General features: G+C 43.0%; 1 protein-coding gene across 1 annotated transcript; it reads right to left on the minus strand.

Annotated features, from left to right (window-relative positions):
* Positions 1-19,650: 19,650 nt before the first annotated feature.
* Positions 19,651-31,032, minus strand: LOC110697712 (single myb histone 6-like). The gene is made up of 7 exons (XM_021875095.1): positions 30,798-31,032; positions 29,749-29,932; positions 29,364-29,578; positions 27,359-27,443; positions 24,396-24,479; positions 23,247-23,584; positions 19,651-19,989 (listed from the first exon to the last, which is right to left on the minus strand). Exons 2-7 carry the CDS (start codon positions 29,896-29,898, stop codon positions 19,986-19,988), a joined length of 876 nt encoding a protein of 291 aa, XP_021730787.1. The 5' UTR covers positions 29,899-29,932; positions 30,798-31,032; the 3' UTR covers positions 19,651-19,985.
* Between the last annotated feature and the right edge of the window lie 41,057 nt (positions 31,033-72,089).

Below are 72,089 nucleotides of genomic sequence, written 5' to 3' on the forward strand. Positions count from 1 at the left end.
AAGTAAAATCTCGAAAATAATAAAAACCGGATTCCGCACACACTGCCCGGTCTGACCGGGAGAGCACCGCCCCATCGGGCAGGTGGGAGTAAAACAAGCGCAGCTCTTCTTTGCCTTCTTCCTCATCGCCCGATTCAACCGGGCAAGTGGCATCCGATTGGGCGCGAGGCACATCCTATTTGCTGCCTTGCATCTTGATCTTCGTAGCTTTGAGCATCATCAGCCACCACGCGCCCGGTCCAACCGGGCATGGGCTGCCCGATCGGGCGCCTGGGATAAAACCATAAATCAGCTTCTTTGCTTCAATATTAGCATCAACCATGAAGTCCTACGGTGCCCGATGTGACCGGGCTTGCAATGCCCGACCGGGCACAGTATAAAAATTGTTCCTTGCTTGCAAATTCTTCTAAGACTTGGTTCTTGTTTAGCTCGGTTTTACATCCTTGTCCACTAACATCTCCAAAACGCTCAAAACATGTCTGAATCATCCAAGAAACTCCAGATTCCTGTAAAACTTATAAAGACACATCGAACACACTAGAGAAGAGATTGTTAGCGAGAAACAGCTCTAAGGAGCCTAAAACCATGCAAGAAAGTGATGTAAAATCGGGATAAATCTATGTATAAAACGTGTATATCACCCAACACGAGCTTTGGAAGTCAACAAAGCCAAGTCCGGGAAGTTATAGAGCATGCACACCAATTTAGAAGTCAATGCATAATTGCTTGGGAAAGTTTCTTGGGCAAGAATGCATGCCCAAGAATTGGAGAAGATGATTCGCTTCTGTGCTGGGCATACAAAGGGTGCTCGCTCGAGTGGCTCGTCATGCTCGAGCAGCCCCTCGCACCAAACATCCCCCGCGCGCAATTAGCAACTCCAGCAAACAAACATCTGCTTGGCCAAGCACTATCAGAGCCAAAAAGAGGGTATTCTCGGGCAAAGGCATTTGTGGAAGGAATGGTGTCCTTCAAAAAACTGTAATATTCCGATAGAGGGTTCAAAATTTATTAGAAAGCTAATTATTCAGTGAAGTCAAGTGATTGGAATGCTTAGCTGAAGGCCGCTTTCGATAAGTAATATTAATGAATAAATAATATTACAACTTAATCTTGACTGAACCCCTAGGTTCACACCCAATCGTGTAACTGAACCAAAACAATGAATTAATCCAAAGGGTGAAATGAGTCAATAAAGTATTTACGAACAAAGACGTCGGATTCCGAGCTTAGAGCGTCGAAACCGAGCGTCGTAAGTCTCGTCGAATTTAAGAATCGACGAGACGGAGAAATCGACCAAACGACAAGTCATTGCTAGAGCAATATGGCTAGCAAGGCTGCGGAATGCCAAGCTAGCTAGCATGCTAGCATCGCTAGCTAGCTGGCGCAGCATAGGCAGCATCGCTGGCGCGCATGCTAGCATGTTAACACCTTTCGCGCATCATCGCTAGCAAGGACAGCAGCACGCAAATGCTAGCTGGGCCTTGTGAGTAATAGCAGCAGCTAGCTAAGCAATGCTAGCGATAGCAGCACACCAGCAGCAACCCGCATGCATGCATGGTATGCTTTCTGGGCTGTCAGCACACGCGACCAGCTGGCAGGCCCAGCCAAGCGGCCAAGATAGCCAGTGAGGTAGCCTTAGCACCCAAGGTAAGCCACGCCTAGCTGGTGCGCTGTGAGTGGGGCATTGCATGTGGGTGCCCGGTTTGTGGGATTGCTTGGGGAGCAAGGGGAGGATGGTCCTCCCTTGTGGTCCTCACCTAACCACTTGCTTTCCCCTTGCCACTTGTCGTTTGGTGATTCATTTAGCTATTTAATTTAATTTAGAATTAAATTAAATTCCATTTTACGTTTTTTCCAATTCTCCCACATTAATGGGAGATGAGATTTCAAGGGATCCTTTCCCTATAAATACCAATCATTTGGCATTGGGAAAGGGCACTTGAGTTTATGAACTTGAAGGGATCTCCAAGAAAAGAAAACCTTCGTTCTAATACTCTAAGTTATTTTTGGCCTAGCCCTGACTAAGCTTTGGGGTAAGGGCTGGCTCGGTTTAGGGAGCGAGGGTGTTAGTTGTCGGAGGTTCGCGCATTTGCGGGACTTTCTGCTTTCAAGTCCGAGCTCTAAGTGAGAGCGAAGCATGCTTTAAGGGTAATGATTATTTCACTCTCTTCTTGTTAATCAAGTGATTATGGTTTTAATACATGCTTAGTTACTTTAATTTGTGTGCGGATTTTGGGCGGGTTTCCTTCCGCGTGATGTTGGACATCACGAAACTCAACAACGGTATCGGAGCCGCGTGCATTTCAATATTGTAACTAATAATTAATTAAGGTGATTTAAATGGATTTAAATTTCTTGTTTTTCTTTCTAATTGAATTAGAAGCTCGTTTTAATTAGTTTTAAGCTCGTATTTATACTAATTTTGGCTAAAGAACCCAGATTTCGACACAAAACTAGTGAATTTTGCGTGGAATCGATGTTCTAAATCGGTTTTGAAACACTTTGTGAGTACTCCAGAGGCTAAAATCCACCCAGAAACATGTTTTTCGTTTTTCAAACGAAAAATTTTAAATCTTTAAACCTTGATTAATCATGACATGTTAATGTTAGATTATGTGTATGGTTACATCGTTAATCTACTGCAATAATGACCCTTATTTAGCACATTTATGAAGTCATAAATGGTGCTTAATTTGGTGAGTTCATTTTTCACATAAACTTGCAATTTCACAATTTGCAAATTAATTGCTTCAAGTGTGAATGTTTATGGTGAATTTGTATTTTTAAAGCCCCTAAAATGTTAAACGTAAAAGGAGTTGGAAAAATAAACACAATCATCCAATGAAAATTTTTCCAACACTAACTGGTGTAAACTTGAAAAATTACATCTTTCCGATATAAAGAGTAATCAAATTTCAATCACAAGTTTGAACTTTTAAAACTTTAATCAACTCAAAAATGATTAAAATAAAAAACTAGTTCTACATGGAATTCATAAAGTTAAGTTCCAACCAAATAGACAAGTAAAGATTGGATCTTTAACATTTTAGGGGATTCAAAAATACAAATTCACCATAAACATTCACACTTGAAGCAATTAATTTGCAAAAATGTCAAATTGCAAATTAATGTGCAAAATGAACTCACCAAATTAAGCACCAAATATGACTTCATTAATATGCTTAATAAGGGTTATTATTGCAGTAAATTAATAGTGTAACAATACACATAATCTAACATTAACATGTTGTAATTAATCAAGGTTTAAAGATTTAAAATTTATCTTCAAGAACAAAAAACCCCTCAAAAAAACATGTTTCTAGGTGGATTTTGGCTTCTGGGTGAATTTGGCTAAAGTGAATCAAAAACAATTTAGAGCGTCGATTCCACCCAAAATTCATTAGTTTAGGGTCAAAATCTGGGTTCTTTAGCCAAAATTAACATAAATACAAGATTAAACTAATTAAAAACGAGCTTAGAATCTAATTAAAAAGAAAAACCAAAAATTTAAATCCAATTAAATCACCTTAATTAATTATAAGTTAGAATAATTAAATGCACGCTGCTCCGATACCGCTTTTGGGTTTCGTGATGTCCAACACCACACGGAAGGAAACCCGCCCAAAATCTGCACAAAAATTAAAGTGCCTAAGCATGTATTAAAACCTTAATCAAATGGTTAAAAAGAAGAGAGAGAAAGAATCATTACCCGATAGCGTGCTTCGTTCTAACTTAGAGCTCGGACTTGAAAGCGTAAAATCCCGCAAACGCGCGAACCTTCAATGGCTAACACCCTCGCTACCGAACCGATTCGGCCCCTACCCCGAAGCGTAGTTGGGGCTAGACAAAAAATTACTTAGAGTATTAAAATAAAAGTTTTCACTCTTTGGAGATCCCTTCAAGTTCACCAACTCAAGTGCCCTTTCCCAATGCCAAATGCTTGGTATTTATAGCGAAAGGAGCCCTTGAAATCCCATCTCCCATCAATGTAGGAGAGTTGGTAAAAAGGACAAATACAATTTAATTTAATTATAAAATCAAGTTAAAAGCCAAATGAATCACCAAACAACAAGTGGCTAGAGGAGAGCAAGGGGTTAGGTGAGGACCACAAGGGGGGACCACCCTCCCCTTTCTCCCCAAGAATTCCCACAAACTGGGCTCCCCTTAAGGCACCGATCGCGGCACGCCAACTGGCGTCCTGGGCACCAAGGCGTGCCTTGCTGGCAGCCTGGTGCTCGGTTGGGCTTGCCAGCCAGCCCACACGCACGCACGCACAGCCAGCAAGCCTCACACGCAATGCGGGCTGCTGCTGCTGCTGCGACCATGCGCGAGGCCCAGCGAGGATTTGCTTGATGCTGGCCTTGCGATGGTGCGGGGCTGGTTGCCAACTTGCCTAGCGAGCGCGGCCAGCTATGCTGGCCTTGCGATGCGCGCAAGACATGCTCGACTAGCATGCTCGGCCATGCTAGGCATGCTTAGCTTGCGACAGAGCCTTAACTTGGGGCAATGGCCTTGGCTAGCCATGCTACCCATCCTAGCTCTCGATCGGCTAGGCCATTTCAAGGCTAGGATTTTACCGTGCAATGCTTGTAGTTTGGTCAATTTTTTCGTCTCGTCGATTCCTAAATTCGACTCGACTTATGACCTTCGGCTTCGACACTCTAAGCTCAGAATCCGACGCCTTTGTTCATAAATACTCTATTGACTCATTTAATCCTTTGGATTAATTTGTCGTTTCGGTTTGGTTACACGATTGGGTGTGACCCGAAGGGTTAATTCATGATTAAGCTTGTTTGGGGTAAAAATGCCCCTACATATGGACCAATGCCAATGCGACATGTGTCCATACGCTCAGTGCTCAATAAGCCACTCAGAGCATGACACGTGTCATCTAAAGGGGAAACCAGGCTTGAAGCCCATGAAACCCTAGAAATCCATCCAAACTCTCTATAAATACTAATCATTCACATCAGTTGAGGGGGATCACAACATGGAATACACATTCAATCCACACCTAAAAACCCAAGCAATCTTCATTGCATAACCCTCCTGACTCAGGAGAGGTAATTACTATTTTCCGCACTATACTCCTCATACATATTCTAACTTGATCGTCGAAGGCGGAACTCCCTCGGGAGTCTCCGTTGTTTTGCAGGTACAGGCAGCCGGAGGTTAGTCTCGGTGTAGTAACTCTCCCGCAGGACACATCAAAAAACCCCGAAACATTTGGCGCCGTCTGTGGGCAGAGTACCACTGAGATGGCTTCATAGCAGTCTGTACCACCTCTTGACAGGAGGCGGTCTACGATTGAGTTCAAAAACCAAGCGCCTTCTCCCTATCCTAAATGTCTGAACCGGCTTAAACGCCGCCCTACTTAGACAGCTTCTAGAATAACTCAAATGAGGCATTCAAAATCAAACCAAGGGGGTTAGTTAGGTGGCTTGGTCGTCCCTTCTGGCCCTCAGAATACATTCGACATAGTAGGTGCTTCAGCAAGCCATACATGCCTTGTGGACAGTCATGCATACAGCCGGCCCCTTTTCAGGGGTCAGGCGGCAAAACAACCTTGTGTGTTCTCAAATGCAAAAGCACTATCAATACCAAGTACAACAGGCGTCGTGAGGCCAATCGTCAAGTACAGGAGGCATCATGAGGCCGAATGCCAAGTACAACAGGCGTCGTGCGGCCAATTGTCAAGCACAGCAAGCACTATGAGGCCTAAGGTCCAGTGCCACAAGCTTCATGAGGTTGTACTTGCCCTATGCTTATACAAGCGACGTTATGCCACCAAGCAGCCGGCATTCTCGCCTCCAAACGCGTAGCTGACAGGCGGCTGTTAACCCAGCCGTTATTAACTGGAGGCAGACTTTAAACTATCTCCTGTTGTGTATAAGCCCGGTTGTGGGTGTAAGTATCAACACTAATCGCCTAACAAGCCAAGCATGCGGCCAACTCAAGCATAATAGACTTGGCCACCTCGATCAGGTCCGGTTCCTGGGGCCGGCTGCATCAAGCATAAACAAGCATGTTAGACCTAGTAAAAGGGAAGCAAGTCTGAATTCGCAAGGACAGGTCCATACTCCTAGGCGGCCTTATTGGAGTTTGAGATGGGGTTGGCCGACTGTTTCTCAGTCGCCGCATTTTTCCTGGCCGTGCCAGGAGAGCTCCCAACAGTCGTCCTCCGGGTCTTGGAGTCCGGCTGTTGGGAAGAAGAAGTTCTAGGAGTGCCCGTCTAAAAAAAAACAACAAAACACACGGTCATCTCTGCATAAACCCAACTTCAAAAAGGAGAGTGTGTGAAAGGCTTGGAACTTACCAAAGGCGCCTCCTTGTTGGGAGAGTCGGTTGAAGATTGTTGCAAGATAGAGGCTCGCAACATAGCCGCCGCAGTCTTGGAAGCGGTGATCTTGCTCATAGCGTCCACTGCAAGGAAAAATACCAAAGTTAAATAAAAAGTTATAACAAGTAATGCATGGTAAAAGAGAGTATTCGACAGGCCGGCTACCTCTTGAACACCGACTGCTGAGGCCACAGGCGGCCAAAAAGTACTCGTCATAGAGCCATTTAAAGCTCGGGACGCAGTGCAGGGGTACTTGCTCTCGCACCCCTGTAGTAGAGTCGACCCTCGACTCTACTTTGAAGAGTCCTTTGTCCAAGATCTCTTTCTTAGCCTTTGGAGGAACAGGAGGCATGCTACGGTCGCCTGCAAGAAGAGGCGGATCCCTGTTCCACCTGTGGAAGCGCTTGTTCAGCTCTGTGTCTGAACTTTCAATGATAAGGAAGGTGCTTCGCCAATCCTTCCATTTATTTTCTTTACCTCTTTTCATGAGGTAGCCTCTGTGGCTCGTCAATTGATACCAGCCGGTACCGCCTGCCTTAGGGGTTCGGCTGAGGTAATTCATGTGGGTGAAAGCCTCGAAGTTTGGCTCCACCCCGTGCAGTTCGCACCCGGCCACATAGCCAAGAACGTTTAACCAGGAGTTTGGGGCTAACTGCCATAACCCCAACTCATACCCATCCAAGATCCGTTGAACAGCCGGATGTAGTGGGAAGCGCAGCCCAGCTCTGATGGCCGCCTCGTAGCAGCCGAAGCAGGCGCTATCGTAGCTGGTACCAGCCTGCCAGACGACTGTGTCCTCTGGATCCGGCACAAAAACTAAAAAGTCGGGGCCCATTGTGTGGTTCGCAATAAAGCTCCCCACTTTCTCTTGCATGGCCTTGATCCGGCCTTTTGGGACAGTGCAGTAGTAAGGGTTATTTTGCTCTCTATAAGAGGCGGACGGCTCCGCCCAATTGTCCCACTTCTCAACTGTGTGAGAAAGCCTCGCCTCTTGTAGGCGGTTGTTTTTCTCTTCTGTGTCTAGAGAAGTATGACCAGAAAAACTAGACTCGGACTCGTCCTCTGACGAATCCGAAGAGGACGACTCCTTTCCTCTCCCAGAGGGGCCCGCCTCCTCTCCTTCGATAGGAGCAGGAGAAAAGTTAGACATGTCAATTGTAAAATGGGAAGGGACCACCTTGACCCCTCCCTCAGAGCTGTCGGCGGTCAAGCCGCCTTGGTTTACTTCAGCATCTGGCGCCTGGTCAGATGTCTCACTAATCGGCACCTTGTAGGAGGAGCCGTCTGAGTTTGTGATCCTAGCAGTTCTTTTTGTTCTGGCCATTATGTTCTGCATAGACACAGAGACAATCGGACTTTGTATAAAGGGCAAAGATTGGTTCGGAAAAGGGCAGGCGGCACTCCTAGTCCTAGATTCAGCCGTCCCCGGTGACCGGCTGATCACTAACCTAGGCCGTGTCGTGTGCTTCCGTGGTGCCATTTCAAAAAGGAAAAAATAAAGAAAAATTAAAAGAGTGAGAGAACCGACGGTTACCTGAACGAGTGAGAAGTTGACGAAGTTCTTAAAATTCTGAGAAAACGGCCGACTTGTCAGAGCAGGCGGTAGGTAGAAAGTATCCGGAATGTTAGAGCAGGTTCAAGGGTCCGAATGTTCTCTTAAAAAGTTCTCAAGTGTGAAAATGACTGAAGTCAACACACTCTTATATAGGCAAAATGAGAAGGCGAAGGGTTACTCCCAAATTCAAAATTTGAGCGGGAAACCTCTCGGCCTTTCATCAAGTGACACCTGTAGCAGGCCGTCGCCTGTTATGGTGCGACATCTATCACAGGTAACACGTGACCAGTCACGTGCCACCTGTGAGGGGCAAATGATTAGGGGATTTTTATCCACCAATCACCATCTGATACGTGGACCAACCAGGTTTCGCCACATGTCCTTCATGTAGGCCAATCGGAGCCTGCCACGTGTCAATCAAAGATACGTCCTCCATGGACCAATTGCGACGCGACACGTGTCCACCCATGCCAAATGCGAAAATCAGCTAACAAGGCCCAATCTTTGGGAAGCCCAGTCAGCCTTAGGTTTAACCTAAACCTAGTATTGGCACGCATCCCAAGGCATATAAATATGCTCATTAATCCTCGTTAAGGGGGGATTACGCACATTTAACACTCTCACCTAGAGAGACTAAATTACATTTTCCGCATTAATTACTCCTTAATCAAGTACTAACTTGACCGTTGGAGGCGGATCTCCAACCATCCGGAGCATCCGTTTGTTTTGCAGGTACAGGCGTCCGGTTCCAGTCTCGAAATTGTAACTCTCCCGCAGGACATCAGAAAACCCCAAAACAGTAATCATCAAAAAAAAAAGGGGGGGAGCCGGCTGTAGGTGCATCCTTGCTAAAACCGGTTGTATGTATGAAGCCTGAGCAATGAGCTTATCGGTTAGGTCACACTTCTGTCACACCATGGAAACCGGCTGTGGGTACAATGATCAATGAGCAGCCAACCCTTCATGGCATTATCCAAGCCACCGAGCAGCCGGCCAACTCTCCAACCCCGCATACACAAGCGGCCTTGATTTGAAGACCATACAACCGGCATTCTCACCGGTTGTGTGTATGCAAGTCCAGCCATGATTAATGTTAGCTGGCTAACCCTAGGCAAAGTAGCTGCCAGCACCTATTTTAGTCCACGCCAATAAGCAGCCAACCGGCCCATGACCTATGTATAACTATGATAGAACGAAGCCGGTCAAGCTCTACCTTTACTTATCTTTGTATAGAGCATGCTTCAATGCTGCAGCCAACTCCACCTATGCACCCGGCACCGCCACGAATGGGTTAGGCGGCACACGACCGGCTGTGCCACCGGCAAAGAAGACTAGTTGGCATGACTACGAGAGTAGCCGGCCAATCTTAGCCACCTCCAACTGTGTTCAAACATGTTAAACCGTGGCCACAGCTATGCATCCGGCATAGACCGGATGTGTGTGCGGTAGCTACAATTGAAATCCAGCGAAAGGCAGCCAGGCGGCAACTAGCCCAGTAATCAGTTGGGCTTGTCTCAAACCAATATTTCGCCTGAGTGATCCTCAAGTTGGCTGAACAAATTAAAAGCAGGCGGCATTCAGCCAAAATAATCCAAGCTTATCAAAGGCGTCGGCCGCATAGGCATTGAATGCCAGCTCGTGAAATTGGCAGGGTGGTGCATGAGTCATACCATTAAAAAGCCAGATGAGCTCGCACACTTTGCAAACAACATAATTAAGGCAGGCAACAATTACAAACGTCTAGCAATTGCAAGCGGCAAGCCAAGATTGGCTATCATCATGATTAATGACCAATGACCACTTGAAGCAGTCGTCCTTGTGCCTGTGACATCAACATTCAAGGTGCATCAAAACCGCTTGGGCATACTTCAGCAGACCTCCTTGATCTCAAACTGCTCTCAGCTGGTCAACTGTCTAGGGTATCAGCTAGCAAAGCTTCAAGGAGTCGCCTGGGTACTTTAACAAGTTTTATTATCAAATGTATGAAGACTCGCCGCATGTATATGGGTCGATACATCCTCTTGAAACAGCATGGCAGAAGACTAAGAGTGGGGTTGTATGCCTTACCACACCAAAACAAGAAGCATGATCATGAAATCAAGCGGCTTGAGTAGTCAAGCAGGAGGTGCCTCAGCAAAGAGCCGCTTGTATACTCAAAGAATCAAATTCATCTCTTGGATCCTGCTACCACGCATCTCATGACCACTTGTCCCCATGCGAAGAGCGTAGTATCATAAATCAACAGGAGGCATTTCAATGCCGTCCAGCATATTGATATCCTCCATCAGAAGGTACCATCCCAATAAACTCAGTATGAGTATTGTTTGCATCCTTATTGCATCCTACTTGATTTTGTGAAACATTGGTTCAAGTCTCCCTCAAGGGCAGCATACCGGCCGAAAAAGGTCTTAAATTATGTTGAACAAGCTTGAGAAGAACCACCGCCTGTGCAATGTGCAGGCGGCAAATTTAAATACACCGCCTGTGCAATGTGCATGCGGCAAAATTTAAACCAACCATCTGCACAATACGAGCAAATTTAAGCTAAGTCTGAAAGACTAAGCGGCTGAGTGTTCCTTTCTGAACAAAAATGAGGCTTATGGCCAGAATGATCAAGCAAAGGCCAACGGCTGGATGATCAAAATTAAAATAAAACAATCCGTCTGCTCCAGCAGGCGTCCGGCGACACCCATTCGGGTGAATTCGTCGCAGAGAGCATCTCCCATTCGGATGGTACACTGCTCTATGATCAAGAGAAGGCCAATGGCCGGATGATCAAATTGAGGCCCATGGCCGGATGATCAGCCCAGGCTCCAAGCCGACTGATCCCATTTAATAATAAACTAATACGACATGTCCCAGCATCATAGCAGGCGTCCGGCGACATCCCTCCGGATGAAATTCGTCGTAGAGAGCGGCTCCCTTTTGGGTGGAATATTGCTCTATAAACTAAGCACACGGCCCCTATACGACTGTCCCCAAGGACAACCTTGTAGCCATTTACAACTGAGATAAGGATAACTCTACCACTAACCAAACCAGTGGTACCCAGTTGACATCTGAGTCGGATGACCGCCTGTATTACTTGGGATAAATACAGGGGGTACCTCTTGAGTTAATAGCCAACAAACATTGGCAAATCGAGGGGACCAACCGGCCTCCGCTGTCTGGTACCTCTACTACTCAAGCCAAAGTAATGGAGACTGGTTAACCCCAAGGTTAACTCATACTCACTCGAATCTAGTACGGAACCTAAAAGGTATGAGAAGTCCGCCTGTTTTTTAACAAATAGAGGTGCTCTACCACTATTCCTACTAGATTGGCCAAACTTCTAAAAAGTTGTCGCCTATGAACGGGCATAGCTATTTTGGTTGGACATTCCGTTTGACGCCTGCTCCTCCGCAGTCACCAAAGCAAACGGCCAGCCATCATCTAGCAAAATAAACTAAGTACCAAACTTAGTATATTGCAGCTCATATTAAAGAGGCCAATGGCCGAATAGTATTAAGCACTTACCCCCTACTTGATGGTCGACAGTACGCCTGGTACGGGGCTATCAGCATAGTGGGGCTAAAAGCAATTAGAGTCAACATCTGTCTAGTTCAGCGGCAATCATTATTATGATTCGATTAAATTTGAAAATATCATACCGCTCAAGGTATCAAAATTTTCCAAGATAATCGAATCCCTCTTTAAATTGAACTAGACACATGCCAACCAAAAAAGACTTAAAGAGTCTCACTTTCGAAAGGAAAAATCTCCCTTGAGCGAGAGATTACTCCTTCCGAGGAGCTAATGTTTGGGGTAAAAATACCCCTACATATGGACCAATGCCAATGCGACACGTGTCCATACGCTCAGTGCTCAATAAGCCACTCAGAGCATGACACGTGTCATCTAAAGGGGAAACCAGGCTTGAAGCCCATGAAACCCTAGAAATCCATCCAAACTCTCTATAAATACAGATCATTCACATCAGTTGAGGGGGATCACAACATGGAATACACATTCAATCCACACCCAAAAACCCGAGCAATCTTCATTGCATAACCCTCCTGACTCAGGAGGGGTAATTACTATTTCCCGCACTATACTCCTCATACATATTATAACTTGATCGTCGGAGGTGGAACTCCCTCGGCAGTCTCCGTTGTTTTGTAGGTACAGGCAGCCGGAGGTTAGTCTCGGTGTTGTAACTCTCCCGCAGGACACATCAAAAAAAACCCCAAAACAAAGCTGTAATATTAATTATGCATTAATATTACTGATCGGAAGAGACCTCTAACTAGGCATTCCGATCACTTGACCTCACTGAATAATTAGCTTTCTAATAATTCCTAACCCTCTATCGGAATAATACACTTGTTCGAAGGACACCATTCCTTTTAGGTATTACTTCTACAATTGCGTAGATAACAAAGTATTTTTGTTTGCGATGGTGTCTTTTTTGAAAGGAAACTCTTTCTACAAAGCCAAGTGGGAGTAAAGTGGTTCACGAAGAAGGTTGCATGATTGTAACCCTTGCTGATATTGCTTTCCTTATTAGCCTATCCCTTAATGGTGATGAGGGCCAAAAAGTTAGAGTGTTCAGCCTGATTAAAGGTGCTTGACCTTTATATAACAGAAGTCACAACCTATTAAAGCAGATATTAGCGACATCCACTAGTAGCTAGGTCGGCTTCAACACCTATGTCTCATACTTTGCATCATCATCATACTCTACCAAAGTACCGCAGGAGAAAAAGGTACTCTTTATTTCTTTCTCTCTTACTCGCTTAATGATGTGCAAGTTTAGTGGCAATTCTGCACTGCTATTGCCACTTGCAGTGAAAATTACTCATAGCAAATCCTTTGTAGCTCTAGGTCCAATTTTATTAGGAAAATTGTACAGATGTATGTTTAGATGTAGAGAAACACTGTTTGCATGTCAGAGTTTAGAAAATGTTGGTGGCCCATTATGGTTAGTCACTTGGTGGGGTCATCTCTACACCACTTTGTGTATGGAGAAAATTGAGGAGGAAGTCAAGAAAGAGATGGCAGAAGAGACTGCACTGTACTCATCTAAAGGTGGATTGTCGCTCATATGCTGATATTTGTTTCAAATATTTTGATCACCAAAAAGTCCTTGAACCCAATCTTGTTATGCATTGTCTATTGGAGTTAGACCCTTTGCATGTTAGTTAGTATATTATGATCCAGAAAGACAACTCGAATCTTAACAGTATTTGGGTCTTTGATGTAACTCTACAAAACCTTTGAAAGGGATTCTCTATATTGGTGTTCTCTATTAGCCTCTAGAGATTTGCCTGCAGGAGAACTAGAACACTAGTTTTGAAGCCTATAATCCTCAAATGGTAGCCATACAATTTGGTCTATGCCAATCTCTTTTTGTTCCTTTTTTCACCACATGTAATATGCCTTGGGACTCTAAGCCAAAATTTCCTAAAGAAGATGTTTGGAAGAGTGACTCTCTTACATATCCTACAACCATTTTGCAGCCCAAAAAGTCCATCGATGTGGTTTCCATGTGTTATCTCGAGTGGTGGTATCATGGACCGCTTTAAGCTCATAATATTGAAGATGCTAAGGAACACTTTGTTGTGAGTGTGGGAAACTATAAGGGTATGGTTCCTTCTCAATATTTTATTTAATTACTTCTTTCATTTTCACTCACAATCTATTTTTTAGGTAAAAAGAAGACTGATGTGTCTTCAATCAAATTGAAAGGTGAGACTACTTACCATCAAATTGATCGGTCATTAGAGATAGCCGCAGAGTTTAGTTATATGCCTTTACCCATAGATGATTCACACAGGAGTATCATCCATCCCCACACTAATAAGGTTGGATTGAGAAAGATTATCTCTCTTTTGACCCCCAAGTTCCTTACAGAAATCAAGGAAAAAATAGGTATAGGTTCATCCCCATGTCAAGTCCTAGCACCAGATCACAATCTGCATTCAAGACAAAACCAGAGCTAGAAACTACTGATAACCCTCTTACCAGTAAGTACATTAGCTCTAACTTGTCTAAACTTCTTACATCTTATTACTAACTTTGACTTCCTTCCTATCATGTATGGCTCCGAATATTAAAAAGAAACGGAATTCTCTAGAGAAAATCATGCCTTAGATAAAATACAACAAGCCTTCTAGATTGATAGTGATGAAGAAGAGTTAGAAGATACAACAAGCCATCTAGATTCCTAGAGAAAACTGTTTCTTCCAGCCTGTTGTCATTAGAAAAATCATCCCCTTGTGATCCTATACCCTCTCCTCCAACATATCAAGGGCTTGATAAGAAGAAGATAAAAGAAAACGTATGACTTTAGTGTTAGCCAGAGTGCTAATTTGGCTTTGCACAATCAGCCAGTGAGGGTGTATTTCATTATCAGGTAGCGATCCAAAAGTTTCAAGCACTAAAAATGGTGTGGGCGATCAATTGGGCCCCTGTCGATCCAACCTTGAAGTTCTTGTTCCAAAAGAGACTACTATTTCTTCTCTTAAATCAAATCAGCCCGAAGACCCTACAACCAACCAAGCAGCCCGGCTTGCTCAGTTTGTCGATGCTGGCGTTAGTATTGATTCCCCCTAGCTCCTAACCTATTGGTTGTGGCTTCAGTGTCAACACTTGAGCCAAAACAGTTTCTATCGCTGCTCCGGATAAAGTGGTGAACGTCCAAGATGGTGCTAAACAAGGAGGTAGAGATCCTGTGCCCGACCCAACTTTAGAACCATCGCTTAAACCTAAACAACCTTATGTGTTTGTTTCTGAGCAAGAGGCAGAGATTCATGATAAAGTTGAAAGAAAGACCACAGAATTCACTCATGCGAAGGTGCAAAGAAACACCTCAGATGTTCAAGCTAGGGATGTTGAACTTCAGACTGCTCATCAAGAATTTGATGACGTAGAGTCAAGTCTTTGTGAGGAAGCCCCTGGAAAAAAGTGCATCTCCAGACTTAAGTAAGTGATAGTACTCAAACCCTCCTTCTAGGTTCCCTTACTTTATATCTCACGTACCTCATTATTTTTTGGTGTTAACACTTTATGATCAAGGGATTGGAAACACCAAGATTTTTTCTAATCAAACATCAAATGAAAGTAAACATTCTAGCTTCATAAAGTTATAATGCTTATTGAGTCTTTCATTTTGTCTGACTCTTGTTGTTGATTGTATACCACCATCCACATCTCCAGAGATCAAACTCCTTAGTTCTAGATCTCAATGAGAGAGTAAAATTGCAGGAAACGCTACAGATATAAATTAAGTTATCCTTGAACTTATGGCTCAAGTTCATTTGCTGGGGACTAAATGATCTTGTTTAATGGGAGAACTTGTCTATCGCTTGTTGAGCATGTACCATTAAATTGGCTAAGATAAGCTCATATCTTCCTCCTTTGATGATCTCTGACATTTCTCAGAAAGTATCCCAAGTTTTTTCAATAACGAGACCTTTTAAAGAAGAAAGATTTAGAGTTATACTTGGCGATGGATCATTTGAGAGCTGAGATTGATGATCTTGTGGAAGAAGAAAAGAAACTCTAAACTAGGAGAGCTTTGGTAGAGCGAAAAATCTCTGATCAAAGAAAAGAGAAGAAACAACTGAAGCAATATATATCTGAGGGTGCTTCACTGGTACAAGAATCTTTATATCAGTTTGATCACAATGGTAGTCAGATGGCACTGATGAACAAATGCAAGGTTTTATTAGGCGAGGTTAAACGTAAGGTTGCAGTTAAAAGGTCCCTTCGTTTGAAAACAATACATTATTAAGTTTCATATGTCAAAAGCCTCCAATAATGGATGCTTTTGTCGTAAATTCTTATATTGTTCTCAAATACTTGGGTTGTACTGTTTTAATAACTTTCCATTAAGTGCCCTAGGAAACATTTCCCCATCTAACTTTTGCAATAGATAGGCATTTCCTAACATGACTTTGTGAACTCTGAATGGACCTTCACATTTAGAGGACTATTTACTAAATATTCGGTCTTTATAGTCATGTTCCGGAAGTTTCATTTTCCACACCAAATCTCCTTCCAAAAAGATCTTATGTTTCACCTTTTTTGTTGTAAGACTTTGCCACTTGTTTTTTCTGGGCTTCAATCTTGGCTAGCGCTTAAAGCCTTTCACCTTCAATATCCCTTAATTCGATGGACATAGATTGTTGATAGTCTTCTTGACTTACGTCCATCTGTCTGGCTATCCTAGTAGACTTAGCGCTTAACTCTACTAGTACAACAGGTTCATGCCCATATACCAATTTATAGGGGGTAGTCCCAATTGTGTATCTTTTTGATGTCCTTTATGACCAAGTAGCATAGTGTAGGAGAACGTGCCAATTTTTAGGATTTTCATCACCATTTTAGTAATCCCTTTAGAGTTTACTTTATTAGTGGCTTCGGCCTTTCCATTAGCTTGGGCTAAATAAGGGGTTGATTGGATATTTTGTATATCAAATTCCTTGAGAGAGAAATTGAATTCATGCCCTGTAAACATGGTAGCTTGATCCACTGTTATAGATTCAGGAATCCCAAATCTTGCAAAGATTCTCTCTTCTAAGAATAAGATTACCGCCCTTGCATTTAGGTTCTTAAAAGCTTGGACTTTAATCCACTTTGTGAAATAATCTGTAGCTATCAGGATGTACTCATAGTGAGATGATGAGGGAGGTGTAATATGCCCAATTTCATCCGCCGCCCAACCTCTAAAAGGCCAAGGCTTGATTATAAGGTGCAATTCTATCGATGGTGCCCTACTTATTGGTCTAAAGTGTTGACAATGTTCAAACCCTTTTGCATACTGTAAACAATCTTGTTTAACAAAAGGCCAATAGAACCCCATGTGGTGGATCAACCATCTCATCTTAATCCCGGTTTAGTGTTACCCACATATACCATGATGAACTTGAGCTAAAATGGTTAATACTTTCTTTGTGCTAACACATCTTAGTAATAAGCCTTGAGGATCTTTCCTAAACAGCTTACTTCCCATAAGAAAGTAATTTGTAGCTGTTAGTCTAACTTTAGCTGACACTTTTCCTCTTGAAGGGTCTTTTAAGTACTCCTTAATCTCTTTTCTCCAATATGTGTCTTGAGCAACCATGTCGTACTTGTGCACTTCTTCCTTCACCTTTTGATGTGCGTATATCAATAACTGATTTATCAAAACCCTTGCAATCAAGCAATGATGCTTATTGTGACAAAACTCAACCTATTATTTTCTTCTCTTGGGATATAGGAGACTTGAATATATTCAAAAGCATTGATAAGCTCTTGAATAATAGATGAGAAAGTCGTCGCCAGGGGTGAAATTCCTTATATTCTTTGTTTACTCGGGTTATTACCCATTGCGAATCGCCCAACACCTTAACTCTTGTAAGTCCCATATCTTTGAGCATCTTCAATCCAATTACCAAGGCTTAAAACTCTGCTTTATTATCTGTGCATTGAGTTGAAAAGTAATCGCCATCTTAGTCACTACACCAAAAGGTGAATAAATCACAATTCCAGCCCTAACTAACTCTCTCATACTAGATCCATCAAAGAACATAGTCCCTGGTTTCTCTTCTTGGACCATTATGTTTTCCATAGGTGGATGGTCAGCCACGAAATCCACCGACGCCTGTCCTTTAACAGCCTTTTAAGGTACATATTGTTTAGGGTAAAAATGCCCCATCACGTGGTCCAATCCTATAGTGACACATGGCTCAATGAAAGGGCGACACGTGCCAAAACATAGGAGCACCTGAAAGAGAGAATGCCTTCTTACATCTAGAGGCTCAACTCCCGAGACAAGCACCAAAATTTGCTCCCCTCTAGGACACGTGTCCTACTCTAATTACGTCGCCAATTAGCTCCCACCATTTTATGTCATCAAACACTAGATGGCACACACTCCCACCTCTATAAATACCCCAATCATTAATGATGGGAGGGGTAGATATAGACATATCATTCAAGGCATATAAAATTGTTCTAACTTCTCTCTACTTTCTCTCTCTAAAACGCCTTCGTGTTATGGTTACTAACTTGATCGTCATAGGCGCATATGCCGGTATCGGAATAACCCTTTGAATTTTGAATTAAAATAATTGGGCCCTTAAAAATATGCTTTATAAATATTTAATAACATATAAAATACTTAAAAAATACGGGGTATTATACTCTTGGATTTACTACTCTAATTATTTAATTGCTTTGATTATTACTAGTATCATGTGTAGGTTGGTGGATTATCGCTGGTATCATGCTAAGGTTCTTTCAATAGTAATTGTAACATGATTTGTTTGCGTTACATGATTTTATTGCTTTATTCGCATGATCTAATGCATGAGAATTGAGACCGATATTTGAAAATCACGATTAATAAGGTAATTATTGCTAACCGATTAAGGAACCAAGTAATCTAATTGTTTAATCAAGTAATCACAAATTGACAATTTTACATGTACATTAATATTCAACCGACTTAATATAATCTGGTTTGGAGCAAACTAAATACTTGTTATAATATCATTTTGATTGCAACTTTTACATATCATAATAAGAATCGAGTAGAGGCGATACAGATGAAATTTTGTTCCTGATTCAATTTCATACCATCATCGCCGAACCCCCCTTGATGTTTCATATTCGCATGGAGTTACTAAAATCATGTATTGTGAATGAGGTGTAACCTTCATTGATCAAATCATTGTTACCTTTGGATTTGTCCCTAGTCATGCTTATCTAGTCCTTTTTTCTTTAATAATCCATGAACGATGTACAAGTTCCATAAATGACTTGTTGGCGACTCTCTACTTTGACCTTTTTCCTATTCAATAAAATGTCAATTTCACATCTTCCTAAGATAGCCAAGCGCATGCAGTTGTGATAAATTAGATCAATTCCTACGACGTCTACACTAAACTACTTAAATTTTGCCTCCCCCCTCCCCCACCCCACACACACACACCCCACCTGCACCACCACCCTTCAGCCCTCCTCAACAACCAAATTAAAAAGTGTAGGTGTATTCCTAGTGCACATGTAAAGGAGCAAAACCAACAACCAGAAGTAACTTAAGCACATAGAGGATGTCCATGTGATCAATAATACAATCTTCGCACTTTAAAGGAATGTCCCTTCTCTGTATGTGTGGAAGGAGGCTGGAATAGGTGAACTGATGAAAGCTTTGCATTGGTTCAGATACTGTACAAGAGAACTGATCAAAGCTTTGCATTGGTTCAGATACTGTACAAGAACACGAAGCCGTTTTGGACCATGTCATTGTGTCCTCTAGATTTATGCGGTAATAACAGAAAGCTATCTGCTGATGTGATCGAAGCTACGGAAAGCTAACTAGAGGCATTTAAAGATGCCTCTTCACGCCTGCTAATTGATGGTGAAGATTTTATTGCATGCAGCTTACGTCGTGTTGAGATGCACAAAATTGATGGTGATTCTGGCATCTTGGGCTAATATTGTTAGTGGTCTAGGAGTAATTAACAACACGATAAGAACTTATACGTGCAACAAGCAAGAAAGTCAGTGAGAAAACAGGAAGAAGGCAGCAGAGCTCAATTACTTACTTGCCTCCCTTTGATGATGGTACCTGGAATCCTTCTGTTTAGGTGGATAATTACCCTGAATCCTTAATTTTGTGATGGATTTCGTAGCGCATAAAGTTATTGTTTTATAATCAATGAATTAGCCCACATCTCAGGTTGAAACAATAATTATAAGAAGACACTTGGTAAATAAATAAAAAATAAATTCAAAAAAAGTTTAAATAAATTAATAAATAAACAAACAAGATTTTCAATTTGGAATTTGAAACTCTTTGCACTTTATGTTCCTCATTTCATTCCTTTTTTCCGAACCTATAAACATCCTATCAAACTCTCAATTCTTCCATAAAAGAAGGTTCTGAGCAAATTGTTTCTTCACATGGATATCAGTACCAAAAATTTACAAGAGAAAGCATTTTAAACTATAATTATGAACACAATGGCACGCTACAGTGCGTTGGAACATTGAAGTTGATCTATTTGTTTTGTGCCAGGCATTTAAAGTAGCATTAGTTGGTAAGCCAGATAGCAACACATGTCAGCTGCACAAATAAACATTGGACAGTCAAAATCAGAACCTGGAGAAAAGCCTCTCCCCACCGAGGTGAGAGGTAGGCGTGATGTGCGTGCGTTTGTGTTAGAATGTTTGATTAAGTTTCCCAAGCAATGAGCCAGAAAGAGTTGACATAATTCTCAAGAAGATCAGTAAAAGATGAATCATAAAACTCCTAGTCCTTATTTTTCATGTGTATGCAGTCGTGCATATGAAAGCATAAATGATGATTTACATTGGATGAATTCTAAAAACATATGGTGCAATGATCTCACAAAAGGTACCAAGTGCATATTAACCCCTCGGATTTTGTTTTATTCTTCTAACTTTTTGCAATGCCCTTCCATCCCTTAAATGCTATTTCTCTTTACCCAATTTCTCAAAACCTCACCATAAATGCTAAAATGAATTATTGAACTATTCACCAAGAAGTACCTCACCAAGTCAACGACTAATAGATTTGAGCTAAATTTTGATAAAATATATAAACCAATCTTGGACTTCAACCATTAGCTTAAACTTTTGATTAAGTTGACCCTTTTACATGACATCAATATCTAGAGTGACATAACGGTCACGGATCAAATCACATGAATCCCTCGGTTCAAGTGGAACAATTAACTTAGGATATTAGGTCCTATGGGAAGACTCATGCGGCAACCACCACATTTCAAGCTCAACGGTCTTTCATGAGGCATGATAGAGTATATCAATCAGTTTTAGAATTCAACCATTAACTTAAACTTTTGGTTGGGTTGGTCCTTTAACATTGTTCACTTTATTCCCATAATATATTTTTGGATTAACATACGCATCATAATATCTCTAATTATGTATCATTACAAATTATAAAAATTATAAATTCTTATAGTATTCTTTAAGACGGATTAAATAAACTTTACTTTACTAAATTTTATCTTATAGATTCGGATTATTTAAATGATTCCTTCAAATTGTGAATAATGTCAAGATTTTAAGTAAGATTAATAAAAGAAAACGAAGGGACACTAGTTTTAGTAAATTTTGGACAAATTATAGTGAATTCTGAACTATGTTAATTCTAGACGCCTATAGTCCCTCATAAATTCAAACCATAAACAAGTTATTCACAAATCAAAATTAAGCGCATATCACAAGAGTTAATGCCCTTTTAATCTTCACATAAGATAAAGAATTTCAATTTGCCAATAAATTTTGCATACGATTTCATCTTCAACATCCCCCTTGGTATTTTTGTAACTTTTGAAGTGCCTTTAGGCTTTTACTCATAAGGTATATGAGAAATGAGAAATTGTTAAGTAGTTAGGTGGGGTGCGGCTATTACTTTTGCTTCTGCTCCCTTGTAAATGTGTGTGTTTGGGTGTGTTTGATGCTATTAATTAGTTTGCACATTAAATCCTTCTTGACTTGAGAATCTTCTTATTAGATCCCAACCTATATATAAAATGTGCATATGCATATACTAGTTTTAGTGAAATCTAGAAAATTTTTAGGAATAATCGTCACCAAAGATGATTTATTTACCTAGTTAGGAACTTAATATACAAATTTGGCAATTCAACCAATTTAGATGTCTTCCAAGATAAGAAAGGAGTGAGAGCGACCTTTAAACTAAACTCCATTGTGGGTTCGCCAAGAGCAATATAATTACAAGATGATGAGCAAACTAATTAAATTCAAAATGTTCAATGAAGACTGAGGAAAAAATAACCTATTAGAGAACCAGTGGGAGGGGGGGGGATGCTAAATCCCTTTAATTGGCAAGAAAGTAAAAGTAAAAAATGTGCTTTGGTTAAGAGCATTCTCAACACTTCCTCAGTTAATTGCCTAACTTTTAACTTTCAAGCTTATGAGTCACACTAGGAAGTTGTGGGAAAAAGTGATTGAAAATTGGTTAAGGGAATGCCCATGCAATTCGAATAACCAATTTAGTTTTATGCCAGGGAGATCCACTATGGAAGCAATCCATTTGATAAGACAAATGATGGAGTTTTATAGGGTAAAGAAGAAGGATCTGCATATGGTCTTTATTGATTTAGAGAAGGCATATGACAAGGTGCCAAGAGAGGTACTTTGGTGGGGAATGTTGAAAAAAGATATCCACGAAGGTACATGGACCAGGTTAAGGATATGTGTCGGAATGTGTCAACAAATGTGAGACGTGTGGAGGGTTGACAAAAGATTACCCTATTACAATTGGATTGCATTAAGCCCTTTCCTTTTTGCAACGATTCTAGATGAAGTAACTAGACTAATTCAAGAGGTATGTTGTTTGCAGATGATATCGTTTTGGTGGATGAAACTAAAGATGGGGTTAATGTCAAGTTAGAGCAATGGAGGCAAAGATTGGAATCTACAGAGTGAATATTTGGTATGCCGCTATGGTACTCAGAGGGGGACAAGCAATGAGGTAGTGAGTTTGGATGGAAAGGACTTGACCATGAGCGAATGTTTTAAAAATTTTAGGTCGAACATCCAGAAAAATGGTGACATTGATCAAGATGTGGCCCACGGGATTAAGTCGGGGTGCCTTAAGTGGAGAGCGGCCACGGGAGTGTTATGTGACCGAAGCATTCCCTTACAGTTGAAAGGAAAATTAACTGCCATAAGACCAGTGTTGCTCTATGGTATAGAATGTTGGGCTTCTAAGAAGGAGCACATTAAAAAGATGGAGGTTACGGAAATGCGAATGTTAAGGTGGATGTACGGGAACACTCTAAGAGATAGAATCAGAAATGAGGTTATACGCAAGAAGGTAGGTGTGGTAGGCATTGTAGACAAACTAGGGGAAAATCGTCTGCATTAGTTTGGACATGTAAGACGAAGACCCGAGGGTGCACCGGTACGAAAAGTGGAAGAGTGGGACCATGGAGGGGTAAAACGACAAAAAGGGAGACCAAAAATGACTTGGTTGGAAGAAGTAAGGAAGGATATGAAGTATATAGATTTGCATGAGGACGAGGCATTGGATCGTGAGGGATGGAGGAGGAGGATCTTTGTCGATGATAACACGGAATAATCAAATTTGGTTTATGTAGCTGACCCCACTTATGGGATTAAGGCTTTGATTGATTGATTTATTTATTTTATTCAACAGAATCGATAATATTACGCATTTAACAATCTCTATAAATTTTTGGAACAACGAAAGGTATCTAAGTAGTATGACATGCTTCTTTAGATGTACCATCTAACCAATAATGCTTACCAAAAAAGCATAATAAGCAAAACTAAGATTGAACTTACCACGCACGAAGGTTTTGACACTTTAACACTTTGATTGCTGCCTCAGCAAATACTTTTGCAGCTTCTGCTTCAGCTTCTGCAGCCTCGGCCTCCCTTGTAGCCTTCTCAGCTTCCATAATAGCAACTTCTGCTTCAGCAACTGCTCGAGCAGCCGCAGAAGCAGCTTCATGAGGCGACAAACTCTTCATTTTCCCCAATTCTGCAACAACTTCTGACCTTGTAAAAATTTTAAGTTCCTTGCTTTCTGGCTTAGCATGGTCCTTGTATTTACTATCCAATAAATCTTTTCTTGTCTCAGAATAAGGTAAACTCTCAGATATTCTATACCTGTGCTTAACCTGGCACAATTAAAACCAATACCCACATTAGTATGTCCATTCTGGAAAGCAGCTAATTAACAGTACAGTTGTAAAATAAACCTGAGATCTAAGATACATCACATGAAGAGAAAGTGGATGTGAATGCTCAGCAAAAAACCATTTGAATAGATAACAAGTGATGCAATTCCAGGTCAGCCCTATAAAAGGTCTCAATTAGACATTTAAACTTTTGGTTTGTTTGCATGGCAAAGGGGAAATAAAGGGAAGGGAGAGAAGAAGAAGGAAGGGGGACGAATGGAAGGGGAGGGGAGGGAGAAAGTTAGGTTACATTTTCCCTCCAAATCATTCCAACATTGGAAGGATTTGGTTTATTAAAGTGGGAGGGAAAATGAATCCTTCCATTTCCCTTCCTTTCTATCAATGGTATCCAAAGAAGCGAGGATGAATCCCTTATTTTCTCTTCTCTTCCTTTCGCTCCAATTCTCTCAATCCATAGGGTGTCGTATCCCCCCACCCCCCACACCCCCCCCCCCAAAAAAAAAAAATAAATAAATAAAAATAAAAAAATAAAATAAAATAAAATAAATTAATAATAAAAAAATCCTAAATAGAGGCTATACGAAACATGAAATAAAAATCTTGTCGTCAACTCACTCAATTTACACAATCACACCAAGCAAAGAAAAATATAAATGCATTAAAAGCAACCCAAAGGGTGACAACCAAACAGCTAAAATTTTACGAACTGATGATGCTTGTTGTCAGCAATTTTTACAACAGTCATGTGGACTCATGTCTTCCAACAAAAACCTACTTCAAACATCCTCACCTTAATCAACTGGCCATTTGATGCCATAAACTTCAATTTTGAAGCCAATAATTTACTGAAATTTGGAGGTGCCCAAAACCGCTCCTAGCAGAAGAAAAATGTGAGTCAGAACTTTGGTTATATATTAAGAAAAATAATGTCAGAAGCCTTTCCGACACCAACTAGAATAAAAATAAACAAATAAATAAATAGCTATACTATTTTCCACAAAAAAAAAATGTAAGAAAAATAAACAAGACGCTGCCTGTAAAAAGATACAGTCAATGATAGGGCTATTGCCTGTAAAAAGATGCAATTTGGTAATAAATTGGGAGTTTCCTAGCACTGTTGGATCTTTTTCTTTCTCTCTTTAACAGCCAGATACAAGAATTGCTTTCAGGTCTGTAAGCCAAATTAGCACATGTAATCGACCACCAAATCAAACTAAGAGAGCATCACTTTAAATGGTCAAGTGGCACGAATAAATTACACGCCCGGGGGGGGGGGGGGGGGGGGGGGGGGGAGTATGGACTAGTTGTCCAAGCATGAGCTGACACTTAATCCAAATTTCAACTTTCATCCTAGATGTGAGAATCTAAACATCACTCACACGATGTTTGCTGGTGAATATGAAAATCTGCTCGAGTTCTCTAGAGTTGATATTCATTATACTCCCTGTTTGTAGCTTTTCATAAGTTCTTTATGAGTATAGGTTTTCTTCAAATTTGAGAAAGAGTGAGGTATATTTCGTGGATTTTCAGAGGCTAATCAGGATGGTGCTTTCTTTGGACAGGGAAAGCTAACCCTTCTAAGAAGGCCCTGATTTCCTGGAATCTGGTGTGCGGTAGTTTTGTGGGGGATGGAATGCTATTTCTCTTGGTGACTGGAACAAGGCTGCAATAACCAAGGTGATGTGGGTTCTTGCTCACAAAGCAGATAACATGTAGGGTCAAATGGGTTCATATACATTATTTCATATATACAGAGTTCTAGTCTGCTCCTATACCTAAGAAATGTTCTTGGGTTCTGAAAAGGAATCTGAAATGCAGGGCAATAATTGATGAAATTGGTAGTTGAAGTGCATCAGGGGAAAATGAGAGTTATATGCTTTGATCAGGCCTCAAGGAGCTAAAATTAATTGAAAGATGGTTATTTGTAATAATAAAGCTTCTCCTAAAATCTTTGTACTACTTCGCTTGCTGTTTGTAATAAGCTGGTTACCAAAAACAGGTTGACTGCTTGGCATGTGCCTTGGGATCCTATTTCTCTTTTTTCTTTTTTTTTTCTTTTTTGTCTTGCTGAAAATGAAAGTGTGTCGCACTTGTTCTTTAAGTGTGCTAATTCTAAGAGGAAAAAAAAAAAAAAAAAAAAAGGAAAGGAAAGAAAACAAAATGAAAGAGGGAAAAATATTAATCTTCTTCAGGCCAAAAAGTGGATGGTAGTATGTATTCTAATCAATTTGGTCATTCTTTGAGATTCGTTTTCTTTACCCTCAGCTTACCAATGAAAGTAATAGGGTAATTTTGGGAGATTCATATACATCATGAACATGACTACATAATTAATAAGCTGTTTGTAATAAGCTGGTTACCAAAAACAGGTTGACTGCTTGGCATGTGCCTTGGGATCCTATTTCTCTTTTTTCTTTTTTTTTTTCTTTTTTGTCTTGCTGAAAATGAAAGTGTGTCGCACTTGTTCTTTAAGTGTGCTAATTCTAAGAGGATTTAGAGGTTCTTGGCTTGTGATGACGGGAGAGTAGGGATAACTAGAACTTAGGACAGGGAGGACATTAAAGTAAATAAAATTGTAAAAAAAGGAAAGAAAAAAAAAAAAAAAAAAAAAAAAAAAAGGAAAGGAAAGAAAACAAAATGAAAGAGGGAAAAATATTAATCTTCTTCAGGCCAAAAAGTGGATGGTAGTATGTACTCTAATCAATTTGGTCATTCTTTGCGATTCGTTTTCTTTACCCTCAGCTTACCAATGAAAGTAATAGGGTAATTTTGGGAGATTCATATACATCATGAACATGACTACATAATTAAAATAAGTCAAAGTATATTTAAAAAAAAAACAAAAGTAGGATGAAGAAAAAGCAGCAGCATAAAGTGGATGTGGAACAGATATTACTGTTGTTAAAGGCGGTCCGGAAGGACCTTCATGCTATTTTATTGGAGGACTAAGTGGTGTAGCTTGGGCTAGATTGGTTCCAGAAGCTTTGAAGGATAAAGACTAGTGCCAGCTAGGGAGTTCAGTAGTTAGTAATTTTCCTTTTCCAATTGTTCATTTATGTTGCCTTTTCTTTTCTTAGTTGGCTAGTTTTCTTTGTTTCTTGGGGCTTGCCCTTCTCTTTCACTAAAGAAAATATAATAATTGGAATATGCTTATCTGATGTAATAATAGCTGCTTTGGTGTTCAAAGCAAATTATTGATGTTTGAGAAAGCATAAATATCTCCCTATTACTAGCGCTAATTCTATATTTGGATTTAGATAGCCCTACTTCATGAGAACTCTTGATCCACAACTAACAAGAAGAGTTAGTTACTGATAAAAGTGATAAATTAATTCTTAAATGATATCAGCAGAGAATCCACATACAGATAATGCTCCAAAATTGATAAACAAATCATAACACATCCTTAATAAAGCTGGAACAAAACTCAGGAACCACTTATATAAAGCAACTATGAAGGTGAATAACATAAACATACCGCAATTTCATATTTTAAATCCATCACTTAAGCAAGACAAAACTGATAACTAGTTGACAGTAAATTGTTAAAGCTACTGCCATAGGATGCAAAAAATTAGTCGGCGATGATAAGAAAATCAACATATTGAGCAGTTACAAGCATAAAAAGTCATAGAAGTATGTCAAAAAGCAGTTTTTTTTACAGCAACCAAAGACTGGAAGATGGCAATTAAATAAAAAAGTTATTCTGGCTTCTGAGTACAGCTGATGGTAAGTTGTTATAGCCTCTAATACCTCTATGTACATGGCAATTGCATTCCTGTCACAACCTTTCGGCTCCTGAAGAGTTGTTATAGCCTCCAATATGAGGTTATCCAGCCTAAGCAAAAACAAAATACAGAATGACAATCATTATCGAAATATTAAAAAATCATACCATATCAACAGACTGTAAACTCTTAAAGCTAGCATAGCTTCCTAAACACAGCATCACATAAAGCATAACCCCACTCATCAACCCTTTTACAACTTTTTAAATCTGTTTTAGGGCCCTACAAAAAAGAATGAACCCACAAAAGAATAACCTAGCAACTATACACCTCTCATCCTTTCTCTTATGTCAATCAATGTTTCACGTTAGTTTTAATTGCCACAATTTGTATCACTAACAGCTTGTTTGGATAGAGAGATTTAAAGGGAAAGATAGGGGGTGCCTTGTTTGGATTCCAGATTGTGAGGATGAGTTAAATGGAGGGCAGAAAAGTGGAAAGATTTTTCCTTCATCTTATATAAACAATTTGCTCCATAATTGGAAAGTTTGGAAGGATGATTGAAGCCTAAGTCAATTTCTCAATTATTTTATATATATATCAAAAGCTATGTTACATAATCTCGGGAACGGGTGTCAAACACGAACACATGTCCAAGTGTCCAATCCGGCAAGTTCCAAAATTTTAGGACACGGGGACTATTTGGACACGGGTACGGGGACACGTCAATACGTCACTTAAATTTATATAAATAAATTATATATTACAAAAGCTTTAAATTTTTCATTGTGTCTACCCCTATTTTTTTTTTATTATAATTCTTTCCTCGGTAAATTCTCCTAATAAATGGCAATCTTTTTCTCTCCATCTTCTCTATATTAATGGTGGTTTTCGAACAAGATATGTTTTTCTTTCATGTTTCTTCTCTTTTTTTCCTCTCATCTCTTAATGGAAGTGTCCGAGTGCACAGTAAAGAATCGAACACGTGTCCCGTATCCGTGTCCGTGAAGTGTAGTGTCGACACGGACACTTCGCGATATTAGCCGTCTCTGATTAACATAGATCAAAGTATTCAAGAAGCAGGTAAAATTCACAAGAATTACAAATTTGTAAATATTTGTGATTGGGGAAAAAAGATCATGTTCATGGAACTCTTTCTGTCGCAAAGATATAGGGGAATAGTGTTTTTCAACCCATCCTCACCTCTTCCCTCTTTAAGACCTTGTTCACTTCACCTTAAAAAATAATATTCAATTTAGTAAATATTAGTTGTAAAGAACAAATATAATAGAGAATCGGTGAAAATAATCTCAATTTTATAAAATTAATTTCAATTCAATAAAAGTAATTAAATTTCAGCAAAAATAATTTAAATAATTTCAGTTCAACAAAAATGAGGTTAAGTGAACAGGGCCTAAGTCTTATCCAAACAAGCTGTAAATTTCAACTACCTCTTTGCATCTTGGGTGGGCAGATAATGGCTCAACATAGAGTTTCAAAACAAGAACACCCACCTTTAGTATGTGATTTTATATTTTTATTGGGTTTTCCGGTTGTTTAGGGGTGGAAAAGAAGGAGAGGTAGGGGATGAGGGAGGGAAAGGGAAAGGGAGGGGAGGGAAGTTCCAAATCTCTCCACTATCAATTCTTACAATTTAATTCCTCCATTTCTCTCCCCTCCAATTCCCTTCCTTCCTCATTTGTTATCCAAATGAAAGATACTCCACCCCTCTATGTCCCATCCTTTCCCTCCATCTCCTTTAAAACAAACACACTATTAAAGTGATTGTAGTCAAGTATCCATTATAAAGACCTAACTCAATTATGCAATTATGCATTCTGGGATGAGCAGATAAAGCACAGTATATCAACACTAACCATGAAACTCTATACAGACCAGATGTTACTAGTCCAGTCTTAGATTTTATACGGGCTGCAAGAGTAGCATATTTGGTTATAACAACACCACAGTTCATACACCAAGTTATACAAATAAAGAACAGGTCAACATAATGACAAAAGGAGTATGACCTTGTATATGTTTTCTTCGAATCAGCAACCTGAACTGTCTCACTGGGGGTACCAACAAGTTCATCTTCAACAGCATCCTCATCACTCCTAAAATGGTTCACCACCGAAGGCTTGTCATCAAGTTTGGGGATTTGTGGATTCCTCTTAAGTGCTAGCCTAGCTTTTTCTCTAGATCCTAAGCCACTCAAAGTCACATTAATATTTCTCCACTTATCCTGTCAAGAATGATGATGAAATTCTGTATTAGCACAAGTTCAATACAAACAAATAGGAACAGTCATTCAAGCTGAAATAGAATTTTCCTTGCCTCTATCAATTTCACAATGTTAAAGTATGTTCATATAAATCAAAGCTTCAATTCCCCTAAAAGGACTCAGTACCATACCTTGAGATCCACATTTGAACGGGAGCATAGGACATTGCTGAACTCTGGATCTCTAAGTATTGTTTGCCACTTACCAGACCCATGCTTGCGTACTCCAGCTTTTAGAGCTGCTTCTTCTTCTGCTGTCCACTTTTGTTTAGGAGCACCCATCAGCAAGAATCCAAGACTCTTTACAAGGAAACATCTAAAAACATATAAAATAGTTAAAAACTGCTGAAACTGCATATCACAGGCCAGCAAATTGTACAAAATCATAAAGGCCTAAATTATCAGGTTATAGGTCATGACATTAGTAGTGAGCAGTAATCACTATAACTGCAACTAATGGCAAAAAAAAACTATGCAGGAAAGTCTAGTCGAAATGGAGAATACTTTATATGAATTAGTGGATTTACAAGAGCACAAGGAAACTGTGAATTTCAAAATCCCTCTAATTTGGCAATGACCTCTGAACAAAGAATGGCATGATGCTAAAACACGTCTATCTCATCTCTGTACACTTTTCACCTACATATTATCAAAATACAGCATGCATGCATTGAAGGCTACAGCATATCTTAAAAAATAATAGGGCAGCTGACATTGGCAACCTTGCATCTTTTCATATGTAGTCTAATCAAGAAAGATACAATCAGCACCGCTATGATAATGTTAATTGGTAAAGGAAAGATACAATTCTGCATCTTATCGAAGTGTTAAGATGGTAATGAATAACGCACATCATTCTTGCTTCAACTCTTCAAATTCAAATAATTTCATAGATTAAATATCAAATCATCAATTTCACTAGCCTATTATAAATTTATAATATCAATTTCAAAGAAAAAAAATCAGAAAATCAATATTATCAATTCCTAAAAAATCAGAAACCCTAACTCCCTATTTGATGAATTAAATAACAAAACATCAATATCGAACAACAACCACACTGATTTGATAGATTAAATAACATAAAAATCTCATTTAAGCACAAAATCAACCCAACAACTAGTTTATAATAAGAAATTAAAAACATCAAAATCAATCTTTAAAGTATGGAATTAAGCTACCTAGAGGGTTGGACACAGTGGCTGGAGTGCGGCTGTGCGGAGGTGCGATGGCCCGTGGGCGGTGGCTGAAACTCTGGAAGGTGCGGCTGGCGGTGGCAGCAGTGCAAAGTGGTGATTTCCGTCAATTTTGAGCTTCAAAATATCGAAGAGAGAAACAAGGGTAATGTTGCTATTTGTTGTTTTTTTTCCCGTTCATTTTCTGTCCGTCACCCTAGCGTTTTTTTTTTTTTTTTTTTTTTTTTTTTACAACGGTTTAAATTGTATTAAAAGTATTATAAACTACGAGTCTTGTGAGCTCCTCTATTACAAAGAGAAAATATTAATTAAAGTACTTCCATGTTTGATCTTGCAGGTTTGAATAATCTGCAACTTGCGTTAGAGCATGCGACGAGGAACACACCATCCTAATTTTGTATTCCACTTTCCATTGAACTTGGAGAATGCATTGGAGGATGACGACGAACAAACAAATTCTAGCATACATATTAACGAGCTGAAAAGGACACCAAGTGCCTATTACATTAAGAAAATTGGGCAGGAAAACAAAGCAATGAGGGCTTAACAACACAAACTAAATCACCAATTCAAGTGATTCAATACCCTTAATTGTGGGTACCATTGATCTCTTCTCAAAGGAAGAGACCAATTTCATACTATGAACCTCCAAAATTGTCCTCCGTAGGCCCCCAAACATTTCATTTTGGTGAGCAGCGTTAAGATAGGTATTTATCAAAGTAATAGATTGAAAATCCACTACTAAGTTCAAACAAAGGACATCAAGGGACATCCTTCTGAAACTCCTTCGATCGAAAAAATTGAAAGAGGAAACTGCAAACAAACTACAATCCGTGACCAACCTCGTTTCGGGGTTTTCTGTGTCCTTCGGAAGAGTTACAACACCAACACTGGAATTCGGACGTCTGTACCTGCAAAACGACGAAGACTCCGGTTGGGGCAGTTCTGCCTCCAACGATCAAGTTAGAACGGGTATAGAGTCTGTAATAAATGCGAAAGTTAAGAATCCTCTCGAATTACGAGATCAGGAGTAAATGATCTGCAATTAATATGCTTGGTTTGTTGGAATTAAATGTGAATTTGTTTCCATTGGGGAAGCATATCCCTATTTATAGGTCTTGAAGCACGTGCCACGTGTCCAGAGGGGATTGGTTCTTGTGAACCACTCTGAAGGTGACACGTGTCACACGTTGATTGGTCCACGTGGCATAGGGTATTTTTACCCTAAACATTTTCCCCTCACATATGTGACGTGGCATGCCACGTGGCATCTGTGACACTTGTCACTCGATCATTGGCTGACGGTGATAACCGTTCGCCTACTAAAGGAGTTACAAGGATGCCCCTTCACATTACCCTCCTTTATATAGCCGTTTACCCCCTTCATTTGGACATTTTCCAAAGTTTTAGAAAAAGAGAGTCAATCGGCTTCCAGAGAGAATTGTAGTGAAAACCCGCCTGCTTTGCCTGTAAACACATCTGGTAAGACGTCTGTGATTGTCAGACAGCACAGCTTCTTGAAAACTGTTTGAGGGGTTTGCAAACAATTTCTTTAATTTCCAAAGGAACATACGGGTATACCGTCTATGCATCAACTAGTTCAAACTTCCAAACACCGCTCAAGTACCCCCCAACAGATACACCTGCTTTCCTAGAGGGTACATCCGGTCAAGCGCCTATACCCCTTATAAGCCATCAACTAATTTTCGCCTGCTAGCTCAACCGGTCGGCACTTTGTTTTTTCAGCTTATTTTTGAGGTATCGTTTCTACCTCCCTCAACTCTTTCATGTATTTTCGTTTATGTATTTCTCTTTTAAAAACAAACGGATTCACCAACTACACACACGACACACCACGATTTAGAGGGCAATCGGTCCCCTAGTACGGTTGAGTCTAGGACTGGGGGAGCCGCCTTTGGGTACTGTGATCCCCCTTGTCCATCTCCCAATCCGACCATCTCCGTGTCTGTGCAGGACACTATGGCTCGAACTAGAAAAACGGTTGTTGACCCGGAACATAAAGGAGAAAGCTCCGAAGAAAAGCCGCCTGAGATGGATCAGGCTGAGATGACAAGGGGATCTCCTGGAGGTACCCCTAGCACCCTTAGTGATGGAATCTTGGGGTCTGATAGTGGAGGTGGTGAAGAGGCCGCCTCCATCTCTGAAGCTGAAAAGGGAGAACCCTCCAATGAGGGAAACAGTAGTGAGGCCGCCTCTAGGTCAACGTCTGAACAAAGTAGCAGCAGCAGCTATCTTACATCGGTTGTAGATAGCGAGGAAGAGGAAAGTCCACTTGGAACAATAAGGGTGATCCCCTCTAGATCCAGGTCTCAGCCAGAGATAAGGCTAACATGGAAAGAAATCTAGAAAAATTTATCCTCAAACGGCCTCTAGGAGCGGGGTATACCATTCGGGTTCCGCCTGAGCTAGGTACAATAGCTTGGGAAGATGATCAATGCAATGAAAACGGATAGTTCGGCTGCTATGAGGTGGCCTTTTTAGCTGGTCTTCGCTTCCCTCTGCACAACACAATAAAGGCCATTTTAAGAGGATATGGTTTAGGCGTGTGGCAGTTAACCCCAAACTCTTGGGTTAACATCTAAGGCTACATCGCCACTTGCGAAATGCAAGGTCTCCATCCCGGCTGGGAGGCTTTTGCCCATATGCACTACTTGAGTCGAAGTCCAGGCGGGTGGAGAGCCTGGTATACTCTGACCACTTACCCCAAATACCTGATAACTTTAGACAAACCGTCTAAGTGGTCAGATTGGAAGAACCGCTTCTACCTAGTTTCTGCCCCCACAAAACAAGAGAACTTCAAACTTAGGACCTATAACCGGAAGCCGAGTCTGCTAGGGCAGAAGTGCAAGTTGCCCGAGGTCCCGGACTATCTTCCTTAAACACTTGTGCATTTAGCAAATCATAAGTATTAGATACCAAATATGACTCACTTTATGTTGCCTTTTCAGGGACCAAGTGAGAAGATTATCAAGTGTACGTGCAAAACGAGCAAACGACGAAGATGGTTTTTCGGTTGTGCTTGCATGCACCATTATGTCTATAACTTGTAATTAAACTAATCTTAGTTTCATAATGCTTTTGAACATAATATGATCTATGGTGTTGGACACCAAGTTATTTTGATCGTAAGACTTTTACAATAGTTGTTTCAAAATGTCTTGTTTATATTGTTCAATGGAAATTGCATGTTCTTACATATGACAAAAGTTGATACCGCCTACAAAACTAAGACAATTCATTACCTGCACCATTGACTATAGTAGATATGGTTATTTCTACCTTATGTCGAATAAATCTGAATCCTTTGAGAAATTCAAAGAATTTCAGAGTGAAGTTGAGAATCAACTTGACAAGAAGATTAAAGCACTTCGATCAGATCGAGGTGGCGAATATTTAAGCCATGAATTTGACGATCACTTGAAAGAAAATGGTATTTTTTCAGAGCTGACACCTCCTGGAACTCCTCAATGAAATGGAGTATCCGAAAGGAGAAATCGAACCTTGTTAGACATGGTTCGATCAATGATGGGTCTTAATAAACTTCCTATCTCTTTCTGGGGACACGCGCTACTAACTGCGGCACTTACACTGAACCGTGCTCCGTCAAAAGCTGTCGAAAAGACTCCATATGAATTATGGACGAAGAAACCTCCAAGGTTGTCTTTTCTTAAGATTTGGGGTTGCGAAGCACATGTCAAGAGATTAATTTCTAACAAGCTTCACCCAAAATAAGACAAGTGTTTCTTTGTGGGCTACCCAAAAGTAACCAAGGGGGTATTACTTCTACAATAAATCCGAGAACAAAGTATTTGTTGCTCGTGATGGTGTCTTTTTGAAGAAGGAACACCTTTCCAAAATGATAAGTGGGAGGAAAATCGAACTCGACGAAGTTCGAGAGGATGAGCAACAATGTCAACTTGATAAAACTGACAATCAAAATGCTTTAGAAGCAGTTGATAAGATTGGTCAGAATCAAACAGACAATGTAAATGCTCAACCTATTACCCTTCGTAGGTCGCAACGGCCAAGATCTCAACCAGACAGATACCTTGGTATTGTCTTAACTGAAGATCAGGACATCCTGGTCGTGGATGGAGATGAGCCAGCGACATACAAACAAGCTACGACGAGCCCCGACTCTGCTAAATGGCAAGAGGCCATGAAATATGAGATAAACTATGTTTAGGGGATTTTTCCCCGCCACGTGGACCAGTCAGCACCTGCCACGTGTTAGCCACGTGGACCATTCAGGGGCTGCCACGTGTCATGCTCTGAGAGGTCCAACATGGATCAATCGTGCCGCGCCATGTGGCCCACCATCAGCCAACATGGAAAACAACCGACTGGGCCTGAATCCCGAGGCAAGCCCAATCAGTCCTAGGTTTACCATTTAACCTAGGATTGGGCGCGTACTTCAAGGCTATAAATACAATAATTAGCCTTCATTTAAGCATATACAAGAATTAATTAATCATCTCGCCTAGAGAAGCCTAAACGCACGTGCATACTAATTGCTAGACCAGACTTAGCACTATTTGCACTCCCCGATCACTCCTCCCTTCCGAGGAACCGGATCACCCTCTTTACTTTCCGCACCTTTTACTCCACACACAAGTACTAACTTGATCGTCGGAGGTGGAGCTCCCACCACCCGGAGTCTCCATTGTTTTGTAGGAACAGGCGCACGGATCCAGTCCCGGAATTGTAACTCTCCCGCAGGACATAAAAAAACCTCGAAACATTTTGGCGCCGTCTGTGGGGAGAGTACTTTCGAGATGGAATCATAGTCTGTACCGATTCTAAGTGAGAAGCGTCCCATGGACGACCCCTTGATGGTTCTGACGGACCAGGATACTGACAATAAAATTGAAGTCGAGACTCATACGGGCTCTGACGGGACCTTAAGAGCTCGACGCACCCGTCCCACCGAAAGGAGGGAACGGGAGGACTGCCTGGCTGGATCTAGTAAACCAGCCGGCCCGCCGCTTGATCATCAACAGGCGGTCGAGGGATCTTCCCCATCACTAGAAACGAACTCATGACCTTCATGAATAGTTTCAAGGGGGAGATCTAGGAGCTTATCAACAAAAGGGCGATCGTTCCACCGAAGAAACAGTCGGCCAAAAGACCCTCCCAATCTGGGAGGAAGAAGCTTGTAAAGGATCGGGAGGCGACTCCTTACCCTAAGCCTAGGGAGAGGGAGGCGCCAGTGATCGACCTAACCAGGGAAGAGAAAGCCCATCCGTCATATTCAGTCGGACGGGTCAAAGAGAACATACTCTGATGCTCGAATGTTGCTTGAGCAAAAGAAGAATGATCGACTGTCAGAGTCAGCCTCTACGTTTGATTTTCAAGATAATCTACATAATACCTTCCTGAGGTACTCAAAATCAAATTATGAGAGCCAGACGCCCGGAGCCTCCTCCCATTCTAATTCCCAAAAACATCATGCGGCCCCGTATGTGCCTCCTCAACCATACGTTTCGCAGTCCCAATATTTCATGCAGCCTACACTTTTTGGAGGACAGACGGCAAGGAATGTCTAGCCTTTGGACTGGTAACTTAGGTTGCTCAAACTTGGAGAACAGCCCTCCGCCTTCTCTAGGGAAATAATAGAGGCCGCCCAGCCGGCCAAAGTGAAAAATGTGTTGGTAGGGGCATATGATGGCACTACCAACCCAGAAGATCACATAATGGCGTACACCAACCTTATGTACCTCCAAGGGTTGGACGAAGCCACATGGTGAAAGTGTTTCCCGGCCACATTGAAGGGCGTCGCCCAACAATGGTTTGGCAACTTGCCGGCCGGGTGTATTAACAATTTCAAGACCCTCGTCTACTTGTTCACATCAAACTTCGCAATGAACATTCCTGCTAAGAAGACCACCCTTGATCTGGGGGCCATACAGCAGAGAGAGAAGGAGGGACTGCGCTCTTACATCAAGAGGTTTAATCTGATGAGATTCAGATACAAGGACTACCTGATGAAATAGCTTATACAGACTTTTTCAAAGGTCTGAAGGACGGGTCGAACTTCAAATTTGATCTCGTCAGAAAGAGGGTAACCACCCTCTACGAAGCAATGATGGAGGCGGACGCCTACATTCAGGTGACTAACCCCTGTAATGTTGGAAAATAATCGGACCACAAAAAGTCCAACAAAAGAGAGTGCCGACCAAAGCAGTCGGCCAATAAAGAAGAGAAAAAGAGAAAAGAAGTCTGGGCGGCCGACTCCTCTGAACAGTCGTCCCAGAAGAAGAAGAAGGAGTTTAAACCATACTCCCCCAAATATGAGTTTAACAAGGATAGTTATGCCATCCTCAAGGAAATCAAGGACCGACTCTCAATTGAGAAGCTGGCCGCTATGAAGAGTTCCGTCAACAATCGGAACAAAGATAAATATTGCTATTACTGATTAGGGGATTTTGCTCCCACCAATCGGAATGCGCCACGTGGACCAATCAGGTCCTGCCAAGTGTCCCCTAGTTGGAACTGTCAGGGCTTGCCACGTGGCACGCGCTTATTCGTCCACCTTGGACCTGTTATGTCACGACATGTGGCATACTCCATGCCTAATGGAGAAACCGGCCACCCAGGCCCAATTTCCGAGGGAAGCCCAATCGCCCCTAGGTTTACCTAAACCTAGGATGGGCACGTTTCCCAAGGTTATAAATACCTCCCTTAATCCTCATTAAGGGGGATTACACAAAAAAAGAGAACAGAAACATTACGGAAAAAACACATTAATTACACACAGTAATAACCGGCTGATCTCGCTAACAAAGCAGATTACCTACGTTAATCACTCTCACCTAGAGAGACCTAATCACTTTAATTTCCGCATTAATTACTCCTTAATCAGGTACTAACTTGACCGTTGGAGGCGGAGCTCACAGGAGTCTCCGTTATTTTGCAGGTACAGGCGTCCGGTTCCAGTCTCGGAATTGTAACTCTCCCGCAGGACATCAGAAAACCCCGAAACAATTACCATGAGGACATTAGTCATGACACCAATGAGTGCATCAGTCTCAAGCGTTTCTTGGACCGCCTAGCAGAAAAAGGAGATCTTAACTCCTATGTCAAGAAATTAAAGGGTACTCAACACCCCAGACAAAAATAGGCGGACCGGAAGAAGGCGACACTTGCTGAAAGCTCCGATACTGACGAAGCGCTAGTCTATACGATAGCAGGCGGCTTCGCAGGAGGAGGCCCAACTATTCGGGGCAATAAGGACAACATCACGCGTCTAGATGTTAACTGCGTCGATCAGAGACGGACCTTCAAAAGTTCATTTCCAAAAGTTGTTATCACTGAGAAAGACTTCGGGGAAATTAGGGGGCCGCATGACGACCCCATTGTAATTGAATGCAAGGTGGCCAACTAGAGAGTTGGCCGGATTCTCATAGATACCGGGAGTTCATCTGATCTCATCAGCAACAAATGCTTGGCAAAGCTCAAGAACAAGCCCGACAGCATACACCCGGTCTCTCATCCCTTAGTGGGAATTTGGAGGAGGAGTCGTACACCCAGTTGGACGGGTGGATCCGCCTATCTGCCTGGGTGAGAAAGGGGAGCGGCGTCACATGGTGGTTGAAGAAATGTCGGCCTACAACATGATCTTAGGGCGACCCACCCTGAATAATTCAAAAGCTGTTATCATTCCATCTCTCATGGTTCTTAAGTTTGAGAGAGATAATGGAACAATAGGCTTCCTAAGGGGAGACCAGAACATGGCTAGGGAATGTTACCTCTCTGATATCAAGCCCATTATGGTAGCATCTGGCCCCAATGGAGAGACTACGGACCTTGAGCAAGTCAAAGGAGTCGGGCCTGCCCCAATAGCAGCCAGTAAGAAAAGAAAGGCCACCCATCTGGAGGCCGAGAGAAAAGAAAAACAATATCAATCATTGGCCAAGGAGAGGTTAGATGAATTCCACCCTTAGCCGGCTGGTGAACTTGTAGACCTCGTCTTGGATGACTCTCGTCCTGAGCGAACTATTAAAGTCGGGACGATTGCTTTTGCTGAATTTGGTGCTGACCTCCACCAATTGTTGAGAGAATTAAAAGATATATTTGCATTTGAAGTTCAAGAGATGCCCCAGGCATAAGTCCGGATCTGGCGGTACATAAGCTCGATGTGGATCCAAAAAAGAAGCCGGTCAGGAAAAAGAAGATGAACCATGGCGAAGAACGAAGCCAGGCGGCAGCTATTGAGGTTAAGAAATTGCTGGACGCAGGATTCATTCGACAATGTTACTTCCCAGACTGGGTAGCAAATGCAGTACATGTCAAGAAGTCGAATGGGACCTGGCGCATGTGTGTAAACTACATAAACTTGAACAAGGCATGTCCCAAAGACATTTACCTGCTCCCAAAGATCGACCACCTGGTCGACTCTACAGCCGGCCATGCCTTGATGAGCTTCATGGACGCCTACTCAGGCTTCCATTACATACCCCTGTGGAAGAAAGATCAAGAGAAGACGACCTTCGTCACAGATCAGGGGTTGTTTTGCTATACCGTCATGCCGTTCGGCCTAAAGAATGCGCCTGCAACCTTCGAAAGAATGATAAATACGGTCTTCTTCAACCAGATTGGAAGGAATGTAAAGGCGTACATAGATGATATGATTGTAAAATCTAAACTCCAGACGGACCACATAGCTGACCTCCGAGAAAAATTCACCACACTCAGGCGGCACCAGGTCATGCTCAATCCCAAGAAATGTGTTTTTGGTGTTGAGTCTGGGAAGTTCCTCGGATTTCTAATCGATCAAAGGGGGATAGAGGCTAACCCCGAGAAGGTACATGTGGTCATAGATATGCAGTCGCCCCACACAGTCCGAGAAGTTCTAAGGCTTAAGGGGTGCTTGGCGGCATTGGGGAGATTCCTCAGCCGGTCAGGCAACAAGTGTCTTTACTTTTTTTAAGCTATCAAGAAGAAGACCATGTTTGAATGGGGGCCGGATGCAGAGGCGGCCTTCCAGAAATTGAAGCAACATTTGCACTCCTTGCCAAGGTTGGTCAGCCCCCTACCCAAGGAAGTGCTATTCATGTATTTACCAGTCTCTGACCATGCTCTTAGTGTCGTCCTCCTTGCTGTAAGGGACGGCTGCCAGCTCATAGTCTACTTCATCAGTCATGTCCTAAAGAACACTGAGTTACGGTACCCTATGGTGGAGAAGTTTGGCCTTGCCCTCTTCATGGCAGTTAAAAAATTGAAGCCTTATTTTCTGGCACATCCGGTTGTGGTTTACACTGACCAGCCAATCAAGCAACCACTGACAACCATGGATTCGTCAGGCCGGATGATCAAATGGGCCATCGAGATCCAAAGTCTAGAGATCACTTTTGAGCCAAGGAAAGCAGTGAAGGGGCATGCATTCGCTGACTTTATAGTAGAACTAACCAAGCCGACTGATCCAGAGAACTTTGAGCAAGTCTTGAAAGTCTATGTGGACGGGAGCTCTATAATGAACGGGTGTGGAGTAGGCGTCATATGTCAGTCCCCTAAAGGGGACAGGTACGAGTACGCCTTACGGTTTAAGTTCCAAGCCTCGAACAATGAGGCGGAATATGAAGCCCTTTTGGCTGGCATCCGCATGTGTAAGGCGGCCGGGGCAAGAAAGATAGCCGCCTGTTCTGACTCACAACTGATCGTAAGCCAATACCATGGTGATTATGAAGCCACACATCCGGCTATGATCAAGTATCCACAAGCAGTAAAGCAGGAGGCCGGGACACTTGAAGAATTTCACCTAAATCAAGTGCCTAGATCCGAGAATAACCAGGCGGACGCCCTCTCTAAACTGGCATCATCAGCTTCATGCGACACACCATGGACGATTTTCTAAGAAGTAATGGAGAAACGAAGCATTGAGGAGGACCCTATTGGGATCCTAGACAGAAGCTCCACCTGGATGGATGACATCCGGGCATACCTTACAGACGGCACCCTACCGGTTACTCACTCAGACGGCACCCTACCGGCTACTAAAAAAACGGGCGTCCAACTTGAAATGCATAAAGGGGAACTCTTCAAAAAGGGCTATCTCCAACCTCTCTTCAAATGTGTCACCCCGGAAAAGGGGCGAGAGATCTTAGAGGACTTGCACTCAAGATACTACGCCTCCCACGTAGGCGGCAGGTCCCTACCTCGTAGAACTAGGCGGCAGGGATATTTTTGGCCAACCCTGGAGGCAGACGCTATGGATATGGTGAAAAAATGCGACAAGTGTCAGAGGTTTGGCAAGCTAATCCATCGTCCACTAATCTAACGGCCATACATAGCCCCTTACCATTTGCCAAGTGGGGCATGGACATCTTGGGTCCGTATACACCTACAACAGGCGGCCGGAGATACATCCTGGTAGCAGTCAACTACTTTACCAAATGGGTAGAGGCCGATGCTGTCAAAGGTATCAAGACCAAGGACGTTATCTCATTCATTTGGAGGAACGTCATTACACGATTTGGGGTGCCTATGTCAATGGTCCTTGATAATGGTCCTCAGTTCGAGACGCATGTTCTCAAGAACTGGTTGGGGGATCAAGGAATTGCATACAACTTTGCATCAGTTGGTCGACCCCAAGCAAACGGCCAATTAGAAGCATTCAATAAGATTATCTCTGACGGTATCAAGAAAAAGATTGAAAAAGCAGGCGGCCTATGGGCAGACGAACTTCCACATGTTCTCTTGGCCATAAGGACGACTGAAAAAGGGGCGACTGGGGAAACTCCATTCCTCCTGACCTATGGGGCAGAAGCTACCCATTGAGCATTACGAGCCGACTCTTCGTGTCATGCTGTATGACGAGGCGGCCAATTGGGAATCCATGCACCTAGCATTGGACTCACTCCCCGAGCGTAGGGGCAACGCAGCCCTACGCCATGAGATCTACCGTCTGAGAATGACAAGAGCTTATAACAAGAAAGTACACAGGCGTCCATTAAAAGTGGGGGACTTTGTACCACGGAAAATGGAAGCAGTCGGTAGGGCTAATGAGTTGGGAAAGCTAACTCCCAACTGGGAAGGACCTTACCGGATCTATGGAGAGGTTAGGGACGACACCTATCGCCTGGAAACACCAGGCGGCCGGCTCATACCTAGAACATGGAATGTAGACAATTTGAAGAAGTATTACTTCTGTATGATGTAATTGTACTAGGGTTAATAATAAAACATGCAATTATTTTCAATTCTTTGTGGTCAGTAGAGGGGCATGCCGCCTGTACATTTATAGGCGGCTACTCTCAAAAGTGTATTTTACTCCATTAGAGGGTCATGCCCCTGTACATTTGCAGTCGGCTACTTTCCAATGTGTTATTTCATATTAGAGGCACGCCGTCGAACCTAAAACAGACGGCTACTCTCCTATACTCCCAAGACTAAGGTAACTTAGCATCTACGTTCATCATGAACCAAACTAGGCCAATGGCCGGATGATCAGCCTAGGCGCCAGGCTGACTGATCCTCTCTTAAAATTAAACTAATACGACCTGTCCCAACATCATAGCAGGCGTCCGGCGACATCCCTCCGAATGAGATTCGTCGCAGAGAGCAGCTCCCTTTTGGGTGGAATAATGCTCTATAAACTAAACACACGTCCCCTAAACGATTGTCCCCAAGGACAACCACGTAACCGTTTACAACTGAGACAAGGATAACTCTACCACTAACCGAGCCAGTGGTAGCAGTTGACATTTGAGTCGGATGACCGCCTGTCATTATTTGGGATAAATGCAGGCGGTACCTCTTGAGTTAATAGCCAACAAATATTGGCGAATCAAGGGGACCAGCCGGCCTCCGCCGCCTGGTACCTTTACTACTCAAGCTGGAGTGACGGAGACTAAGTAAACTCTAATGTTAACTCATAGTCACTCTCTCAAACTTAGTATGGAACCTAAAAGGTATGAGTAGTCCGCCTGTACTCAAACCACTATTCTTACTAGGTTAACAACCTTTGAGTTAATAGCCAAGAAAAACTTGGCGAATTAAGGGGACCAGTCGGCCTCCGCAGCCTGGTTTCCCTACTACTCAAACCAAAGTGGCGGTGATTGACTAACCTCAAGGTTAACCAGTCGCCCTCCCTAGTACAGAACCTAAGAGGTATGAGAGGTCCGCCTGCTTTTTTGGCAAACAGGGGCCCTCGACCACTATTCCTACTAGATCTGACAGAAGTTACCGCCTGTAACTAATACAGGCGTAGCTACTCCAACCACCTAGGTAGCGCCCTGATAAAAACAACGCCAATCCTACTTAAATAGGGCGACTGCTCCTCAACTAGGCGACCACTCGCAATGGACCGAGTCAAACGCTGGCTACCATTGGGCAACCTGAACTACGCCTACCACGACCATTGCTCAAAACCCTCAAGACAGCCGCCTGTGCCCAAGTGCGACCAACAGGCGGCCTGAGTAATGTTCCTAAAATAATCCAAGTCTGAAAAGTCTGCTATCCCAAGCTTATAAGGGAAGCCGACTGAACTCATGGCCGACTAACTATTTGAGAACCAATCAGTCGGCCAGAAGCAACAATATCAGTCGGTTGCGATACCCACTAAGATGTCTTCTATACTTAGCAAAATTCAAACATTTAAATGGAAAATTTTAATGCAAAAAGGAAGACAACAAGCAAGAACGGTCGGCATAATAAGCAAGTGGCCATTAAAGACATTCTACACTTGGAAAAGGGAAATAAAAAAAATTAAGATTGCTGGACAAGACGACTAAGCAGTCGCCAAATTTCATTCAAAAACAGCCGGCCTTGGAGGCCGGCAAAAATATTCATAGACCCCGACCCCTTTTGTCGGGAAAAAGATACAAAAAAAAAAGAGACGACACACAGGCGGTAGAAGAGTTTAAAAATAAGCAGCTCAAGCATTAGAGACAGGGGTTTCAGGAATTGCGGCCACCTGATCAGCTTCGGCATTGGGCGCCTGCTCATTGGGCGCTTGCTCTTTTAGCACACCCTCTTGAGGCTCATTAGCCGGCGCCTGTAATTGGTTGGCGTCCGCCTCCTTTTTCTTAGTCTCCTCCTTGTTGACGTCCGCCACCTCCTCCTCTTTGTTCCCATCCTCACCACCAGAAGAGGATTCGGCCGCCTCATCCTTCTCTTCATCCTCATCAGCCGCCTACTGCATAATCTTGATATTATATTCTTCAGTGCAGGCGACGAATTTGGATTCCCATTGCTCATAGCCTAAGTCCGGGAAGAGGGTAGTCCAGGTCATCCTCATAATGTTTGAGGCGTCCTCCATGTAGGGTTTCGTAGTGACCCGACACTACGCGGAAGGAAACCCACCAAGACCCGCCCCTTAATTAAAATAATTAACATGCATATTAAACTTAATCAAACAAGATTAAGAACAAGAATTATACCTTTGTCGCGGGCTTCGCTCCCAAAGAGCTCTTACTTCAAAATCCTGAAAACACGAGATCTCCGACGGATCGTACCCTCGACCCGACCCGAGCATCCTAAGTCTTGAAGGTTAGTCAAGACCCGGACAAAATAACTATGAGTTTTACGAATCAAAGGTTTACTCTTACTTAGAGTTGCCTTTTTAATTCCACTCAAGGTTGTTCATTTCCCAATACCCAAGATTGGTATATATAGGGAAATGAACCCTTGGTTTTTCATCCTCCACCAATGTGGGAGTGTTGAAAATCAATGATTTATTTAATTTCCAAATTAAATAAATAATCAAGTTAATCACATTTCGACAAGTGGCATGATCACATGCAAAAGAGTGGTGGCCAAGGTTAGGTGGGGGACCATATGCCTTGCTCCCCAAGGCCTTGATTTGGTCCCAACATCCCATGCACAAAATCGGGTCAAGCAAGGCTAGCTGGCTGCCAGCTAGCGTGCCAGCTAGGGCTGCCAGCTAGCACTGCCTTGCTGCCCAGCACCCCAGCTAGTGCGTGCTGCTGCTGGTGCTGTGTGCTGGCGCTGGGCGCTGCTAGCACATAGTGCTGGCACTGGCCCCTAGCAGCCCACGCACAGGCTAGCACGCACACTTACCTTGCGCACCATTGCTAGCACAGTCAGCATGCGTGCTGCTAGCGAGCCACACATGCTGGCCCCTTCCCTCGCATCATGCTACGCACCACGCACGCAGCACGCTACGCACCACGCAACGCTCACACATGCATCAGCTAGTGCCTAGCACTGCTATGCTTGGTGCGAGGCACGCACACTCGCACATGCACATGCGCCAGTGCCTAGCACTGCGATGGCTGTGCTTGGTGCGTGTGTGGCCTTGCCATACGCGCCCAGGCACCCAGGCTAGCACGCTGCTAGCTGAGATGGGCTGCCTGGTGCTTGTGGTGCTTGCGATAGGCTGCCATGCGCACCCAGGCACCCAGGCTAGCACGCTGCTTGATAGGCTTATCGCGTACCTAACAAAAATAACCTAACTATTCCTTCTAACTATGTAGTAGGGCAAGTAAGGATCGAATCCCAAGAGACTATGGTTCATTCAATTAATCAGACTCAATTAATCACTAAGCACGTCACCAATCAATAATGGATGATAATAATCAACTAATATATTAAATAACACAATTAACTAGAGGAAATATTAATCAATAAACTAAAGCATCCAAGATCAAGCATCACCACGATTATGATTGATAAACTAATAAATCTACCCCCAATATATAAATCAATTGACAAGAAGAAAAGCAATCCCTAATAATAATACCAAAGGTCTCTTCCGAGTTATCAATGGCTTCCCAAATTAACTATCAAGCCTACTTCCGTGGAATCAAGCGAATAAGGGACATTAAACACCATGCCTAGATTCCTAATTATTCAATCATCTACTTCCGTGATGATCTTCAAACCCTTAATTGAAATAACCTAATCCCGTTAATACCCAACTTCCGTTGCAATAAGAACAAAGGGATGATAACAATACTAATTATCCCTAATCTAGTATTGGCATAAACACAATCAATTAAGCATGTCAATTGGGATTATTATTGGGGAATTTAAAGATCTACTTTATACATCAATCATAATCGGGCTTAGCAAGATCCCGGATTAAGGAAACTACTCACAAATCATAATTAAATCAAAAACAAGATCTAATAGAGAACACATAATTAAAGAACTATAAAATAAATAAAAGAGATGGAAAGTAAGAAATACCAAATACTTCAATTGATGGTCTTGAATTCTTGAAGAACGATTAATAAAACTAGGATTAAAGATTGAAATTGCTTAAGAAAATAAAACTAGGGTTCTTGAGAGTTTTCTAGGGCTTAAGGAGAAAACTAATGAAAAACTAACTGTCTAAAAGTTAATTACAAAAGGGTATTTATACCCCCAAAAGATAATATTTCGGAAAAATAAGAAAATACGCGTTCTTGAGCTTTGCCCGGTCTGACCGGGCGGACCTCGCCCGATCGGGCGGAGGAAGGCTGCGTAAAATACGACAGTTTTCCTTCTTTGCCCGGTCAGACCGGGCGAACCTCGCCCGGTCGGGCGGAGGAAGGCTGCGTAAAATACGACAGTTTTCCAGAATTGCATCTTCATAACTTGACTTCTTCATCGCCCGGTCTGACCGGGCGAAGCCTGCCCGATCGGGCATTCCACATAAATTTCAGTTCTTGGCTATCAACTCTTCCGAATCTACTAAAAACACGTCCAATTGCCTAGAAACGCTTCATATTCCTGAAAAGCTTACTAAAACAATCGAATACACTAAAGAAGAGATTGTTAGCAAGAAATAGCTCCGTAGAGCTCAAAACCATACAAAATCATGCAATAAAACCGGGGAAAACCATTGTATAAAACACGTATATCACTGCTAGCTGCGATGGGCTGCCTGGTGCTTGTGGTGCTTGCGATAGGCAGCGATGGTGCCTAGGCATGATGCTAGGGCTGCGATAGCGCCTAGCATGATGCTAGGGCTGCGATAGGCTTCCATGGTGCGCCTAGGCCGCGATGGTGCACCTAAGCCGCGATGGTGCGCCTAGCACACCTAGTGTGCTTAGGCTTGCGCCTAGCCATGCTAGGTGCATGCTAGCTCGAACTAGCCTAGCATCCACATGGTTAGACCATTGTGGTGCTACGGCTACACTCATACTTGTCGCTTTGTGATTTTGCGACGCTCGGTCTCGAAGCCCTAGGCTCGATATCCGACGTCTGTATTCGTAAAACTCTGTCGACTCATTAAATCCTTTCGGATTAATTCGTCGTCTCGGATCGGTGATTCTATTGGGTTCAACCCGAAGGGTTCAGTTAAGATTAAGCTGTAACATCAATTGTACATTGATATTACTGATCGGAAGCGGCCTCCACCTAGGCATTCCGATCACTTGACCTTACTGAAGAATTAGCTCCGTAATAATTCTAAACCCTCTATCGAAAGAATACACTTGTTGGAAGGACACCATTCCTTTCACTCCATCATATCTTGGGCCAGGGCCATCTTCTTAATCTCATCCTTAGCACTGAGTTGCTTGGATAAGGTCTCCTTTTGGCTGGCCAGGCGCTCCTTGAGCTTTTTGTTCGCCTTTTTGAGCTCATCGGCCGCATGTTTTGCATGTTTAAGCGTCTGCAGCTGGTCTTGAAGATCCTTGACCGCCTTCTCCAGATCCAAGTTTTTCTTCTTGGCCGCCTCCAATTCGGCTTTGACCTGCAAGGTGGCGGTCGCTTGATAATACAAGATGTCAGTTGTCAAAATCTCATTTTGGGCAATCTGAAACATTGCCCGGTCACAATCAAAGACGACCATAGCCTTCGCAGCCTTTACCTCCTTGTTCTTTTCGTTGATGGGGCGGCGGAGACCATGAACACGAAGCAAGGCCTGTGAATCAACAAATCAGGCATCAAAATTTCCCAAGAAACAGGCGGCACTTAAATGCCAATGCTGCCCAATGTTGAAGAAAATTCATCAAGTCTACCTCGGAGAGTAGATCCATGATAGAGTCCAAGTCAAGGGTGCAGACTCCCCTGACTGATTCCCTGTCATCTGAGGAAATGGCCTTGACCATAGACTTGGCCATCTGGACCAAGTCCGGCTCCTGATGGCCGCCTGCAATAAGAAGTATGGAAAATTTATCAGATAAGAGGGAAGCAACATGTCGCCTGATCTAAGAATGTTTAAATTGATAAGGTAATCCAAGAAATCAGTTATACCTCTTGGAGGCCGGGTGTCCCTAGGGACGGTTGTTTGTTTTACCCTGGGGGCCCGCGCCTGTCTATCAGACGGTTGTTTCCAGGAAGAACCAGGCGTACTCCCAGCCATCTGCCTTTGAACCTTGGGGTTCGGTTGCTCGGAGGGAAAGGGTCTAAGTGCCCCACCCTGCAACAAGAAGTCTAGATCATTTAAAAGAAAAGAAGAAGAGAGAAGAAACGTAATGCAAAGAGCATGACCAAGTTTTGAAGGCTCACTTTGGACGTCTCCTTTGAGGGTGAGTCGGTAAAAGGCTGCTTCTGGCTAATTATAGCCGTGCGAAGAAGGGTGGCCGCCTTCTTGGAAGCAGAGATCTTGTCCATGGCTTTGTCTGCAAAGACATCTCAGAGTTAGTATAAATTCAGGCAAAACAAGAATGTAAGAGCATAAAAGGGGCCGACTACCTCTAGGGGTCCGTTCACTAAGGCCACAGGTGGCCAAGAAATACTAGTCATACAGCCAATTGAATTTGGGTATGCAGTTTAAGGGGATTAACTCTCGTACCCTTGTAGCAGAGTTGGCTCTGATCTCTACTTTGAAGAGACCTTGATCAAGGATCTCCTCCTTAGCTTTACGAGGAACAGGCGGCAGGCTAGAGCCGCCTGCGAGGAGAGGTGGATCCCTATTCCACCTATTGTACCTCTTGTTGAGAAGTTTGTTGGGGCTGGAAACAATGATGAAGGTGTTCCTCTAGTCCTTCCACTTGTTCTCCTTCCCCCTTGTCATCAAGTAGCCCTTATGGCTGGAAATCTGGTACCAGCCAGTACCGCTTGCTTTTGGGGTCCGACTTAGATAGTTCATTTGGGCGAACGCTACAAAATTTGGTTCAACCCCATACATTTCGCAGCCGGCCACAAAGCCCAGAATGTTGAACCATGAGTTTGGAGCGAACTGCCAAAGCCCCACCTAGTATCCATCAAGGATTTGTTGAACAGCCGAATGTAAGGGGAATCTTAACCCAGCCTTAATGGCCGCCTCATAGCAGCCAAAACAAGCATCCCCATAGCTGGCCCCTCCGGCCAGACTACTATATCCTCGACATCCGGCACAGATAGAAAGTAGTCGGGACCCATTACATGGTCCGCCTGAAAGGTCCCTAACCTCTCGGCCATAGCCTTAATTCGGCCTTTTGGGACATGACAATAGAAAGGACTGTTCAACTCCCTATGAGAAGCAGACGGCTCATCCCAACCGACTCCCTTTTCAACCGCATGAGACTCTCTCGCCTCATGAAGATGAGAATGCCTCTCTTCTAAGTCTGGAGACTGCTGGCTGGAAGAGTTGGACTCAGAGTCGCTTGAACTCTCAGAGGAGGCCGACTCCTCCTTCTTAGAAAGGACCGGCTCCAGTCCGGACATATCAACAAGCATGGGAGTGGCCCCTTGAACCTCCTCCGATTCTCCCAAAATTGAATCACTCAGGGTGCTTGGGGGACCAGGCGGCTGGTCCGAGAGCTTACTCATCTGAACATAATATGAGGAGTCGTCCGAATTTGTATATCTGGCCGTCCTCTTTGTTCTAGCCATAGTGTCCTGCAGAGACACAGAGATAGTCGGACTTGGAGCACAGGGCAGAGATTGGTCCAAAAAAGGGCAGGCGGCACTCCTAGTCCTAGATTCCGCCGTCCCCGGTGACCGACTAATCACTAACCTAGGTCGTGCCGGGTGCTTTTGGTGTTTCGGGGTTTTCTGGTGTCCTGCGGGAGAGTTACAATTCCGGGACTAGATCCGCGCGCCTGTACCTGCAAAACAACAGAGACTCCGGGTGGTGGGAGCTCCGCCTCCGACGATCAAGTTAGTACTTGTATGTGGAGTAAAAAGTGCAGAAATTAGAGATGGTGATCTAGTTCCTCGAAGGGGAGGATGGATCGGGGAGTGAAAATAATGCTAAGTCTGGTCTAGCGATTAGTATGCACGTGTGTTTAGGCTTCTCTTGGTGAAAGTAATTAATTCTCAATCTCCTTTTACTGAGGATTAATTAATGTATTTATAGTCTTGGGAAGAGTGCTCAATACTAGGTAGTTCAACCTAGGGCTGATTGGGCCTTTCTTGGAAACCGGGCCTTGGTGGCCGCTCTCTTGGTGGGCAGATAGCAGGCCACGTGGCGTGGCGCGATTGGTCCATGCTAGACTGCTTTTGCTGGTCCATGTGACGGACACATGGCAGGACCTGATTGGTCCACGTAGCAGCCTGTGATTGGGCGGGGAAAATCCCCTAATCATTTTCCCCTCATAGGTGGCACGTGACTGGGCACATGTCACCTGTGACAGGTGTCGGCCTTTAACAGGCGACGACTTGCTACAGGTGTCGGCCTGTGATTGGCCGAAGGTTTTCTCCCGCCTATTTTTGAATTTTGGAGTGACTCTTCAACATCCACAAACTTCCTATATAAGGGCCTTGACCAAAGTCTTATGTTCACACTTTTGCAATCTTTTTTGAAAGAGAACTCTCGGACCCCTGAACTTGAGCTCTGATTTTCTAGATAACTGATTTTACCAACCGCCTGCTTTCCTTAGACGCCTGTTCGACCAAGCTTCGTTTCAGAACTTAAGTTTCAGGTAACTGTCTGTTCCTTTATCCCTATCTATTTTGTTGTTTTTGCATTTTTTCTTTTTGAAAATGAGGCCTCAAAAGCATCCGGCACGACCTAGGTTAGCAATCAGCCAGTCACCGGGGACGGCTGAATCTAGGACTAGGGGTGCCGACTGCCCTGCGGTACTTCAATCTTTGCGCAAGTCCCGGAATCCAACTTTCTTTGTATCTATGCAGGACAGTATGGTAAGAACCAAAAAAACAAAGAAGATTGAACATTCTGATGGCTCTTCTATCCGGGTCCCCATTAGTGAACTATCTGACCAAACGCCTGGAACCCCAAGCACCCCTAGCGACTCTATTCTTGAATCTGAAGAGGGGTCTTCTGAGAAGGGGACGACCTAGTCGGATCTTCTCCAGTAAGGACCGGGGACGAGTCTCCAGAGAAGGAGGCGGTCCCTTCTGGTTCCCAGCAAATAAATCTGACCAAAGTCCAGTGATTTTAGTCGGCACTCCCTTTCTTTAGAGGAAAAATACTCTAGGATGGAGACATTAAGGGAGTCCTTATCCGTGGAAATAGGAGAAAATTGGGGGGAGCCGTCTGTCTCCCGTAGGGAGTCGCACACTGCGTTTTATCATCACGTTTCTAATGGTAGGAGGAAGGTGATGACGGAGAAGTTGGGGAGCTTTCTTTACCAACACTTCATGGGAAGTGATTATTTTTTATCCGTCCCAGATAGGGAGGATACAATAGTATGGCCCAAGGCGGCCAGTTATGGAGACTAATGCTTTGGGTGCTATGAGGCGGCTATTAAGGCGTGCCTTAGGTTTCCTCTTTACCCGGCCGTCGAGAGGATTTTAGACGGCTACCAGATTGGCCTTTGGCAGCTTGCCCCAAACTCCTGGTTTAACATACTGGGGTATGTTGCTGGATGCGAGATGCATGAGGTGGACCCTAGTTTTGAGGCGTTCACCCAAATATATTACCTCAGTCGGACCCTAAAGGCCAGCGGTACCGGCTGGTACCAAATCTCAAGCCACAAAGGCTATATGATGACTTTTGGCAAGGAAAACAAGTGGAAGGACTAGCGAAATACCTTCTACATTGTTACCAGCAATGACCATGCCCGGAACAAAAAATACAACAGATGGAACAGGGATCCTCCCTACTTAGCAGGCGGTGGGGACCTACTGCCTGTTCCAAAGAAGGACAGGAAAGAGATCCTGGACTCGGGCCTCATTAAAGTGATTATCCAGGCGAACCCTGAGACTGGGGTGAGGGAGTCCATCCTTCAAAATTACATACCCAAGTACAATTGGTTGTACGATGGGGTGTACCTGGCCGACTGCGGCCTTAGCGCAGAGATGCCGAGAGGTATCTTTCCGCATGTTCTTTAGTAACCCGAAATATCCTGGTTTAAGTTTTTCATGGTTTCTAACTTTTTGTGGTGCTTTCTGCAGACGAGGCAATGGAAAAAATTTCTGGTTCCAAAAAGGCTGCCGCCCAGTACCGATCGACCCTTCTGAGTTAGCGCCCTGTAGAGAAGTCGCCTTCTTCCCGGACTACCAAGGTATAACCGTGGCCCTAAACTTTTTGTGTTTAAGTTTCCTTAGCTCATTGTCCTTATCACTTATCTTGTAATGACAGGATCCGACCACCCCTCAGTCCGAGCCTGCTTCGAAGATCAGGAAGCAGATAGCTGGTGATACTAGAACGCCTAGCAGGGCTAGGAAACAATCGGCCAGCCGTCCGGCTACAACTGTGGCCAAAACTGCCGTCACTCCAAAAGGCAGTCGGCCGCCTAAGGGGAACCTGGCCGAGGGTAACTTCTTTTTCCTTGTCTAGTTAAATCTCCTCTCATAATAGTAGTTTTGGATGACAAGTAAGGTTACCCTTTTTGCAGGCGACCCCCAAAAGCCAGACCTTGTTCTTATGACCAAGAACATGCCGAAGGTCGTCTCTCCTGATGAGAGGGAGACGGTCAGAAGTTACGGCACCATGAATATTGATGGTGTCCTCGTCCTTCTAGCCGACGTAGACTGTCTTATCTCTTTGCGTGTACTCTTTTAATGTTGACGCCTGTTTTCTTACTAGCGCCTGTTTTCTTTGCGCCTGCAGTCAATGCTGCGCATACATGGCCTTCGCAAACCTCTAGCTGAGAAGTCAAAAGAGGTAAAAGCTGCAAAGGTGCATGCAACCTCCACCATAGACAAGGCTATGTTCTCAATTTTTCAAAACGAAGTATTGATGACTGATATCTTGTATGTGTAGGCGACTTGCAATCAGCAAGTTAAATCTGATCTGGATGCTGCTAAAAGTCGGATCCAGGAGCTGAACCTTCAAGTAAAAAAAAACTCCAGGACAAGTCTAAGTCTCTCGAGGATGTTTCAAAGGAGGTAGACTCCTTGAGGGACTAGGTGACAAAGCTGAAGCAGCGCCTATCTAACCAGAAGAAGCAGCTGGCCAAAAAGTACGAGTCCAGGGCTAAAGAAGAGAAGGCGACCATTGTCAAGGACATGATGAAAGACTGCAACAACATCATGAAGATGACTTGGCCAACTCTCTATCCTGGCTCGGACTACAAGGAATGGGAAGATGATGTGTGGCGTTTATGCCACCATTTTACCCTCTTTCATTAGAGATTTCCCCCGGAATTGTCACTCGTTTATGCCTCTTTTCACCCCCTTTTATCCCGATTTTAGTCACTTTAGCTCCCTCTCGTGTTTTCCCTTCCCTTTTGTCTTTTCTTTTAGTTTTTACCTCCTTTTCGTGTGTTTTGATAGCTCCTAGCACTCGTGGGAGAATTATGGATTTCTAGCTCAAGTGGAGATGCTAAGGAAGCTTGCCAAGGAAGTGGAGATGCCAAAAGGGAGAGGGCGCGCTGATAAGCAAGGCCACGGGCGCGGACAGGGAGGTCCTGAGCCAACAAGAGAAAGTGGAGATGGTGAGCCGCGGGCGCGGCAGAGAAGACCCGCGGGCGCGACAATCTGGGTTTGACAAACTTATTACCCAGCTTGGAGAGGGCGTGGCAGCCTGTTTGGAGAGCCCTCTCCCTTGCCCTTTTTCCTTATTTTGGTAGAAGACTATAATTAGTCTTTAGCTTGAGTTTTTCATCATTGACTATTCCATTGGCTTCAAAATCATTTGTAGAGAGAGAAAACCCATGTCTTTTAGAGAGAGAAAACATTAGTCTTTAAGATTCATTCTTTGTAATCAAATATTCAAGCTTTCCTCTTGATTGTTGCTACTACTTTGATGATTTGGTAATCTTTCAACTTTATAATATCAATCTTTACTTTTGTTTCTCTAGTTTTTGATTCTCTTGGTTTTATTGTTCTTACTTAAGTTTTCCTCCATAAAATTCAAGCTTTATTTGTTTATTTGATTTTCTTTTAGCTTAGAATCGTGCTAGGTTGTGTTGTGATTGAATGTATGCTTGAGTTAGTTATTATGGTTATTCCTCTTCCTCTAGCTTAGGTTATTAGCTAGGGAAGGGGGTGAATATCATGTATATTTGAATATCTATTGAATATTGATGAGAGTTTACCTTGTGTTGATGATTTTGTGATGAAATATATATAGAGTTAGTGTGTGCACCTCTAATCTCTAAACCCTAATCCTTGATTGAATGCATGAGAATGATTTAGTCTAGGTGAGATTAATTTCATCAACTTGCTTGAGTAGTTGCATGAGAATGAACTATCTTAGGTAGAGTTTTCTATTCCTTGGTTAAATTCCTCATTGGTTTTCATTAGTATTCATTTATCGTGATTGAAACCCCCTCTCCCTAGTGCTTTTGCCATTGTTATCCCTTTAATATAGTCCATTTACTTTCATTTAAGAGTGTTTAGTCTAATCCCTTTGTTTTTAGTTTATACTAGACTCAATAGTAGATAGTTTGCCCATAGGATTCCTCAAACACAAATCTCAATATCTCTTTTTGTTACTAGCAATTTATCCTTGATATCGTATTTAATCGTGCTAAACCCCCGTTTCCTTAGGAATCGACCTTACCTTACCACTATCTAAAGTAAAATTGATAGAGTTAGGATATGAGATATAAATTGTAAATTTGATCTAGGATAGTAAACCAACAACCTATTATCCGCCGATCAAAATTTTGGCGCCGTTGCCGGGGAAGCGGCTTGTTTTGCACTTTTAATTTGCGTTATTATTGGATTTGTTGCTTTTTACTTTGTTCTTTTTCCACTTGCTAGTCATTGCTAATTGTTTACTTAGCTTTGGTAAAATGCAAAGAAGATCTCAAGGACCACCTACTCACAACATCGATCACGAAATCGACCGCACCTTGAGACAAGTCCGTAGACTTTATCAAGAAGAGTGGCAAGGTTTAAAGAGTTGGTGCAAGCATGTCCTCACCATGAATACAACCAAAGCTTACTCATGAGGTTCTTCTATGATGGTCTGGAACCGATGTCTCGAGCTAATTTGGATGCGGGGGCGGGTGGAAAATTGATCAAAGTCCCTCAAAATCAAGTTGAAGCAACAATTGAAGAGGTAGTCAAAAACTACTCTTAGGGAGGTAGAAGGAGGAATGCACCAAAGAAAGGTGGAAAGTATGATTTGGAAAAGGTTGATCAATTGCAACATCAAATTGAGCTTTTGACAAAGGGGCTCGCAAAGTTGAACACCAATGTCACTAGTGGTGCAAGCTCCTCCCAAGTCAACTCTTTCTCTTATCAAAATTGTGGTGGTACAAACCATGACACATCCTATTGTGGAGGTTTAAGCCCGGAGCATGTAGCGGCATACAATACAAGGTAAGAAGGATATAGGGGAAATGGTGGAGGAGTAGCTTGGAGATAACCACCACCCGGATTTACAAACCAACCCCAACAATGGAACCAACAAGCTCGACAACCATACAATTCCAACCCACAATACCAAAACCCTCCTCCATACCAAAACAAATACCAAAACCAAAACTTAATAGGAAACTACCCAAGGAACCATCAACAAAATAATCAACACCAATACCAAAATCAAAATCAAGCAACTTAAAGGAGTCAAGAGCAAGTGTCTCAACCCGATTCTACTCAAACCCAAATTCTTCAACAACTTTAAGCCATGAACCAACAAATGCAAGAAGTCAAGGCCCATAACAAGATGGTTGATTCACAACTAGCTCAATTGGCCGAAAGGGTTCCTTTCAACTCGCCCTCTACTTTACCCGTGCAACCACAAACTAACCCTTCCAACATCGTGAAACCCGACTCTTGCAAGGCAATCACATTGAGATCGGGCGCATCCTATGAGGGTCCTAAGGAGGGAGTTAGTGAAGAAAAGAAGGGAGAAGAAGAGGTTGTGGGTGAAGAAGAGGAAATTGGAGAGAAGAAGAATGATGAGAAAAAGAGGAGTATGGAGAAAAAGAAGTCTAAGGATGTGGTGACATCGTCAACTTCTAGTGAGGCTAGAAGTCTTGTTGGACCGGTTCCTTTTCCAAGTCGACTTGCGGAGAGAAAATTGAATGACAAATTTGCAAAGTTCCTAAGTGTGATGAAGAACTTGCACATAAACCTCCCTTTCATTGAGGTAGTCACACAAATGCCTTCATACTCTAAGTTCTTGAAAGACATTCTCACCAACAAGAGGAAGCTTAATGATGAGCTTATCACTCTTCCCCATCAAGTGAGTGCACTTGTTCAACACAAAATGCCAAAGAAGCAAAAGGATCCGGGAAGCTTTACCTTGCCGGTTAAGATTGGGAACATGGAAGCTAGGGGTGCCTTAGCCGATCTTGGAGCAAGTGTTAGTTTGATCCCTCTATCCGTCGCTCAAAAGCTTAATATTGAGATGATACCCACAAGGAAAACCATTCAATTGGCCGACCGTCCGGTGAAGCTACCTTGTGGTGAGCTTGAAGATGTCCCTATTCAAGTTGGGCACATCTATGTGCCTTGTGATTTTATAGTAATGGATATGGAATAAGATGTGGATACTCCCTTGATTTTGGGCCGTGAAGCTCTTAAGACCTTGGGGTCGATGATCAATTGCAAGAACAATACCATTACATGTGAGGTAGCCGATGAAAAAATTGTCTTTGAATTCTCTAAGCTACTCAAGACCCCCATGGTTGAGAAGTGCTATAGGGTTGATGTTGTGAATGAAGAACTAGATCGTTTGAGAAGGGTTATGATGAGTCCTCATGATCCAATGGTTGATGCTCTCACATGTGAAGAAGAGTACTTCTCTCAAGAAGCAAAGTAGTTTGTCATGGCCATTAAAGAAGCCAAAGAGGAGGAAGAAAATGATCCTAAGCATGATGAGCTACAACTTGAGGAGGAAAAATTGGAGAAGAGTTCTAAGCCTCCTCCCAAGGTAGAACTCAAACCCCTTCCCCCTTCTTTGAAATATGCTTATCTTGGAAATGAAGGGGAATACCCTATTATTGTCAATGCTTCCCTTGATGGTCTTGATTTGGAAAAATTGCTTGTTGTTTTGAGAAAATATAGAAATGTGATAGGGTATAGCATTGATGATATCAAGGGTATTAGCCCTTCTTTGTGCATGCATCGTATTCACCTTGAGGATGATCAATCCACCTCCATTGAGCCTCAAAGGAGGTTGAACCCCAACCTCTAAGAGGTTGTCAAGAAAGAAATTTTGAAATTGCGTGAAGCGGGTATAATCTATGCTATCTCCGATAGCAAGTGGGTTAGCCCGATTCACGTGGTTCCAAAAAAAAGGTGGAATGACCAATGTCAAGGGAGAAGGAGGAGAGGAAATCTCCACCCGGACGGTGACCGGGTGGAGGATGTGCATTGATTATAGGAAGTTGAACAAAAACACCAAGAAAGATCATTTTCCTCTCCCCTTCATGGACCAAATGTTGGAGAGACTCTCCCATCATGCTTTCTTTTGCTTCTTGGATGGATATTCCGGCTTTTTCCAAATTCCTATCCATCCAAGTGATCAAGAGAAAACTACTTTTACATGTCCATATGGGACATTTGCATACCGAAGAATGCCATTCGGACTATGCAATGCTCCCTCAACTTTCCAACGATGCATGACTTCCATTTTTTCTGAAATGCTTGAAGTTGAAATTGAAGTTTTCATGGATGACTTTAGTGTTGGTGGCTCGTCTTTTGACACATGTCTTTATAATCTTGAGAAGGTTTTGAAAAGGTGTCAAGAGACGAGTTTGGTATTGAATTGGGAGAAATGCCATTTTATGGTCAAGGAAGGCATAGTCATAGGCCATAAAGTATCAAAAAGGGGCATAGAAGTTGATTTGGCAAAGATTTTGGTGATTGACAAGTTGCCCCCTCCTACTTCCGTTACGGGAGTAAGAGCCTTTTTAGGGCATGCCAGTTTTTACCGGAGATTTATCAAAAAAATTTCATCAATCACCAAGCCCTTGACCGAATTGCTCAAAAAGGCTTTGATGAGGCTTGCCTTGAGGCGTTTCAAAAACTCAAGGAAGCCCTCATCTCCTCTCCCGTTGTGCAAGCTCCGGATTGGAGCTTGCCCTTTGAACTAATGTGCGATGCTAGTGATCTTGCAGTAGGTGCCGTACTTGGACAAAAGAAAGAAGGAAGATCTTGTGTCATCTACTATGCAAGTAGAACACTCGACGAAGCTCAAAGGAATTATACCACAACGGAAAAGGAAATGCTAGCGGTTGTCTTCGCCATGGATAAGTTTAGATCCTACCTTATATGCTCCAAGGTGATCGTGTACACGGATCACGTAGCGGTTCGTTATCTCATGACTAAAAAGGAAGAAAAACCGCGTCTTATCCATTGGGTTCTTTCGCTACAAGATTTTGATATTGAGATGAGGGATAAAAAGGGAGCGGAGAACTATGTGGCGGATCACTTGTCTAGGATTCCTTTTGAGAATAAGGAAGATGTTCCTATCCACAAAGAGGTGGGATTTGAAACCCTCATGGTTATGGCTTCAACATCTAGCCCTTGGTACGCGGACATAGCCAACTATCTAGCATGTGGAGTCGTTCCCCCGGAATTCTATTTCAACAAAAGAAGAGATTTTTCATGGAAGTGAGGAGGTATTTTTGGAATGACCCTTATTTGTTCAAGCAATGTGGAGATGGCCTCTTTCAGAAATGTGTTATGGATCACGAGATAGAAGGAGTTCTTGAACATTGCCACTCATTGCCGTGTGGAGGGCATGGAGGAGTTGAAAATACCGTGGCAAGGATCTCCCAATCTCTTCTTTGGTGGCCAAAAATGCACAAAGATGCCCATAAGTTCGTTTCAAGGTGTGACAAATGCCAAAGAAGTGGGGGCATAACCAAAAGGGATGAAATGCCTCAACAAAACATTTTGGAAGTGGAGCCATTCGATGTTTGGGGTGTCGACTTCATGGGGCCTTTTGTTTCTTCTTATGGGAATCTTTATATCTTAGTGGCGGTGGACTATGTGACCAAATGGATTGAAGCTATACCCTCCCCCACCAACGACCACAAGGTTGTGCTCAAGCTGCTCAAAAAAGTCATATTTCCACGGTTTGGAGTGCCTAGAGTGCTAATTAGTGATGGTGGTTCTCATTTTTACAAGAAGCAATTCGAAGATCTCCTCAAAAGGTATGGGGTTCATCACAAGGTTGGTCTTCCTTACCACCCTCAAACTCAAGGACAAGTGGAAGTGTCCAATAGAGAGATCAAAAACCTTCTTGAGAGGATGGTGAACAAGTCTAGAAAAGATTGGTCTCTCAAGCTCGATGACTCGCTTTGGGCTCTAAGGACGGCATACAAACCCCCATTGGCACGACCCCTTACCGGTTGGTATATGGGAAGGCTTGTCATTTGCCAGTTGAGTTGGAATATAAGGCTTAGTGGGCGATCAAAGAGCTTAATATGGACATGTCCTTGGCGGGTGAGAAAAGATTGCTGAAGCTCAATGAACTTAAGGAGCTCCGGCATGATGCTTACGAGAACTCGAGGCTCTACAAGGAGAGGACTAAGAGATGGCACGACCGACATATAAGGAACAAGAGCTTCAAGGTTGGAGATAAGGTGTTGTTGTTAAACTCTAGGCTTCGGTTGTTTCCCGGAAAACTAAAATCCACGTGGTCGGGGCCTTTCACAATTTCGAGGACTACTCCTTACGGGTCTTTTGAGTTGGAGGCGGAGGGGAACAAGTTCATGGTTAACGGCCACCGTTTGAAGCTCTACCATTGCAATGATCAAGTTGGCATAATTGAGTGCATGAGGCTCGATCCATCGGATCCTAAGCCACTTTCTTGATGATAATGTGTTATCGTTAAGCTAATGACCTTATAAAGAAGCGCTTCTCGGGAGGCAACCCGAGTTCTCAACTCTCTTGGTTTTGTGTTTCTTGTGTTTGATTAATTTTGGATGATTTTTCTTTAGTTTCTTATTATATGTGTTTTGCTCTTCGAATAGGTACTTAGATCTTTGGGAATTTGTTCTACTAAGTTGGGTTTGGAGAAGTTAAGGAGAAAGGAAGAAATGAAAGTGGAGATGCCCATGAGAAACCCTGGAGAGGGCGCGCACAGGGAACCCTCGGGCGCGGACAGAGGCCCTTCAGATTTTCAAGGAAAGTGGAGATGCCTTGGAGATGGCTGAGAGAGGGCGCGGACAGGAAACCCGCGGGCGCGACATACATACCCGTGGGCGCGGACAGTCACCGCCGCGGGTGCGCAATTCTATCCCGCGGGCGCGGCAGGCAGCAGTTCAGAACATCAGAAACTTGAGATGCTAGGGCTGCGGGTGCGGCACAAACCCCCGCGGGCGCGGACAGGCCACCCCGCGGGCGCGGCCTTGCAGGTCTGTGATTTTTGCTTTAATTCTCAGCCTTGCACCCGATACTAATTACATCCTCAACCCAGAATTTTTTCCTCTTTCTCTCTCTACTCCTCACTCTATTCCAAACCCTAACCCATTTTACCTCAATTTCTCACCCTAAATCATCAAACTCCATCAAATTTCAACAAATTCCCTCATTTTTCTTCACTTTTTCTCAACAAAAAAATCTTATTTTTCACCCTCAAAAACCCCAAATTCTCGGTACTTTTTCTTGTGTGGGATTTGCTTCCACTAATAAAGGGTTCTTGGAGGTGGAATTCATTGCTTCTTTAAAGGCTTGTAAGAGTACTTGTTTGAACTCATTGTTGGTATAAATTTCTCCCTCACTCTATATTTCCTTTGAATTTGAATTATATTGTTGTTTGAGAAAATTTCATGTTTGTGATTTTTCATGTTGGAATTGTTGATGTTTGGACTCCTATTTTGTATTCATCTATTATCTTGATCATTATTGATTTTTGAGTTGTTGTTTGTGGTAGTTGTCTCTTGGTATAGATTGCTTGGTTGTGGGTTGTTCTTGGTGACTCTTGGAAGTGTTCCTTGTGGTGATTGTTTGGGTTTGGAAGTTTGTTGTGGGTGTTTATTGTTGTGATTTGTTGGGAGTATTTCTTGGTGCTTGTAATTTGTGTGGGTAATCATGGTGTTTGGCTCAAAGAAGAGAAAGAGTGGGAAGGAACCTCAAGGTTCATCATCCTCAAACCCCCAACAAAATGAACAAATAGCTCCACCACCTCTACCACCCTTGAAATTCCACAATAAAAACCACAAACCCAGCTTTGACAACCTACAAAACAGAAAATTGAGACCGACCAAGCACTACCACCAACCCACCACCACCAAGCTTGGCATCGATGAGGATTGTTGGTTCTTGTTCAACAATCTCGGGCTAGGCTCTTTTGTGACTAGTGCCTATCGAACCTACAAAGAGCCTACCCTTGAGTTTCTTGCCTCATTCGAATGCCATGCCGCAGGGGATAAGGACCTCTCCATCTCCTTCCAACTCTTTAACAAAAAAGAAACCTTCACCCTCCGCCAGTTCAACCAATTACTAGACCTAAATCCGGATGCTGATATGTTCTTTTCCGAGCATGCAGGCCTCCATGCTTATGAGCCCCTTCATTAGTGGAAGGTCATCTCGAGGATGAATGCCTTCAACTCCAAGTATTCCTTGGCCAACCAAATCATGCACCCAGCCATCAGACTTCTGCATAGAATTCTCGGGTACATGGTCTTTAATAAGCAAGACTTGGGGAAGATCACTAAAGACGAGATCCGAATTCTATGGCTTGCTACGCAGCCGGAGATTGGGCATAGGATGAACTTTGGGTTTCTATTCACTAAGTGCATTGAAGGTGTCCTCTCGGGCACAAGGAAGGGGGAAATCCATTTTTGAGGGTTGATCACTCGGATAGCCGAGAAGTTAGGGCATATGGATAAATTAGAATCTTGCACCCCCGTGGGGAAGAGTTATGGGAGCGATATTTGGCTTGACCTCGATCAACTAAAGACTATGAAATTCATCGCAGATACTGAGGATCGAGGGAGGACTTGGAGCTTGCTTGTCTCCCATGAGCATCATTGTTTCCTCCCCAAGCCGGAGTTCACTTCCTTCACAAGGGAGGGAGTAAATTACCCGTGGTGGGTAAAGAAGGATTCAGGTATCCTTCCTAGTGCGAGAATGGTTATGGGTGAAGGGTCCGGTCAAAGCCATGAGAGTGCGGAGGATGAGTTAGAACAACAACAACAATAACAACAACAACAAGGAAGAAGACATCAACAACAACATCACCAACCCGACTACCAACAACAAATGGAGGCAATGAGAGCCCAAATGGAAAGCATGCAACTTGGCATGCAAGGTATGTTTGCTTCCCACCAACACCTTTCTTTCCAAACCAACGCCCTATATGATGCTAGTGTACGTAGTGGGGATGTCACTCCCCCGGTCAACTACCCCAATGTGCCGGCCCAACAAGGGCTCGTGCCATTATGGGGGGGGGGTGATAACCATCCTACGTACCCCTATTGGCAGGGGTCCTCAGACCCCAATGTGCCTAGGCGTGATTTCCCCGATGAGTCTGGTCAATATGACTACCGGGTATCGGGTGGGAGTGATTATAGGGGTGACCCTGACTACCCCTATGTTGATCCCTCTCACCCCTCACTTCTAGTCCAACCCGAGCCTTTTGACCAGCTATCCGCATCCCAACTCGACCTCTTCAAGGGTCATTATGGGTGGCCTCCTGGTTACACCGGAGGTTGGGACCCATATGCCCCCCTCGGTTTTCTCCTACGACAGTTGGAGTGCGGATGACAGAGGTGCCGACCCTAGTGGCAACTAGTTTCCCCCTTGGTCTTTTTGTTCCCTCCTTTTGTTGTCTCTGCCCTTTATTTCATGTCATTGTGACGCATCGAGGATGATGCTTTACTCTAGTGTGGGGGGGTGTTTGAGTCAAAGGAGAGTGTTAGGGAATGCTTTAGGTAAGTGTGGGGGAAGGCACCTAAGACTCAAGGGACTGTTTAGGGGTTTTGGGTGTAGGTGTCGTTGGTAGAGTTGTTGTTGTTTGGTGTTTTTGTGGTCAATTTCTATGATGATGATGATATGATGATAATGTTATGATGATGATGATTTCATGATGATGGTATGTTTGGGTAGTAGGTCATACCCAAAGAATTGAGTTCATGGATTTTCTTTCTCTCTCTAGTACTAACTTTTTTTTTTCTTTGTAGTGCTTGGCTTGTTTTTCTTTGTTTTTCTCTCTCTTGTAGCTTGGAAGAAATTGGAAGCGACATGTGGAGACATGGTAAATTCCATGATTGCTTTATTCTTTCTTCAAGAGACATGGGTGAGATCTTTCCTTTACTTTTTTTTTTCCTTCTCGTGTTGTGTTTTGTTTAGGATATAGCTTAGGAAGGAGTTGAATGGTTCGAGGATGTTTGCATGCGGTTCCAAGGAACAAAGGATCGTTGGTATTGATACCGAACGATCACTTGTATGTCGATTGGGATTTATTTGAATCTTTAAGACTCTTATATGAACCCTCTTGATTCCTTCTTTCTTTTGTTCTACTTTCTTTTGTGTGATAAGCGTAATTATGGCATGATGATATGGTTGTATTTTGGAACTTGCTTGCTACATTTGGACTCTATCTCCGTGATGATGCATCCTAGAATGTTTGTCATTTTTCTTTAACTTTGTGATGAGATGCACATTTCGAGATTGTTGTTGATTGAATTAGACGAGCCTTAGCTAAGATAGGAAGGGCAAGAACTAGTGAAGGCGTCTAAACCCCTAGTTCACGGTATGTGGTAAGATGGAGTTGCCCCTCATAGTGGATTTGAAACCCCTTAGCTGGTAGTTGCTTACTTTTCTCATCCCTAGTAAGGTTCATTTTGTTCAAGCCTTCATCAATTTGTTGAGCGGCGTTTTTAGGATCCTTAACTATGCATGCTTGAATCCTTGTGTTGATTACTAGCTCCCGAGATCGTGACCTAGGACTTTTAGGGGAGGAAAAGGGCACTATTTCTCATTTTTGTTTGTATTTTCTTTTATTTAGTTACAAATTTGCTTTTCCTTTTTGCATCAACCTTCTTGCCAACTAATTTGAGCCTAATGTTTTCCCATTCTTGTCTCAACCTCATTACAAGCCTAACGACCTATGTTTACCAACCCTTTTAGTTAGTGAAGCAGTGGGTTTGTGAGGCTAGTGTGAAGAGCGTCATGAATATGAGCATGAATCTTTTGCGAAATTGGTTTGTAAGCCTAAAGTTGAGCATGCAAGGAAGATTTGAGATGAGTGGAAAAAAAAAACGTACCTATTTTGTATATAATTGAATAAGGTTGATAATGCGATGAAATTGAAATTATGGGTATTCGTTTGAGTTGTGGTTGTGACTTGAGTTTCGTCTATGAGAATTTGCAATTCTTGTGCTTCACTTAGGACTTGCCACCACTATTTCAAATGTTCTCCCTACCTCTACCTTGAGCTGTGTCATTACAACCCTTGTGAAGCCCCTTTGACTTTAAGAGTACGTGGTCAACAACCGGTGGAGGGAGATGGTTTTCAACCCTGTGGAAAGAACATGCATAATTGAGATGTCGGGATGATCTTTTACCTCCTCAAAATAATTCTTTTTCCGGTTCCTTCGTGGAGCCATGAGGAGCCACCTAGGGGGATGATTTGAGACTAGTGGGGGGAACGCGAACCGTTTTAGAGGGGACTAGGGCGGAGGACGACTCACTAGTTCTCTATGCTTGGTTGAGGCTTGACTCTTGCAATCTTTAGCATCTTGAGACGTGCATGCATCATGTAATTGAAAATAGCTAATATTCTTTGATGTTTTTAACATGGTTGAGCCCAAATAAAGCATTTATCCATCTTGAAATTTAATTTCGTTTTTCCAAAGCCATACCATATTATGTTTGTCTTTGTGGTGTTTGTTTTATCTTTCTCTTTTTGGTCTTGTTTGAGGACAAGCAAGAGGCAAGTGTGGGGGATTTTGATGTGTGGCATTTATGCCACCATTTTACCCTCTTTCATTAGAGATTTCCCCCGGATTTGTCACTCGTTTATGCCTCTTTTCACCCCTTTTATCTCGATTTTAGTCACTTTAGCTCCCTCTCGTGTTTTCCCTTCCCTTTTGTATTTTCTTTTAGTTTTTACCTCCTTTTCGTGTGTTTTGATAGCTTCTAGCACTCGTGGGCGAATTACGGATTGCTAGCTCGAGTGGAGATGCTAAGGAAGCTTGCCAAGGAAGTGGAGATGCCAAAAGGGAGAGGGCGCGCTGATAAGCAAGGTCGCGGGCGCGACAATCTGGGTTTGACGAACTTATTACCGAGCTTGGAGAGGGCGCGACAGCCTGTTTGGAGAGCCCTCTCCCTTGCCCTTTTTCCTTATTTTGGTAGAAGACTATAATTAATCTTTAGCTTGAGTTTTTCATCATTGACTATTCCATTGGCTTCAAAATCATTTGTAGAGAGAGAAAACCCATGTCTTTAAGAGAGAGAAAACATTAGTCTTCAAGATTCAATCTTTGTAATCAAATATTCAAGCTTTCCTCTTGAGTGCTGCTACTACTTTGATGATTTGGTAATCTTTCAACTTTATAATATCAATCTTTACTTTTGTTTCTCTAGTTTTTGATTCTCTTGGTTTTATTGTTCTTACTTAAGTTTTCCTCCATAAAATTCAAGCTTTATTTGTTTCTTTGATTTTCTTTTAGCTTAGAATCGTGCTAGGTTGTGTTGTGATTGAATGTATGCTTGAGTTAGTTATTATGGTTATTCCTCTTCCTCTAGCTTAGGTTATTCGCTAGGGAAGGGGGTGAATATCATGTATATTTGAATATCTATTGAATATTGATGAGAGTTTACCTTGTGTTGATGATTTTGTGATGAAATATGTTTGGAGTTAGTGTGTGCACCTCTAATCTCTAAACCCTAATCCTTGATTGAATGCATGAGAATGATTTAGTCTAGGTGAGATTAATTTCATCAACTTTCTTGAGTAGTTGCATGAGAATGAACTATCTTAGGTAGAGTTTTCTATTCCTTGGTTAAATTCCTCATTGGTTTTCATTAGTATTCATTTATCGTGATTGAAACCCCCTCTCCCTAGTGCTTTTGCCATTGTTATCCCTTTAATCTAGTCCATTTACTTTCATTTAAGAGTGTTTAGTCTAATCCCTTTGTTTTTAGTTTATACTAGACTCAATAGTAGATAGTTTTCCCATAGGATTCCTCAAACACAAATCTCAATATCTCTTTTTGTTACTAGCAATTTATCCTAGATATCGTATTTAATCGTGCTAAACCCCCGTTTCCTTGGGAATCGACCCTACCTTACCACTATCTAAAGTAAAATTGATAGAGTTAGGATAGGAGATATAAATTGTAAATTTGATCTAGGATAGTAAACCAACGACCTATTATCCGCCGATCAGCAGACTAGTTTGCCGCCTGCACAAGGGAGTATGATGAAAAAATCATAAATGGTGGAGGCGGCGAAGAGGAGGGTGCTGAGTCCTCTGAGGCTTGTGGGGAGGAGAAGGAGGAGGAAAAAGAGGAGGCAGACGCCTCTAAAGAGCCTGCGCCAGCGGTGGAGCCCGGTTAAGAGGACGCCTTGGGGGAGCAAGCGCCTTTGGTTGATCCCAACCAGGCTTCGGTTGACCCCAACCAGGCGGCCGATAATGCCGAGGCCAAGGCCCCTCCTTCCAATGCTTAAGCTTTTCTGTATTTATTATTGCAACTTTCTTTGGCCTGCGTGCCGCTTGTTTATGAATTTTCTTTACCCGGCCATGGGGTCGGAATTATGAATATTTTGTCGCTCTTCATGGCCGGCTGTTTTATTATAAAGTTGGCGACCACTTTTTGGTCGTCTTTGATTACCGAATCTTGTTTATGCTTATCTGCTTGATATCTGTTTGTAATGTATTTCTTGGAATGATCAATTTTTTTTTCAAAATGCGAGTTCAAAATTTTTGCGAGTAGGTGAGGTTTATCAGGTGCCGACTACTCACGGTGACGACTGCATACATGCCCCTGAGCGACTTGTTGTCTTTGTTCCAGATTGGCAACTAGTCGGCCATGAAACCAGTCGGACCCCCAACACATTTTTTAGCAAATGCGTTAGGTCTCTTAATTTTTCGCAAGTTTGAAGGGAACAAGCTGCTTGTTGTGAGGCCGCCTGTTTGATTAAGTAGGAATAGTGTTCTTGAGCCCCTAGCTGCTAAAAAACAGTTGACTGTCGAACTTTTTGGATCCATACTTTTGTTTGAGTAGTATGGTAACCAGGCGGCGTAGGCCGGCTGGTCCCCTTGATTCGCCAAGTTTTGCTTGGCTACTAACTCAAAGGTTGGTAACTTAGTAGGAATATTGGTTTGAGTACCTCTGTTTGCTAAAAAATAGGCGGACTACTCATACCTTTTAGGTTCCATACTAAGTTTGAGAGAGTGACTATGAGTTAACATTGGAGTTTACGCAGTCTCTGTCACCCTAGCTTGAGAAGTAGAGGCACCAGGCGGTGGAGGCCGGCTGATCTCCTTGATTCGCCAATGTTTGTTGGTTATTAACTCAAGAGGTACCCCCTGTATTTATCCCAAGTAATACAGGCGGTCATCGGACTCGGATGTCAGCTGCTACCTCTGGCTCTGTTAGTGGTAGAGTTATCCTTGTCTCAGTTGTAAACGGCTACGTGGTTGTCCTTGGGGACAGTCGTTTAGGGGTTGTGTATTTAGTTTATAGAGCATTATTCCACCCAAAAGGGAGCTGCTCTCTACGACAAATCTCATTCGGAGGGATGTCGCCGGACGCCTGCTATGATGTTGGGACATGTCATAATTGATTAGGGGATTTTTATCCACCAATCACCATCTGATACGTGGACCAACCAGGTTTCGCCACATGTCCTTCATGTAGGCCAATCGGAGCCTGCCACGTGTCAATCAAAGATACGTCCTCCATGGACCAATTGCGACGCGACACATGTCCACCCATGCCAAATGGGAAAATCAGCCAACAAGGCCCAATCTTTGGGAAGCCCAGTCAGCCTTAGGTTTAACCTAAACCTAGTATTGGCACGCATCCCAAGGCATATAAATATGCTCATTAATCCTCATTAAGGGGGGATTACGCACATTTAACACTCTCACCTAGAGAGACTAAATTACATTTTCCGCATTAATTACTCCTTAATCAAGTACTAACTTGACCGTTGGAGGCGGATCTCCAACCATCCGGAGCATCCGTTTGTTTTGCAGGTACAGGCGTCCGGTTCCAGTCTCGAAATTGTAACTCTCCCGCAGGACATCAGAAAACCCCGAAACAGTAATCATCAAAAAAAAAAAAAAGGGTGCCGGCTGTAGGTGCATTTTTGCTAGAACCGGTTGTATGTATGAAGCCTGAGCAATGAGCTTATCGGTTGGGTCACACTTCTGTCACACCATGGAAACCGGTTGTGGGTACAATGATCCATGAGCAGCCGACCCTTCATGGCATTATCCAAGCCACCGAGCAGCCGGCCAACTCTCCAACCCCGCATACACAAGCGGCCTTGATTTGAAGACCATACAACCGGCATTCTCACCACCGGCTGTGTGTATGCAAGTCCAGCCATGATTAATGTTAGCTGGCTAACCATAGGCAAAGTAGCCGCCAGCACCTATTTTGGTCCACGCCAATAAGCAGCCAATCGGCCCACGACCTATGTATAACTATGATAGAACGAAGCCGGTCAAGCTCTACCTTTACTTATCTTTGTATAGAGCATGCTTCAATGCTGCAGCCAACTCCACCTATGCACCCGGCACCGCCACGAATGGGTTAGGCGACACACGACCGGCTGTGCCACTGGCAAAGAAGACTAGTTGGCATGACTACGAGAGTAGCCGACCAATCTTAGCCACCTCCGACTGTGTTCAAACATGTCAAACCGTGGCCACAACTATGCATTCGGCATAGACCGGATGTGTGTGCAGTAGCTACAATTGAAATCCAGCGAAAGGCATCCAGGCGGCAACTAGCCCAGTAATCAGCTGGGCTCGTCTCAAACCAATATTTCGCCTGAGTGATCCTTAAGTTGGCTGAACAAATTAAAAGCAGGCGGCATTCAGCCAAAATAATCCAAGCTTATCAAAGGCGCCGGCCGCATAGGCATTGAATGCCAGCTCGTGAAATTGGCAGGGTGGTGCATGAGTCATACCATTAAAAAGCCAGATGAGCTCGCACACTTTGCAAACAACATAATTAAGGCAGGCAACAATTACAAACGTCCAGCAATTGCAAGCGGCAAGCCAAGATTGGCTATCATCATGATTAATGACCAATGAGCACTTGAAGCAGTCGTCCTTGTGCCTGTTCCATCAACATTCAAGGTGCATCAAACCGCTTGGGCATACTTCAGCAGACCTCCTTGATCTCAAACTCCTCTCAGCTGGTCAACTGTCTAGGGTATCAGCTAGCAAAGCTTCAAGGAGTCGCCTGGGTACTTTAACAAGTTTTATTATCAAATGTATGAAGACTCGCCGCATGTATATGGGTCGATACATCCTCTTGAAATAGCATGGCTGAAGACTAAGAGTGGGGCTGTATGCCTTACCACACCAAAACAAGAAGCATGATCATGAAATCAAGCGGCTTGAGTAGTCAAGCAGGAGGTGCCTCAGCAAAGAGCCGCCTGTATACTCAAAGAATCAAATTCATCTCTTGGATCCTACTACCACGCATCTCATGACCACTTGTCCCCATGCGAAGAGCGTAGTATCATAAATCAACAGGAGGCATTTCAATCCCGTCCAGCATATTGATATCCTCCATCGGAAGGTGCCATCCCAATAAACTCAATATGAGTATTGTTTGCATCCTTATTGCATCCTACTTGATTTTGTGAAACATTGGTTCAAGTCTCCCTCAAGGGCAGCATACCGGCCGAAAAAGGTCTTAAATTATGTTGAACAGGCTTGAGAAGAACCACCGCCTGTGCAATGTGCAGGCGGCAAATTTAAATACACCGCCTGTGCAATGTGCATGCGGCAAAATTTAAACCAACCATCTGCTCCAATACGAGCAAATTTAAGCTAAGTCCGAAAGACGAAGCGGTTGAGTGTTCCTTTCTGAACAAAAATGAGGCTTATGGCCAGAATGATCAAGCAAAGGCCAACGGCTGGATGATCAAAATTAAAATAAAACAATCCGTCTGCTCCAGCAGGCGTCCCGCGACACCCATTCGGGTGAATTCGTCGCAGAGAGCATCTCCCATTCGGGTGGTACATTTCTCTATGATCAAGAGAAGGCCAATGGCCGGATGATCAGCCCAGGCTCCAAGCCGACTGATCCCATTTAATATTAAACTAATACGACCAGTCCCAGCATCATAGCAGGCGTCCGGCGACATCCCTCCGGATGAAATTCGTCGTAGAGAGCAGCTCCCTTTTGGGTGGAATATTGCTCTATAAACTAAGCACACGACCCCTATACGACTGTCCCCAAGGACAACCTCGTAGCCATTTACAACTGAGATAAGGATAACTCTACCACTAACCAAACCAGTGGTACCCAGTTGACATCTGAGTCGGATGACCGCCTGTATTACTTGGGATAAATACAGGGGGTACCTCTTGAGTTAATAGCCAACAAACATTGGCAAATCGAGGGGACCAACCGGCCTCCGCTGTCTGGTACCTCTACTACTCAAGCCAAAGTAACGGAGACTGGTTAACCCCAAGGTTAACTCATACTCACTCGAATCTAGTACGGAACCTAAAAGGTATGAGAAGTGCGCCTGTTTTTTAACAAACAGAGGTGCTCTACCACTATTCCTACTAGATTGGCCAAACTTCTAAAAAGTTGTCGCCTATGAACGGGCATAGCTATTTTGGTTGGACATTCCGTTTGACGCCTGCTCCGCCGCAGTCACCAAAGCAAACGGCCAGCCATCATCTAGCAAAATAAACTAAGTACCAAACTTAGTATATTGCAGCTCATATTAAAGAGGCCAATGGCCGGATAGTATTAAGCTCTTACCCCCTACTCGATGGTCGACAGTACGCCTGGTCTGGGGCTATCAGCATAGTGGGGCTAAAAGCAATTAGAGTCAACATTTGTCTAGTTTAGCGCCAATCATTATTATGATTCGATTAACTTTGAAAATATCATACCGCTCAAGGTATCAAAATTTTCCAAGATAATCGAATCCCTCTTTAAATTGAACTAGACACATGCCGACCAAAAAAGGCTTAAAAAGTCTCACTTTCGAAAGGAACAATCTCCCTTGAGTGAGAGATTACTCCTTCCGGTGGCTAATGTTTGGGGTAAAAATACCCCTACATATGGACCAATGCCAATGCGACACGTGTCCATACGCTCAGTGCTCAATAAGCCACTCAGAGCATGACACGTGTCATCTAAAGGGTAAACCAGGCTTGAAGCCCATGAAACCCTAGAAATCCATCCAAACTCTCTATAAATACAGATCATTCACATCAGTTGAGGGGGATCAAAACATGGAATACACATTCAATCCACACCCAAAAACCCGAGCAATCTTCATTGCATAACCCTCCTGACTCAGGAGGGGTAATTACTATTTTCCGCACTATACTCCTCATACATATTATAACTTGATCGTCAGAGGTGGAACTCCCTCGGGAGTCTCCGTTGTTTTGTAGGTACAGGCAGCCAGAGGTTAGTCTCGGTGTTGTAACTCTCCCGCAGGACACATAAAAAAAACCCCAAAACAAAGCTGTAATATTAATTATGCATTAATATTACTGATCGGAAGAGACCTCTAACTAGGCATTCCGATCACTTGACCTCACTGAATAATTAGCTTTTTCTAATAATTCCTAACCCTCTATCGGAATAATACACTTGTTCGAAGGACACCATTCCTTTTAGGTATTACTTCTACAATTGCGTAGATAACAAAGTATTTTTGTTTGCGATGGTGTCTTTTTTGAAAGGAAACTCTTTCTACAAAGCCAAGTGGGAGTAAAGTGGTTCACGAAGAAGGTTGCATGATTGTAACCCTTGCTGATATTGCTTTCCTTATTAGCCTATCCCTTAATGCTGATGAGGGCCAAAAAGTTAGAGTGTTCAGCCTGATTAAAGGTGCTTGACCTTTATATAACAGAAGTCACAACCTATTAAAGCAGATATTAGCGACATCCACTAGTAGCTAGGTCGGCTTCAACACCTATGTCTTATACTTTGCATCATCATCATACTCTACCA

Source organism: Chenopodium quinoa, unplaced genomic scaffold (assembly GCF_001683475.1).
Source record: "Chenopodium quinoa cultivar QQ74 unplaced genomic scaffold, ASM168347v1, whole genome shotgun sequence".
In the NCBI taxonomy this organism is placed as follows: domain Eukaryota; kingdom Viridiplantae; phylum Streptophyta; class Magnoliopsida; order Caryophyllales; family Amaranthaceae; genus Chenopodium; species Chenopodium quinoa.

Excerpts from the sequence above, each read along its gene's own strand:
- LOC110697712 (XM_021875095.1), bottom strand. The coding sequence starts at position 29,898 with ATGGGTGCTCCTAAACAAAAGTGGACAGCAGAAGAAGAAGCAGCTCTA. Across the intron at positions 29,579-29,748 it reads GTTCAAATGTGGATCTCAAG|GATAAGTGGAGAAATATTAA; the intron begins GTATGGTACTGA and ends CATTCTTGACAG. Across the intron at positions 23,585-24,395 it reads CAAATGGCCAGTTGATTAAG|GTTAAGCACAGGTATAGAAT; the intron begins GTGAGGATGTTT and ends TAATTGTGCCAG.